This window comes from Heterocephalus glaber, unplaced genomic scaffold, assembly GCF_053883595.1.
Source record: "Heterocephalus glaber isolate CG9 unplaced genomic scaffold, H.glaber_assembly_v1.0 deba00001831, whole genome shotgun sequence".
Taxonomy (NCBI): domain Eukaryota; kingdom Metazoa; phylum Chordata; class Mammalia; order Rodentia; family Bathyergidae; genus Heterocephalus; species Heterocephalus glaber.
The window spans coordinates 788,916-861,004 of record NW_028258491.1 but is presented as its reverse complement, the minus strand read 5'-3'; the positions used below and the strand labels follow the sequence as shown (position 1 = coordinate 861,004).

Sequence of the window (72,089 nt, the reverse complement as noted above, 5' to 3'; positions counted from 1 at the left end):
TCCCCCACAATGATTATCTTGGTGTTTAACAGTCCTCCAATGTCAAGTAATAATTTTTATGAAGTCAATGTGCAAAAGATCAGGGCAGGGCTGAGGATTTAGAACAGTAGCATTGCTCCAGGCTCATAAGAGCAAGGTCCTAAGTTTGAACCCTGGTACCACACACACACACAAAGCTCAATGCATATATATTTATGATTTTTTATCACTTCTTGGAGAGCTCTTACACTTAACACTATTTGATGGCCTTCTTTGTCTCTTCTGACCAGTTTTTGGTTGAAGTCTACCTTGCTAGATATGAATATAGATATTTCTGCATGCTTTAGTGCTCTAGTAGCTTGGAGTATTATTTTATCCTAACAATCTGAGTCTCTGTATATCTTTGAAGATGAGGTGTGTTTATTCCAGACCACATAAAAATGAGTCCTTTTTTGATCCAGTCTTCCAATCCATGTCTTTTAATTGCAGAGCTGAGAAAACATATATTGCTATCACTAAAAGCAGTGCATTATTTCTTGTCATTTTGGGTTTTCTGGCATTTGATTTCTTTCTATTGTTTATTCACTTGTCTTCTTTTCCAGTGATCTTTACTCTTTCCCTCTTGCAGTGTGTGACTATGGCAGCACGGAGGATGAAGTATTGGTCAGATTTGCAGTTCACCTTATACTCCAAGATGCCCAGAAGGACTGCTTTACCAAGAAACAGTAGCGTGATTGGGCCAGGGATTTAGCTCAGTGGTTCTGCCACCTGCTTCGCAAGCATAAGGTCCCGAGTTCGATCCCCAGTACCAAAAAAAAAAAAAAAAAAAAAAGAAAAAAAGAAACATTAGCGTGAGACAATCTCAGAAAAACAGTGCCAAGCTGAGAAACTTCAGCCCTTTTATTTGCAACCCAAGGATGTGAGAACAAAGAGGAAGAAGAAAAGCACTCATATAGGAGTTTTGGACAGGAGTAGGGAAGAAAAAGGATATTTTGCTACATGACACATGTGGACCAAGGTTAAACAAACTTTTCAGGGCACATGAAGTGCAATAATGGACAAAAATCTCTAAGAATATATTATTGTTGATTATGCTTAGCTGTTGTCCTGAAGATTTGCTGAAATCTTTAATCATTCATTCCAGTATCCTTGTGCTATTGCTCTAAGGGTCCTTTGGTCTTTACATTCAATCCAATCACTCTGCCAGCCAGCGTCTCCCCATGTATCTGCCTTTTTTGTCTTGTACCTCAGATTGAGCAGAGCAGAAAGGGTAGAGGGCAGAGCAGTGTTGGGGTTGGTGTAGAAAGGTCACTAGGGATTCTGCACAGGGGGTGCATTAGAACACATTTTAGAATGCTCTTAGAACTTCAAGAAAGAGCAGAAAAAAAGATTGTTCCAATAACTATAAGAACCCATATGTGAAGGTTGAAGCCAGAGAAACAGTTTCAAGTGTTAAAAAGTAGGTAAAATCATTGAGATGAACTAAAGTAAGGTTATAAACCTCTGTTTAAAGCTTAGGAAGTCAAGCTTGTGAAGATTATTAGTGTCTATTTATAGATTTGCAGGAAAGGCATGGTACTGGTACTCCTCCCAAGATTCAGAATGATTAAAAAGAATAGGAGGAATGCACATTGAGCACAACCAAACATTACAATTAAGTTGACTATATGTCCATAAGACCTGTTGGAATTCACCAAGCCAGATGACAGCTACCTCAAGGGCATCAAATCTTTCTAGAATTCCTTTTTCAGTACAAGTTTGAGTCAGTAATTCTGAGGTAATATTTTGTAAATAGCCATTCATTGACTGAGCCGTTTGGATAGAGTGAATTTAGGCAACTGATGCTATAGCCACAGCAGTGGTCAATGTAGAAGCATCAATAATAGTTGTGATCAAAATGAGTAGAAAGTGCTTTTTTCTGATATGTTCAAGCATCCAAGTGATGTGTTTAAGAGTGATACTTCCTATCCACTCCTGGATGAAAGTGGTAGAGTGCCAAGTTTGGGCTCATTTTCTAAGTATCATACTATGAAGAATGGTTAATTGAAAGATATTAAAATTGTTAATATACTATTGGGGCTGGAAAGGTATACAATAACCACTACTGGAAGTACTGGTGATTATGCATAATGGAAAATTTTCTGCCAGGAAATACCATGTGTGGGGTAACAGACAATGACCATTAGAATAAACAGACTGACTATAGTCCCTCCCACAGTCCCTTAAGTGGCCAGGAGATGGAAGCTAAGATCTGCCTATATATGAGTTGTCATTAGAGGAAAAAAAGGTGATTTTGGATCTCCCTATGTAACTATGTCAAAGGTAGGTGAGGTAAGAACAAGACCTCAATAAGTCACACTACTTGTATGTGGTATATATGTCAGCAAAATCAGAAATATAAAGAGTCTTTTTATCTTTGTAATTTTGGACTCATAATTGATTTATGTGACCTTGCAAGAAACACATTTTTGGAAGTGAAAGGAATGGTCATGCTTTGCAGTGTCTGCTCAGCTTCACAGGTAAGTTGTTCTGCACAGCTCTGAAACCTTCTGAATCACAATTTTTAAAATGTGAAAATAAAAAGTGCTTTGTGTCATTTTTGCTACAGGAGAAATCTTCCCACTATAGTCCACATTTTTTTTGTTTTAATAATTGGATTTTGAGGAGCTCATTGCCTTGCTCTATAGTAGCTTGTCTCATGGGATTGTGAGGATATACCTGGACTCACATAGCATTCCAGAGTTGAAGGAAAGTTCATAGAGAAGTGGAAGTATAAAACAGGGCCATATTCTGTTTTAATTTGTGTGGGTAATCCTATTACAGAGAAACATGAATTTAAAGATGTTTTTCATGTTTTATAGTTTCACCATACTGGAAGGAGGCATATATTTCATCAGAGCAGCTATCTATAGAAAGATAAATATATTTAAATTTATCAGAAGGGATATGATGGATTAGGTTTATTTGTTAAATTTTAATGTCTTTCAATTTGTGTTGCCTCCTGTTTGAGAAATAGATCTTAACTCTTTCTGCAGTTAGGACTCCTATGAATCATTTTTAGCTGGATTACCTGTGATGAGGAAGGAGTGAACATGGGCTTTAGGCCCTTTATAAAAGAACTGATGAGAAGCAAGAGCATTATCCAGAGCATTGCTTGCCACTAGAGTACCAGGAAGGCTAGAGTGAGAGTATATATATAAAACATAAAAGAGGTTAGGGTATTACTTGAAAAGTCCTTGTAAATGTCTAAACATATGAAAGAAGGTCTCATCATTCGACTATGCACTTGTACAGTCTCCACAGCATATGCTGAATCAGTGAAAATATTGAGGAGTTAATTAGGGAACTTAACTTTTCACAATCATGATTGTCTTATAAGTTGAATCCCTATAGAATATTAACATATGGCAATTATAAAATTTTATCCTGAAAACTTGATTATGAGGGAAACAAAACATACCAGTATTACAATCCTGATGATATCATTAAATCAAATAACATGAAGAAAATTTTACCTAAATTTGTTATTTTTTAATAGAGTATGATCTAAGCTTTAGCTATTACAAACTATGCCACTATAAACATAGGTGCACATATATCGCTGTGGTATGAGTCTTTTAATTCTTTGGGGAAGATACCCAGTAGGGGAATGGCTGGGTCAAATGGGGCCTGTAGTCCTAGCCCATCAACTGGTAAGTGGATAAAGATGTAGTTTTTTAATAAAATGGTGTACTACTTAGGCATAAAGAATGAAAAACTAGAGACATTTATAGCTAAATGGATGCATATTGAAGACATACTCTTAAGTGAAATAAATAGGACACACATGTGTAAATACTGAATAGTTTTTCTAGTGTGAGAAACTGAGAGTGTAAATAAGGATGGAAATGATTAAAATGAATAATTGATAATTTGAACTAGGAAAAAGTCCAAAAGTGTAGGGGATGAGGAAAGGGAAGAAGGGAAAGGAAAAATTATGAAAAAGAAAAAAAACTGGAAACAAAGTCTATGTAAATAGGGAAGGTGGAGGGGGTGAAGGCCACACAGCTAATGGGGGAAAAATAAGAACTAAGACACAGCATGTTCAGTTACAAGCACCCAATGATAAATGTAAATGTGTTGTATACCTAAAATGTATCAATAAAGATATAAATTTAAAAATAGAGTATGATCTAAGATGAACATATCTGTCTATAAACATTTCATGTGACATTGTTTGGACTATACAGTATTTGATCATGTATGTAACATATGTATGACACACACATAACAATAACATAAGCATAAACCTGAAAAAGTGTATGCATTTTTTAACTGGCTGTCTCATGTTGGATGGACATTATTTTATCACAAATAATTGGAAAAAACTAAGGAAAAGCCAGACATTTGAGCCTAAACATTTACCACCAGAAATAATTTTAGCCTGGAAGTTACCAGTATGATGAGAAGGTTTTTTTAGTTTTGTATCATTGAAGACATATATATTTGGGAAACTAAAATATAGTTAATATACTCTGAAGTTATCAATAATGATTGCCACATGCCAGATCAGAACTACCCAAGGAAGCAGTTTTGATCTGCTTCTTGTCATTGACCAGTCTAGGTGCCTCTGATAATCATGCAGAAAAGCTCATGTTTAGTATTAATCTCAGAAATGAGAGTTATAACCTTTGTCTAAAAGCACCAGACAAAGAAGGAAGTGACTGATGAGAGTCAGGATTTTAGCTTCCTTATCATTCCTGAATAACAAGGAGCTTTTAGAAGAAACAGCTTGGGCTGAACAAGACCAACAAGAGCAAAAGCTCAAAATAATTAAGTATACATAGTTTTTTCTATAAATTGCATCCTCTAGAAATTTTTTCTCAATCTATCAAACCATCTATGTTTGTTGGAATTTCCATGGTTTTTTCCTGAAAGAAAAAATAATATTTATTATATTAAATCATCTCATATCAAAAAAATCTCTATTTATAGCTCTCTCCATGTTTCCATCCCTATCCTATTTACTATAATCTTACCATAACAAACTTTGCAAAGACCTTATAAATTTTAAAGTACTCTTCTCTCTCCACACTTTTGGTCTCAGATTGTTATATTTTAAATTTGACTGACTGTGAAAAATTTTCCAAACACCTAAATAACTTTGTTATATTGATTAAAACAGCAAAAGAGCTCATTGACTCTGAAATTGTTGTATAAAAATATACAATGCACAAGAAATGTTTTAATCATATCAATTAAACAAAAATGTCAACTCAAATTGGAATTCAAAAGTGAATTTATCAATTAGCTAAGTTTTGTAACGAAGACCTCTAGCAAATTTAGCAAATGGTATTGATATCCAGCAGACAATCTGGTGCAATATCTCAGGAAGAGTTTTTTCCCTACCTTTGTTTACCAATTTAATTTTTATTTTGAGTTGATTTGCACTATTGAGCTTCTCTTAATTCCCTTTAACTTTGAATTATTTATCTTTGTATTTTGTCTCCATTTAAGATAACCTAGTCACATATTTGACTCTCAAAGATGTTCAAACCTCCAAGAGGCCGTACTTACAGCTCAATTTTCTACTTTGGCTCCTGTACAACATTGTCCAGTCACTGCAGGTGTCTGTATTATCTCCCCCTGCATCAGTTTCGTGGTCTTTAGAAGAACACTCTTGAGTGCTCTACAGTTTTGGTGTGAAGTCAGAATCTCTAGGCAGAGTGGGCCACCCAAAAATGGGGGAAGAATCATGAGAAATAAATTTCCCAGGTCCCAGTCCATGAGGAACAAAATTGTAAGAAATAAATTGACTTATTCAGACCTAAATTGGACTCCAGAGTCAACAAAAATGAGGCTTTAATTTATACTCTTACAAGAGTGGAACTCATACATAGCAATGGGCATGGTAGAGCTGAGAAGCTGTGTGTTGTTCTTTTTAACTCATAAGAGTCCTCACTCTTTTATATAAATTTGGTTTCATTTTCATGTTTATGTCTTGAATACCTAGGAGAAAACTTTTAAATTATTGCATACATACAATAGAGATTTTATTTATAAAACCAATATTTGATATCATTTTGATTGGTTAACTTGAGTGGAAACATGTCATTGACCTTAAAGATATTTTACCTTTATTAATTGATCTAAATTAGCCCAATATTAAAATATGTGAACCACAAGCATTTGAATAAGTTCTTGGCTGAAAGCTTATATAAACAGCTTCATGTGGAAAACTCAAAACAGTCAAAAAAATCAAAAGTCTTGAGCTTAATCAAAGCAGCTATAGGCATTGAACCAGTTATTAGCACAGATTGAACAGACAGATGGACAAATACACACCATACAAACACACACAACACAAATGCTTTTAAATCTGTGTGCACTCTCAGATGTACTGGCTGTGGCGTCCTTAAGCCTTTGTAAAAATAATGATAAAGGTTTCTTCTTCCTGATAAATTCATCCTAATTAACTGGCTTGATTTGCATTGTCTTTAGCCTTTTTTAAGAAAAAAGGTCGAATTGTTATGTGGGATTATAATTTAGAGTACCCCACTTTAGCCAAAACTTTTGGTCCCCTAGGAGTTTGGAGGTAGAAGGTGGCCTACGGAGGTAGCTGAGGGAAGAAGAGGAAGCTTTTTAAAGGAAGCTTTCTTTGTTTAAATACAGCAAATAGTGATTCTGCAGAGGTGCCATGCAGCATGATGCAGAACTTTTACAGGAACTAAAGTCTAGCTTAATTTGTGTCCCACATGTTTGCAGTCATCCACCTCCAGACTTCCTGCCAAAGGAAACCAAGGGCATTGATGATGGATAACAATTAAAAGTTCAATAAGTTGAGTTTTGGAAACTTTACATTTAGACATTTTTGAGAGGAATTGTAAATATTGCTTAAATGGTTTTTCCTTTATAGATAAAGTTTGATCCATTTTATAGGCAAAGCAGAAGAAACAAAAGGAAACGACCAAAAAGAAAAACAAACTGCCCCCATTCAGCAATTGGACAGTCAAAAGTCTTCTGTGCTGAAAAGTTTAGGCTTAGACCACACTGTAGACATTCCAGGCTGTTCCTTGGTCATCTATATCCCCTCTTCAACATTAAGATAAGAGTTAGATATCTTTTTACCTTTTCAAGCTGTGAGACATCAGTCTTCTGTGTTGATTTGAAGCAGCATAATGGCTTGCTATTTCATACTCACTTTTTCTCCCTAGAGTTTCCCTACATGAGGCACAATTTGTTGCAGTGTGTGACCATGGTAGCATAAATGATGAAATATTACTCAGAGGTGAAGTTCAATTTATAGTCCAAGAGGCCCAGAGGGACTGGTTTACTGATATCTTCAGCATGTGAAAGTCTCAGGAAAACAGTGCCAAGCTGAGAAAATCCTGGTCTTGTATTTGCAACTCAAGGATGGGAGAATGAAGGTGTAGAAGAAAAACATTTATGTAGAAGTTTTGGTCAGGGAGAAACAAGAGTCTGGGTGGTTTTTAAATGAGGCATGTTGACCTAGTTTAATCGAGGAGAAAACAACAACTATTGTACAATTCCATTCAGATGAATAATCTAGTACAGTCTAATTGAAAGAGAAAATACTGTAGAGTAGTGATGGATAGAAGCTTGACAAAGGCAGAAAGGGAAAGTTGTTAATAGATAAAGACTTTCAGCTTTGCAACATAAAGAGAATTCTGGAGAAGAGTTTCCAATGTGAATATACATAGCACTGGGGCGTTCTACATTTAAACATGATTAGAATGGGAGATTTCATTTTAGGGACATTTAACTTTAATTTGAAAACTTCTAAAAATTAAAGAAAGCTGAAAAGACTATCCACATAATGGGAGAAAATATTGACAAAATACATGTCTGACAAGAAACTGAATATTAGAATGTATGGAACCTCTTATAATTCAATGATGAAAATCAAAACATCCAATTAAGCGTAAATGAAGATCTAAGTACATAGTTTCCAAGGAAGATCTATAAATGTCTAAAAGCGCATCAAAAGATCCTTCACATGATTTCTCAAACAGAAAGTGCAAGTTAAAGTGAGAATGAGGTAACACTCCACACAGTGAGAAATGCATAGAATCTATGGAGATAATAACACATGGTAGGGAAGACATGCAAAAATTGCAACAATTCCTCACCTCCTCATAGCAATGAAAATTTGCAGCCACTGTGGAAGTGTGAATGTTCGTCACATAATTAAGTGCAGCATTTTCTTGTGACCTAAGAATTCTACTGCAAGTGAACAGTTCCACTCCCAAGAGAAATAAAAACACATGACCACACAAAAAACTTATAAAGTAGTGTTTATAGCAGTTTTATTCATAGTAGACAAAAGTTGGAGATGTAACAAACATCCATCACTACATGATAGATAAACAACTTATGCTCTATACCAGGCATGATCAAAACATACAATGTGTGTTTACAATTTTTAAGATTTACTGTAATAAAAGACACATTACCACTTATCACACTCAGCACCCTCCTCCTCACTTCTACCACCCTACTACCATTATTCTTCCACTTTCTGAAGCAGTTCTAGAAGCCTCCTTTCCAGAGTGTCTGTATGAAGTCTGACCAAAATATGGTGGCTGCTGCTGCCAAGTGTCATCCAGCAAAAATGTAAACTTATAAGAACATGAGAGTGTGAAATATGCATATCCTCTAGTCTACTTTCTCATAAAATCCTCATTCCCAGTGAAACCTGAGCCTTTTATTTGCTGTCCACATTCTCACAAGTACTCTGTTCCTCTTAATTCTGACCAGAATCACCACTAAGCTATGCTTCAGCATTCTAGGTGTTCCATAGCCTGCATCTTCCATAGCCTGGATCTCCTCCATCAAATAAATTCTAAACTTTATGGTCAGACATAGTCACAGAAATGATGCCAATCACATTCACTATTTCCTGTAAGGTCCCATCTCTGGGACTGAATATATGACACCTATGATTTAAAGAATAGATGTTTAATTTGGCTCTTTGTTTTAGAGGATTCATTTCTTGCTCAGCTGGTTCCAGGGAAGGAACATCATAGCAAAAGACTGTGACAAAGCCAGAAAACATAACAGGGAAATAGCATCAGAGAAGGTACCAGGGGCCATATATGGACTATAAGGATGCACCTCCATGACACAGCCAGATACATGGAAATGAGATTCATCCCACAAGTGGCTCTCAACCAAGTAAAGTTGAAACTTAAGCTTTATGATAGTCAGTTTCTCACTTTTGAAATATTATCCAAGTATGTGAGCATCGGTGCCATTTTCTATCACCATTATAATTTAACTCTTTGGTCCTAATTGGGAATTTACAATTTAAGATGTCAAATTTAGTTGCATGATTCTTTATATTCTTATTTTCATCTTTAATGTAAACATAGTGATACCACCTGACATGTAACAGAAGGCTCTATATGAGCATGCAATACAGCAGTGAGACACAGCACACAAAGCAGATAATTTGAATGTCTAGGGTGAAGGTAATAACTAAGCAACTGATTGAACTCATCAAGAGGATTCATCAATCAATGTAGCAAATGGAAATACTCCCTAAATGAGCCAAAAGAAGGACTTGAATTGTTGACAAAGTAGCCAGCATGTTGGTTTCTTTCAGCAGAGATTCTAGCACAACAGAGATATTTATCCAACATCAGCAGTAGCTGTTCACTGCCACCCCCTTTGCCCTGTTCTCCCAAAGATAGTGGAAAAAAGTCATATTACCTAAAACAAATTTATCCAGAGAATTTGAGCTTTCTATCAACAATAGTCTGTGCAATAGATTGTTAGGTTGTACCATCCAATATTTCAGATAGATTTCTTATTATAATTTTATTTACATTTATCCAAAGCCAGTTTAGGAGAATTTTGCAAAAACATGAGTTTATGTCAGAGGCCAAATTCTTCACACTCTAGTGCAATTTAACAGTTATAGACTAATGTTCTCTTTCAATTAGCTATAGAGTGAAAATGGTACTAATTGAATCTCTTTCCACTTGTAACATGAACTTGCCCACATGTATGATGGATCATTAAATCCTTCATATTTCAAATGTATCCTGGAGATCCATAGTAGAGAGCCTACTCTGGGACATTAGAGCATTTGTTTTCACCATTAGGGAAGCACTAGTTATATACATGTCTGAGGCTCTTTTATTATAGAGTAAGATGAAGTTGAATGTTACTGAAGACCACAAGATCAGGATTATGAATTTGTCTAAATGTTCCATTATCTTTCATTTTGTCTTCTTATTCAATTTTTGGCATAAGTTAATATTTAAATCCTCAGTGTAGGTTTTTCTTAGTGCTAAGTTAAAAATAGCAAACTGAAGGTGTGGAAATAATGTCTAACCCTAGAGGATCAAATACTACACTTGATACATCAATGAAATCTGTTAAAAGATAAATCAGAGAACTTTTAATATGAAAACACTTTTGACTAATGAGATGCTGTGTTCAAGAGATTCACATCCTTGAGGCAGTTTCCCCAATGTTTGGGTAATAAGAGATGATAGAACCTTTAAAAAGTACAACCTAGAAAGAGAAAAGTGCATTATGCAGTAAAATTCTCAGAAAAGACAAATATACTTCTCTGAGCAATGAGCTATTTAGCAAAAGAGGAGGTTCCCTCAAAAGACCAAGCTGCTGAGACCAGGACTTACCTTCTCCACTCTACTCTCTTCCTTTGTCTTTAGCTACATTACCCCCCCTCCTTTTCCCATTCCCACTCTGTGTGATACTGTCTTCCACTGAGTGCTCATCAATGCCTGTACCATGCCTTTGGGGCTTCAAAACCCTTTGCTACGTAAATGCTTTTAAAAATAAAGTATTTTCATACATTAATGAAAAATCAGAACAAGACACATTACATGTAGTGTTCACCTAATCTTCCCAAAGAAACTATTCATTACAAAGTCTGAAGTATGCATTGTATTTCCATGTACAAACATAAAATCTACACTGAGGACAAGGAAGCTCTGTGACAACAGAGGAGAGGATCCTTGGTCCATGAGCTTGGGAATGCTGTGCAGGAGTCATCTACTTCTGAGGAGAAACCTCCTGGACAGGGCAGTCCATGAGTTTGGATGAACAACAATAAAAGTACTGCTTTGCATTTATATAGGATTAGTAAGGGGAAGAATTTCATCATACACCCCTGATATTCCCAATTTATTCCACAATGATTCAAAACAACTTCTGATTTCTTAAAGGATACTTGAATGTAGGGAACTGAAGCCCTATGATTGATTTTTCTAGCTCTTGCTATAAGTCATTCATGATTTTGTAATATCATATATTCGTTCTTTGGAAAATGTCAACCCACAGAATGACATCCCTTTTCCAGTCGCAGCACACTGACTTCAAGGCCAACGTTTTAGGGATTTATTATAATGTAAGTAAATTAATTTTATAATAAGTTGTGAACTGGAAACTTCATTGAATCTCCAGTGGCATACAAATCATATCTGAATGCTTCCTCTTTCTTAAGTGTCACATGCATAAAGTACTTGTTACGATTCTATTTGAAATTTAATTTGTCTCAATGGTGTGGCCAAGAATGCTTACCAATTAGAGGGTGGAGAAAACACAGGATCACCAGGTCTCCAGAACTCATCAGAAGTGTAACCCTCACCAGCGCATGGTGAAGACTTGGCAGGCTCAAAAGCAGGGCTGCCCACATGGCACACAATGGGAGTCTCACTGAGAAGTGAGTTTGCTATTGTTCACTAAAGAAAGAACCAGGAGCAAGGATCCCATTAAGTCTCTTAACATTGAACACAACCAACATTCATGTTAGTGAGGTTAGACTCATTACTCCACTGCTAAGGTAATTTTGTGCACGTTAATTTCTGTATTTCTCAATATTAGTAATGTATAAGACACATACAAGTATCTATGAAATATTTCAAAATCTTAAGCTAATGTAACTATTTCAGCCACATATAAAATATGCATACTATAAAATAGATTGTTCCGGATTCTACAGTTTACCTAGAGCAATTAGTTTTTCAAAAGGACTTGGAAGAGCTCTGTTTCATTTAAGGCCCAATTTAAAATATAGAAATTATAGCGATTGGAAATTACCATGGAACAGAGCATGGCGGCATGCAAATTTAATAATGACTTGAGGTGAATTTAAAAGGGTAATGAACAAATGAACAAATCTGTATACAGTTGAAATTTATGAGAGCATTTCTTGGAAATCAAACCATAGTGCTTAAACATAGTCTATAAATTAGCAAAACAAAAAAGTTTGAGAGGTCTAGTGTGGCCACTATTTTGCTCACTTTTTGATGATAACTGGAATTTGTACAGTATTAAAGTGATAATGCCTGATTTTAGATAAATTATGATAATTGACCCATTTAATAACTTATGGGGAATGAACTGTATCAGTCTGTTGTTCATATTTTAAAGTTGTAGCCCAATAATTTCAACACATCACTAAGAAAATTAAAATAGGGACTAATCTGGATTTCCTCTTCTACACAGGATCAGGATGCACAGTGCAGACTGGAAATGTAAGGTGAATTCAGCTCTGAGAAGCTTGAGAATTTGTTTTCACTGAGAGGAAGGACATGTAATAAGAAGAGATGGAGAATGACACTAAAAGTTTTGATGCCCCTTATCTGTCATTTTGACAAAGGAAATAAAATCACCTCAGGGTGGTTTGCATCTGTGATCCACACCATGTCAGCACATGTCAGCAGATGTCAATTAATTTGGTTTCAATAGTGACATTCTGTGCTCAAATGATTGTCTTTTTTATAACAAATGTGCCTAAAAGAAGAAACCACATGTAAGTCAAAGGTACTAGACAAAACAATTCTGATAAATATTTTTGTAAAGTACTCAAAAGCCATGTAAATGTATCACTGTAAGGAAATCAATATTGTTATACACATAAAAGGCAGGAAAATGGTAAGTGTTTTTGTAATGGCAAAGTAATTATCTAGAAGTATTACAAATTCCAATGAAAATATTTTCAATAGTACAATACTTCAATACTCTTTTTACTGATGAAAATAATCTGAAGAATGCATCTGTCAGTATGACTAATTTAAATAACTAAAAGAAAATTAGCAAGGAGATTTTTGAGTAATTTGAGTGCTTCAAAATAAGCAGAGGAGACCTAGGAGTTGAGCTGGGCAGGCTACTGGTAACCCCACCCATGGGCCATGGAGAAGGAGGCTAGGAGCTGAGCCATATTGCTGCCCCCTTGCCTTTGGCCACTGGGCCAAGCAGGTACTTGGACTCACCCTGCAGAGGTATGGGGTGGGGGGCATCATAGAGGACATTGTTCTGAGCTCCAGAAGACAGAGCAGAAGTGAATAACAGACAGAGGGCCACTCTGAGGCTCCTTGATGAAAACTGAAGCCCACTGGAAATGTGAAGAAAATCTCTGCCATAAAGGCACACCAGACCACCATACTTGGTAAATTGGAGGGGTCGCCACCTACCATCAGAACCTGGACTATCTTCAGGGGAAGGAAGCTGGAACCTGCAGTAGAACCTTGCAGAATTCAACCCAGTAGGAGGTCAAGGAGCTCAACTTGGGCCTTGCAACCAGAAATCAGCCCTAATCTCAGGGGTCTGCTGTTGGCTTGCTGAGAATAATTGACTTAGATCTGATATTAATTGACTGAGATCTGCTGCCAAGGTTGTCTATTTTGACAGCAGACACATACCCTGAAGGAGGTATTTCATTTTTATTTTTTGTTTTCAAAGTTATTTTCCCTTATTTTTAATTTTTTCATTTTCTTTCTTCTCTTATCAAATTTCTTTCTTTCTCTTTCTTTTTTTCTTTTTATTTTTTCTTTTCTTTCTCTCACTCTCTCACTTTCTCTCACCTTTGTCTTCATCTCTCTCTCTCTTTGTTCCTGTTCCTATCCTATTCAGGTTTCTTTTTTCTTTCTTTTTCTATTCTCTTTTTCTTTCTCTCAGTTGTCATTTTTAAAGGAAAGTGAATACAGTTTCCAGCTTCCCTATTTCTGTTAGGTTGTTCTGTTCTTGTCTTTGTTCTTTTGTTCTGTCTTTTCTCCTTGCCTTCAACAGTTTCATATAGTTTGTATGATATTCCTGTTTACTCTGGTCTCACCTCAAACTTGTCCCTAGCCTTCTACCTATCTATCCTTCCCTCCCCAAATCCTTCTAATTTCCTATCCAGAAGGATAAAGTTGCTAACTGAAGAGCTTATTCACTATAAACATATATTGGGCTGAGCCTTGATTTTTATTTAATTCACGCAGTTAAAGGTGATAGATTAACAACTACCACAAATTATCACTTTCTAAGCTGTGTTGATGCTATTATTTTTGCTGATTTTATCACCTAGGCTAAGGTTTTGTGATTGATCTAATCAGGTGTCCTTCCTAGTATACTGAAAACAAGAGTTCCTAAGTGTCATTAGAGACTCAAAACCTAAAGACCACCTATATCTGGAAGACACATCTGAGAAGCAATCATTCCATAAGGGTACTAAATAAAAGCATCAAGGATACTTACAATAAGCAATATTGAAGTATCAACCCAGGAATTAAACAAAAACAGCACCCACAACAAAAATAGAAATGAGTAAACACTTAAGAAAGGCAGAAACCCAGACTTCCAGTTCACCAAAGGCAAATTCTGGGGGGAAAGAAGTGGAAAAGTCTTATAATCAACCACCTTGACACCTTGAACTGATAGACAGGAAGTAACAAAAAGGCTGAATGAGGCTGTAGAAAAATTCCAAACAGAAAGAATTTCCCAGATAACTACAGAGATTGTGAGCAGAATGAAAGACATGTTTACAGACTCTAGAACAGGAACAGATTAAAAAAATAGATAAGCTCAGGACCTTGATGAAAGCCAAGAATGCCCAGCATAGGAAAGAAATGGAAACCATGAATGCCCAACATAGGAAAGAAAAAGAATCCATGAAAGAGATTTGAACAGAGAGCCAGGAGATTAAAAATTCTACTGAAAGTATTCACAGCAGAATGAGCCAATCTGAAGACAGAATATTGGATATAGAAGACAGGATGGCAGTCAGTGATCATGAAAAGAGAGCTCTCTTAAAATTAGTGAGGGACTATGAGAAATCAATCCAACAGGTCCTAAATGATGCAAAGAAGAATAATATAAGACTGAAAGGAGTCCAAGAAAAAGCAGGAGAAAGTACAAATGACACACAAAAAATGTTCACCAAATTAATAACAGAAAACTTCCCACACAGAGTGAAAAAATTTGACATACAGATAAGTGACGCATATAGGACTCCAACTAGCAATGATCAAAAAAAAATCTACACCTAGACATATAATAATGAAGATCTCAGAAACCCAGGAGAACAACAAAATACTACAAGCAGTTAAAGAAAGATACAAATCACATACAAAGGAAAGTCCATCAGAATCACAGAAGATTTTTTAACACAAATCCTCAAGTCAAGGAGAACCTAGAGTGAGATACTTCAAGGTCTAAAAGAAAACAACCTCCAACCTAGATGGATGTATCCTGGAAAATATCTTTCAAAATTGATGGGTAAATAAGATACTTCCACAACAAAGAACACCTGAGAAACTTTATGAATACCAAACCAGCACTCTAAGCAATTCTAAACAATATCCTAGAAAAAGACAATGAAGGTCACAACTCCATGAGGCCCAACAGAGCAAAGCCAACAGGCAACACAAGAATTTAAAAGGGAGGTGAAAAAATAAAAAGTAAAAGTCCTAACAACAGGAAAATAATATGACAATGATATGTCAATACATATCAGTTATAACCATCAATGTCAATGGTCTCAATTCAACAATCAAAACAAATTGACTGGTACAATGGATTAAGGAGCAAAATCCAACAATATGCTATGTACAAGAAATGCACCTAGTTAAAAAATAAATGCATAGACTGAAAGTAAAAGGTCAGAAAACAGTTCTCCTTGTGACAGAAACCCAGAAAAAAGCAGGGGTAGCTATCTTCTTTGTAAACAAAGTATATTTCAAACCAAAAGTAATTAAGAGAGACAAAGAAGGTCATTACATCCTTGTAAAGGGAACAATCCAAGAGGAAGTGATGCCAATCATAAATATTCATGCACCAAATACTAATTCCCCCAACTATACAAAATAAATATTAATGAGGATGAAAAACCAAATAATCAATAATATAAATGTACTGGGGGACCTCAATACCCCACTGTCACAAATAGACAGATGATCTAGACAAAAAATCAGTAATTAAATAATAGAACTGAACCAAGCTTTTGAAGAAATTGACTTATCAGATGTCTACAGAGTGTTCCAACATACAAAATCAGAATATACAGTCCTTTCAGCTGCACACAGGTCATTTTCCAAAATAGACTACATTCTAGCTAATAGAACATGTTTAAGTAAATGTAAAGCATTGAAGTTATCCCCTGTATATTATCAGACCATAGTGCAATTAAACTGGAGGTCAATAGCATAAGAAACTGCAAGAACTCCACAAACACATGAAATTAAATAGCACTCTCTTAAATAACGAACGGATCACAGAGGAAATAAAAGAAGAAATTAGATAGTTTCTACAATTAAATGATAATGCCAATATAACACAGAGAAAAGTATAGGACACAAGGAAAGCAGTTCTATGAGGGAAATTCATAGCAGTGAATGTCCATACTAGGAAAATAGAGAAAGCTCAAATAACCTATTGCTGATTCTTAAGCTCCTAGAAAAAGAAGAACAAGACAAAGACAAAGCTCATACAAAGGAGGAAATTATAAAGATTAGAGCAAAAATCAATGCAATGGAGTCTAAAAGAATGGTTCAAAAAATTAACAAATCAAAGAGTTGTTTTTTCAAAAGAAAAAATAAAATTGATAAAGTCTTAGCCACCCTTATAAAAAAGGGAAATAAAAGGCTCAAATCCTTGCAATTAGGAATGAAAAAGGTGAAGTCACAACAGCCAGCAGAAATCCAGAGGATCATCAATACCTATTTTGAGAACATGTACTCTAACAAAAAGTGAAATATAGAGTAAATGGACAGATTTCTAGATACATATGAATTACAAGAGTTGAAAGAATAAGACATAAAAATTCTAAACTCCCCAATTACAATCAGTGAATTTGAAAACATAATTAAAAATTTACCAACTAAGAAAAGCCCTAGTCCTAATGGCTTCACTGCTGAATTCTACAAAACATTTAGAGAAGAACTATTGGCACTACTCTTTAAGGTCTTCAGTGAAATTGAAAGGGAAGCAGCACTACCAAATTCATTCCTGGAAGTAAGTGTTATATTGATTCCAAAAGCAGAGAAAGACCCAACCAACAAAGAGAATTACTGGCCAATCTCCCTAATGAACATAGATGCAAAAATACTCAAGAAGATACTGGCAAACAGAATACACAGGGTCATCAAGAAGATGATACACCCTGACCAAGGCAGATTTATCCCAGGGATACAAGGATGGTTCAATATACATAAATAAATAAATTTAATGCACTATATTAACAGAGCCAAGGACAAAAACTCATATGATCCTCTCAACATATGCAGAAAAACCATTCAACAAAATTCAACACCCATTCATGAAAAAAAAAACCCTGCAGAAAAGTGTAACTGATGGTCATTTTCTCAACTTGATAAAGGCTATCTATGAAAAACCAGCAGCCAACATCAAAATAAATGGTTAAAACCTGAAAACCTTCATGCTAAAATCAGGAACAAGACAAGGATGTTCATTATCACTACTCCTGTTCAGTATAATTTTGGAAACACTAGCCACAGCTATTAGACAAGAGAAAGAAATAAAAAGAATAATGATAGGAAAGGAAGAAGTTAAACTGTCAATATTTGCTGATGATATGATACTCTACATAGAAGACCCCAAAAAGTCTATCAAAAGACTTCTAGGCTTAATTGACAGATTCAATAGAGTAGCTAGATACAAGGTAAACACTCAAACATCAATAGCCTTCTTGTACACAAATAATAGAATCACTGATAGAGAAATCAGGGAAATAATACTTTTCAAAATAGCATCCCCAAAAATGAAATATCTAGGAATCAATCTAATAAAAAAAGCCAAAGGCCTCTACATTGAAAACTACAGCACTCTGAAAAAACAGATCAAAGAGGATATAAGAAAATGGAAAGACATCCCATGTTCCTGGGTAGGAAGAACCAATATGGTGAAAATGGCCATATTTTCAAAGCTGCTACATAGATTCAATGCAATCCTGATTGAAATCCCAGCACTACATTTCACAGAACTAGAGAAAACAATCCAAAAATTCAGTTGGAACCAGAAAAGAGCTATAATCACAAAAACAATTCTAGGCTACAGGGACATGGCAGAGGGTATCACAATCCTGGCTTGAAACTATACTACAAAGCCACTGTGATAAATAAAAACAACATGGAACTGCCAAAGAAATAGACACAAGGATTAGTGAAATAGATTAGAAGATACAGACACAACTCCAGACATACTCAGCTACCTCATCTTTGACAAAGGAGCCAGCCATGCTCACTGGAGGAAAGATAACCTCTTTGATAAATGATGTTGGAAAAACTGGATTTGAACATGCCAAAGATTAAAACTAGAGCCTTATCTTTCACCATGCACTAAACTTAAATCAAAGTGGATTTAAGACCTAAATATTAAAACAGAAACACTAGACTTGCTGGAAAATAAGTTAGTTAGAACTCTCAAAAACATTGGCATAGGAAAAGACTTTATGAGTAAAACCTCAGTAGCATGTGTACTAGGACAAAGAATCACCACCTGGGATCTCATCCTATTAAAAATTGTCTGCACTGCAAGAGAAACCACCAACAGAGATAAGAGATAACCTACAATGTGGGAAAAAATATTTATCACCTGTTCCTCAGTGAAAGGACTACTATCTAGAATATATAAAAAACAAGAAAAATCAGACCCCCCAAATATAAAGACCCAATTCAAAAGTTGGCATCTGAAATAAACAGACATTTCTCATACAAAGAAGTAAAATCAGCAAATAAACATATGAAAAAATGTTCAACATCACTGGTCATTTCAGAGATGCAGATGAAAACAACACTGAGATTCCACCTCCCCCAAAAAAGAATGGCTGCCATCATGAAATCAACCAACAACAAATGTTGGCAGAGTTGTGTGGCAAAAGGAACACTTCTCCATTGTTGGTGAGAGTGTAGACTGGTATAACCACTGTGGAAAGCAATATGGAGACACCTCAAAAACAGGTCTCATTTGACCCAGATATTCCTCTGCTGGGTATCTTCCCCAAGAATTAAAAGAATCACACCACAGTGATATATGCACAACCATGTTTATAATGATACAGTTTGTAATAGCTAAAACTTGGAAATAACCCAATTGTCCATCAACTGGAAGCTGGATAAAGAAGATGTTGCCTTTTATAAAATGGAGTGGGCCAGGGATTTAGCTCAGTGGTTTTGCCGCCTGCTGCACAAGCTGAAGGACCCAAGTTCGATCCCCGCTACCAAAAATAAATAAATAAAATAAAACAAAATAAAATGGAGTACTACTCAGCCATAAAGAATGAGAAACTAGAGACATTTATAGCTAAATGGATGCACATTGAGGCCATAATCTTAAGTGCAATAAATAGGACACACATGTGTAAAGACTAAATAGTTTCTCTGGTATGAAAAACTAAAAGTTTAAATAAGAATCAAAATGTTTAATTGATAATGTGAACTAGAAAGAAAAGATCTAAAATCAGCCTGCCACAGACAGGCAGGTCTGTGCACACCCTACCAAGGTCCTGAGTCACATTGAAGACACCAAATCACCCCACTGCAGACAGGCAGGTCTGCCCACACCCTGCCGAGTTCCCCAGTCCCGCGGAACACGCCAAATCAGCCCGCTGCAGACAGGCAGGTCTGTGCACACCTCACCGAGGTTCTGAGTCATGCAGAAGACACCGAATCACCCCACTGCAGACAGGCAGCCACCTGATTCCACATTACCAAGGCGCAGAGGACATCAGACCACCAGACCAAGGTACTGAGTTCCACTGTTCCCTGCCCAAGGGTAGGGGCTTCTGAGCCTTTGTCCCACAGCTCCTGGCCCAGAGGAAGGGGCTTCTGGGCCACCATCACTCCCACCGCTCCCGGCCCAGAGGGAGGGGCTTCTGAGTGACCATCTCACTGCTCCTGGTCCAGAGGAAGGGGTTTCCTGGCCACCAACCCTTCGGCTGCTCCCAGACCACAGGAAAGGACTTTTGGGTCACTATCCCTACCACTGCTCCCGGCCCCTGTCCCACCTCACCCAGCTCAGAGGAGGTAATCCGTGCAGGCACTAATAGCCCCCTGCCCCAGTCAAAATGAGAAAACACATAAATAAGTCTCAAAACCAGACTTCCAGATTACCTACAGCAACCCCAAAGGGAAATGAGATGGAACACTCTGATACTCAACCACCTGGACCCACTGAACTGGTAACAAAAGGGGATCTGGAAAAAATGAAATCAAAAATAATTTCTCAGATAACAGGAGAAATTGTGCCCTTAGTGCAAGACATGATTAATAAATCTAGAGAGGAGCTGAGGAACATGATGGAATCCCAACATAAGAAACAAATGGAATCCATAAAACAGATGCAAATAAATTTCCAGGACATGAAAAACTCCACTGAAAGTCTACACAGCAGAATGAGCCAGTGTGAGGACAGAATTTCAGATATAGAAGATAAGATTGCAATTAGTAACCAAGAAAAGAAAAACAACAAAGTTCTCCAAGCAGTCAGAGAAAAGAAACAAATCACATACAAAGGAAAGACCATCAGAATCACAGCAGACTTCTCAACACAAACCATCAAGGCAAGAAGAGCTTGGAGGGACATATTCCAAGCCCTAAAAGAAAACAGCCTCCAACCCAGATTGATGTACCCTGCAAAACTATCTTTCAAAATGGATGGAGAAATAAGATACTTTCATGACAAAGAGCTCCTTGGGAACTTCGTGAATACCAAACCAGCACTCCAAAGAATTTTACACAATAGCCTAGGAACAGACATTGAGGATCACAACCCCAGGAAGAAAAGCAGAATGAACCCATCTAGCATGACAAGAAATTAAATGTAAAGGGGGAGAACCCAACAAAAAGAAAAAGTCATGGCAATGACAAGTCAATACGTTTCAGTTATAACCATCAATGTTAATGGTCTCAATTCACCAATCAAAAGAAATAGACTGCCAGAATGGGTCAAGAAGCAAAATCCAACAATATGCTGCATACAAGAAACACACTTCATTCAAAAGGAAACTCATAGACTGAAAGTTAAAGGGTGGAAAACAATACTGCATGCTACAGAAACCCAAAAAAAAGCAGGAGTAGCTATCCTCTTGGCAGATCAAGTAGATTTCAAACCAACACTAATTAAGAGAGATGAAGAAGAACACTACATCCTTGTAAAGGGAACAATCCAAGAGGAAGAGTTGACAATCATAAATATCTATGCACCAAACACTAGTGCACCCAACTATATAAAACAAATACTAACGGACATGAAAAGCCATATATGCACTAATACAATTGTAGTGGGGTACCTCAACACCCCACTGTCACAAATAGATAGATCAACTAGACTAAAAATAAGTAATGAAATACTAGAACTCAATTGAACTCTTGAACAAATGAACTTAACAGATGTTTACAGAGTCTTCCACCCCACAAAATCAGAATACACATTCTTCTCAGCTGCACATGGGTCATTCTCCAAAATAGACCACATACTCACACATAGAACATGTTTAAGTAGGTGCAAAGGAATTGAAGTTATCCCCTGTATATTATCAGACCATAGTGCGATGAAATTGGAGATCCATAGCAAAAGAAACTCAAAAAATTTCATAAGCACGTGGAAATTGAACAACACACTTCTGAATAACCAGTGGGTCACAGAGGAAATTAAAGAAGAAATCAGACAGTTCCTTCAATTAAATGACAATGACAAGACAACATATCAGAATCTATGGGACACAATGAAAGCAGTCTTACAAGGGAAATTCATAGCAGTGAATACGCATATTAGCAAAACAGAACGAACCCAATTAACCTGATGCTGAACCTCAAGCTTCTAGAAAAAGAAGAGCAGAACAACCCCAAAGCTCATACAAGGGAAGAAATTACAAAGATCAGAGGAGAAATCAATACAATGGAGACTAAGAGACTGATACAAAAAATCAATGAAGCCAAGAGTTGGTTCTTTGAAAGAATCAGCAAAGTTGATAAACCTTTAGTCAAACTTCTCAGAAAAAGGAAAGAAAAGGCCCAAATCCATGCAATGAGGAATGAAAAGGGTGAAACTACAACAGGTCCAGCAGAAATCCATATGATCATCAATACCTACTTCCAGAACCTATACACCAATAAGATGGACAACACAGAAGAAATGGACAGATTCCTAAATACATATGAATTACCAAAGTTGAATGAAGACCTAAAAATTGTGAACAACCCAATATCAACCAATGAAATTGAAAACATAATTAAAAATTTATCTACTAAGAAAAGCCCGGGCCCTGATGGCTTCACTGCAGAATTCTACAAGACATTTAGAGAGGAACTGCTGCTGCTACTGTTTAAACTCTTCAATGAAATTGAAAGGGAAGCAATACTCCCAAATTCATTCCTGGAAGCAAGCATCACCTTGATCCCCAAAGCAGAGAAAGACCTAACCAAAAAAGAGAACTATAGGCCAATCTCACTAATGAACATAGATGCAAAAATCCTTAATAAGATACTGGCAAACAGAATGCAGAAGATCATCAAGAAGATCATACACCCTGATCAAGTGGGATTCATCCCAGGGATGCAGGGGTGGTTCAATATATGAAAATCAATTAATGTAATACACTATATCAACAGAGCCAAGGACAAACACCATATGATTATCTCCATAGATGTAGAAACAGCCTTTGACAAAATCCAACATGCATTTATGATAAAAACCCTACAAAAAATTGGAATAGATGGTCTCCTCCTCAAATTGATAGAAGCCATCTATGAAAAACCAACAGCCAATATCATACTAAATGGTCAAAAACTGAAATCCTTCACACTAAAATCAAGAACAAGACAAGGATGTCCACTATCACCACTCTTGTTCAATATAGTTCTGGAAACATTAGCCATGGCAATTAGACAAGAGAAAGAAATAAAAGGAATAAAGATAGGAAATGAAGAAGTCAAATTGTCATTATTTGCAGATGACATGACACTCTATATAGAAGACCCCAAGAATTCCACCAAAAGTCTTCTAGACTTAATAACCAAATTCAGTCAAGTAGCTGGTTACAAGGTCAACACACAAAAATCAATAGCTTCCCTCGATATCAATGACAGACTCACTGAGAGAGAAATAGGGCAAATAATTCCTTTCACAATAGCATCCAAAAAACTGAAATATCTAGGAATCAACCTAATGAAAGAAATCAAAGACCTCTTCTCTGAAATCTATGGCACTCTGAAAAGAGCGATTGAAGATGATATCAGAAAATGGACAGACATCCCCTGCTCCTGGGTAGGAAGGATTAATATAGTGAAAATGGCCATACTTCCAAAACTGCTATATAGATTTAATGCAATTCCAATTGAGATCCCAGCAACATATTTCATAGACCTTGAGAAAAAAATCCAAAAATTCATTTGGAGCAAGAAGAGACCCAGAATAGCAAAAGCAATTCTAGGTAACAGAGATATGGCAGGGGCTATCACAGTCCCCAACCTGCAACTCTACTACAAAGCTACTGTGATAAAAACAGCATGGTACTGGTAAAGAAACAGGCTTGAGGACCAGTGGAACAGATTAGAAAATGCAGAAACAAGTCCAGACACACTCAGCCATCTCATCTTCAATAAAGGAGCCAAACACCCTCACTGGAGGAAAGATAGCCTCTTTAATAAATGGTGCTGGAAAAATTGGGCTTCAACTTGCCAAAGATTAAAACTAGACCTATATCTCTCAGCATGCACTAAACTAAAATCAAAATGGATTGAAGATCTAAATATTAAAAGAGAAACTCGAACCAGTTGGAACAGAGGTTAGGTAGAACCCTTGAAGACATCGGTGTAGGAAAAGATTTTATGAACAAAACCTCAGTTGCCCGTGAACTAGCACAAACAATCAACAAATAGGATCTCTTCTTATTAAAAAGCTTCTGCACAGCAAGAGAAACCACCAGCAGTGTGAAGAGACAACCCACAATGTGGGAAAAAATCTTCACCTGCTCTTCCTCAGACAAAGGTCTACTATCTCAAATCTATAAAGAACTTAAAAAGATCAGACCTCCCAAATTTAAAGACCCAATCCAAAAATGGGCATCTGAAATGAACAGACATTTCTCAGACAAAGAAGTAGAAATAGCAAATAAATATATGAAAAAATGTTCAACGTCACTGGTCATTTGAGATATGCGAATGAAAACAACACTGAGATTCCACTTCACTCCAGAAAGAATGGCTGCTATCATGAAATCAACCAATAACAAATGCTGGCGGGGCTGTGGGGAAAGAGGAACCCTGCTCCACTGCTGGTGGGAGTGTAGACTGGTGCAACCACTGTGGAAATCAGTATGGAGATACCTCAAAGAACTAGGACTGGAAATCCCATTTGACCCCGCCAATCCACTGCTGGGAATCTTCCCCAAAGAATTAAAAGAATCATACCACAGTGATATATGTGCACCCATGTTCATAGCAAAGCAGTTTGTAATAGCTAAAACTTGGAAACAGCCCAAATGCCCATCAACTGATGACTGGATAAAGAAAATGTGGTTTTTTAATAAAATGGAGTACTACTCCACCATAAAAAATGAGAAGTTAGAGACATTTATAGCTAAGTGGATGCACATTGAGGCAATACTCTTAAGTGAAATAAATAGGACACCGATGTGTAAATACCAAATAGTTTCTCTGGTGTGAGAAACTGAAAGTGTAAATAAGGACTAAATGTATAATAGGTCATGTGAAATAGGAAGAAAAGGGGCAAAGGGGAAGGAAGTGGGAGGGCTAGGGGAAAGGATAGAAGGGATTGGGATTAATATGAGAAAATGGAAAAATAGGAGCAAAATTTTTGTAAATAGGGAGGGCTGGAGGAGTTGAAGGGAGGGCTGGGCAAAGGTGAAAAACAAGAACCAAGAGAGACTATGTAAAGGTGCAAATTTCCAATGATGAATGTCATTATATTGTATACCTAAAATGTACCAATTATTAGAATGAATAATCGATAATGTAAAATAGGAAGAAAAGGTCCAAAGGGGTAGGGGTAATGGGAGGCACAGGGGAAAGGAAAGAAGTGAAAGGAAAAAATGATGAGAAATGGAAAAAATGGAAATAAAGTCTTTGTAAATAGGGAAGGGTGGAGGGCGTGAAGGGAGGGCTAGGAATGGGGAAAAAATAAGACCCAAGATGCATTATATAAAGGTACAATTCCCAATGAGAAATGTAATTGTGTTGTATACCTACAATGTACCAATAAAAGAATTTAATACAAAAAAAAAAGAAAAGATCTAAAGGTGTAGTTGAAGTGCAAGGGGTAGGGAAAGGAAAAAATGGAAACAAAGTCTTTGTAAATAGTGAAGGGTGGAGATGGTTAAAGGAGGAAAGGGGAATGGGGATAAAATAAGAACCAAGATACATCATGTACAGGTACAAGTTCCCAATGATGAGTGTAACTGTATTGTATGCCTACAGTGTACCAATAAACTAAATGGGGGAAAAAAGCAAAGGAAAATGAATTAAAGTTAAAATAATTTTTGAAAAAAGAGATTTTAGAAAAGTTCTGAAATCAAGCAGAGGGAGTTCTGGAGAGAAAGTTTTCACCTCATTAAATATTAGAATCCATGTCTTTCAGAAGTTTGCATCGTGGATGAGTATTTTAAATTTGTTTTCAATAAAATATGAAGACAAGGGTGTATCAGAATAAAATAAGAAATGTACTGTTGGTAGGGAAGTGGATCTTTTAAATCCAGAATGACATCACTCCTTGCGTAGATGATGGTACAAAGAGGAAAGGACAGGGCTCACACACTGGTCATGAAGATCATCTGAAGTGAGAAAAAGGTGTGACATGACCAGCCTGGTGTCCAATGAAGGTCAACTTCATTGTCAAAGGAAGCTCAGGTTCACATGTTAGATCTGTTTGGGAAAACTGAGGAGAGGTTAGCCACAGAAGGACCACATCACAGTCATTCTCCACTCTAGGACCTAGACAATGAGGAAGAGATGAGGGATTCCAAACCCAAAGGGTGACAGAGATGCTCTCATAGAGTAGACATGGGACACATACACAAAACTGAACCAAATGGGAAAAATTTTGAGATGTCCAGGTAAAATTTAAAAAGTCATTTTGAAAATACTGAAAAAATGAATGATTGCTGGAACTTTATTTCATTTTAAATACTGTATTGTGTAATTCTCTCATCTTATAAATATAGAAACTAAAGGATGTCAGCAGTTTGTGGAAAGAAAATCAAAACAGAAGTATGTACTTTCAATAGATTGCAAGATACTTCATTTTATCCATTTATTGTCTCCTGAGTTCCTGATTAGAAGCCACTTTGCAGGTCTAATGGGTGGTCTGCATTCTCCTTGTAACATCCACTGCTCAGTTTAACCTCTGACTCTAGCAAGACCATGGCAGGTGGGCAGACATGGACAACCTCACCATCTTCACAGAATTCCTCCTCATGGATGTCACAGGCTCTCAGGAGGTCAAGGTTCTGCAAGGTGTGTTGTTCTTAGGGATTTATCTGGGAGCACTAACAGGGAATCTGGTGACTATCACTCTTATTGTGACAGAAACACATCTGTGTTCTCCTGTGTACTTTGGTTGTTTTGTTGTTGTTGTTGTTTTGTACCTGGGATCTAACTCTGGACCTTGCATTTTCAGAGCAGACACTGAAACCACTGAGCTAAATCCCCAGCCCCCATATACTTTTTTATAAGCAGTGTGTCCCTCCTCAACTTTGGCTGCATCTCAGTTACTGTTCTCAAAGTCATAGTCAAGTCTATATCCCTGGCAGAGTGTGCTGCCCAGAGTTTACTCTATGTCCTTTTTGGATCAGTGGAGATTGCCCTCCTGGTGGTCATGTCCTATGACTGCTACATGGCCATTTACCACCCTCTGCATTATGGGCTCATCATTACCCCTAGACTGTGTTCCCAGGCCACAGCTGGCTCCTGGGCCTCTGGTCTGTTCTATTCTGCTATCCACACAGGGGCTTTGCTCAAGATTTCTGACACCATGACCAATGTGATTCAGCAATATTTCTGTGATGTACCTCAAATTCTGAAGATATCATCATCAGATGTCCAGTATTCTGAATTTATATTGGTTGTTGTATGTACTTTTTTTGTCTTAGCATGTGCAGGCTTTATACTTATATCATGTATCAATATTTTTCACTGTGCTCAAGATGCATTCTGTGGAAGCCCATAACAAAGCCATATCCAGCTGTAACCCATAGCTGTCCATTCTCTTTTTGTATCTCATTGCTGGGTCAGTGGCTGTCTTAGATCCCACTGCAAAGAAGCCATCCCCTAAGAATCTACTGACTACCATGTTCTACTGCATGGTGCCCCCATTCATGAACTCCATTATCTACTGTCTATGCAACAGGGAGATCAACACTGCCCTGGGAAGAATGTTCAACAAATTCTCTGGTTTTCAGTGAAAAGTTTCTTGACCAAAACAAAAATCACATCTCTCATTGGAAAGTAGTTTTATTCATTAATGATGCATATTCTTAAATTGTGATCTACACATGCAGATTGTGTATTTTTAGCTGACTCTATATTTTTGTTGTCTCTACATGTCTCTGTATATATTTGTTATGGTGAAGTAAAATGTATGTCTCATTTTTCTTGCTCAATACTTTTTAATATTTTATATCCCTTTCCTTAAACTCTACAAATCTTGTCTATATTGACAAAATTTTTTGAAAATATTTGATATCTGTTAAGATAAGAACAAAGACAGGCACCATAAGGACCAAGGAGTGAGTTATGTGCTTCCCCTTAAAAGACACCAGTGCTGTTGAGAGAACCTCAGATTCTGGATCTGACCAACCTGGAGAAGTGTACTGAGCGGTCCTGTGAGAACACCCTGCAGTCTGTACTATTCTCCTTGCACTCACTCTTCCACTCAGCCTGGGATAACTAACACAGTGATTAGACAGGGGGACAACTCAGGCCTGAGAACACAATGGGGTGATCAATACTGAGATCCTTTCCATCTCCTTCTGGTGCTCAGCTAAAACCCTTTTGCTTCACTCAATTAAAATTAGGACAAAAAACAACTGATTTTCAAAAAATTATAATTTAGAAGTTTATGTTTTCTTTCTGTGCTCTGGATGAAAAGATGCAGGCCATGGTTCATGCATTCAACTTTTCATAATCAGACATTGAATCTCCAGTGATGTGTGAAACATCTTTGAATGCTTCCTTATTATTAAATGTCACAGCTCTAAACTACCTTTTAAGAACTCTATATTGGGCCCATCCCAACCCTAGCAGCTTGGACCCACAGGCCCAGCCAGAGGCCCACCTGGAAAAGAGCGGCACAAGTGTACAAGCCAGAGGCCCTCCAAGATACCATCCAGAAGTATGTTCAGATTCCAGTGAGAAGCCAACAGGGACCAGAGCAATGTGGTTGCATTCAGTTCCCAGCCAGGGCCCTGACCTGACCCAAGCAGCTTGGACTGACAGGCCTACCCAAAGGGCCACTTGGAAAAGAACTACACAGGCACACAAGCAACAGCCAGAGGCCTGCCCTGATACCTTTGGAAAGTGTGTGCAGACCCCAGCCAGAAGCCCACTCAGACTCTAATGACTTGGGTGCTCAGCCCCAAGCCAAAGGTCTTCCCAAGCAACAGTTACACAGGAGGGAAGACCCCTACCAGAGGAATGCCTAGATACAATCCCAAGTTTTCACATGCCCCAGGCAGAACCCCAATGGACAACAGGGGAGCATAGGGATCCAGAAGGTCACAATTCAGAACCCAGGAATTGGCACGGGGGTGAGCAGCAGAGAAAAGGCCTCTCCATGACTTGCTGAGAATTGAACACCACTGGGCAAGCAAAAAGTTACCTCAAAAAATGCACATCAGGTTGCATCTGTTGAAATGAGAAGACAGGTAGAGAAGTCTCAAAACCAGACTTCAAGATTATCTAGGGCAACCCCAAAGGACAATGAGATAGAACGATATTCAACCACCTGAACTTCCTGAACTGGCAATGAAAGCGGATCTGGAAAAAAGAGAAATTGGAAATAATTTCTCAAATAACAACAGAGATTGTGCCCCTAGTGCAAGACATATTCCCCCTTCCCCTGAACTCCCTTCAACCTCTCCATCCCCCCCTATTTACAAAGACTTTGTTTCCATTTTTTCATTTTCTCATATTAATTCCATTCCCTTCTTTCCTTTCCCCTGTCCCACTTCCCCTTCCTGATTGCCCCTTTTCTTTCTATTTCACATTATCTATTATACCTTTTAGTCCTTATTTACATTTTCAGTTTCTCACACTAGAGAATCTATTCAACATTTACACATGTGTGTCCTGTTTATTTCACTTGAGTATCACCTCAATGTGCATCCATTTAGCTATAAATGTCTCTAATTTCTCATTTTTGATGGCTGAATAGTACTCTGTTTTATAAAATAAACCACACATTTTCTTTATTCAGTCTCCAGTTGATGGGGATTTGGGCTGTTTCCAAGTTTTAGCTATTACAAATTGTGCTGTTATGAACATGTGTACACATATATCACTGTGGTTTGATTCTTTTAATTCTTTGGGGAAGATACCCAGCAGGGGAATAGCTGAGTCAAATGGGACTTCCAGTCCTAGTTCTTTAAGGTATCTCCATACTGATTTCCACAGTGCTTGCACCAGTCTACACTCCCACCAGGAGTGGAGCAGTGTTCCTCTTTCTCCACAGCCCCGCCAGCATTTGTTACTAGTTAATTTCATGTTAGCAGCCATTCTTTCTCGAATTAGGTGGAATCTCAGTGCTGCTTTCATTTGCTTCTCTCAAATAACCAGCAATGTTGAAAATTTTTTCATATGTTTATTTGCTATTTCTACTTCTTTGTCTGAGAAATGTCTGTTCATTTCAGATGCCCATTTTTGGATTGGGTCTTTAAATTTGGGAGGTCTGAGTGTTTTAAATTCTTTATAGATTTGAGATAGTAAACCTTTGTCTACCTAACCTCTGTTCCAGCTGGTTCAGCGTTTGTTTTAATATTTAGATCTTTAATCTATTTTGATTTTAGTTTAGTGCATGGTGAGAGATATAGGTCTAGATCTAATCTTTGGCAGTTGAAACCCAATTTTTCCAGCACCATTTATTAAAGATGCTATATATCCTCTGGTGAGGGTGTTTGGCTCCTTTATCAAAGACGAGATAGCTGATGGTGTCTGTAGTTGTTTTGACATCTTCTAATCTGTTCCTCTGGTCCTCAGGTCTGTTTCTTTGACAGTACCATAAACATTATTTTTTGAAAAAGTGGAAATAATTATATTTATTTCTCTTTTCTTTAGTTTTTGACCACATGTGTTTCCATTTTCCTATAACTTCAGAATTTCTGATCTTATATTTCAGTATCTGAGAAGGAAATCATTACAAAGAACAAAATGTACCTATCTAAAAGCTCATTTTAAAACTTAAACAATTTAGTTATCTAAATATATTAAAAGAATTATCTGGAAGTTGATATGTGTTTTATTTATTTTTTATTTTATTTTATTTTATGTTTTTGGTATCGGGGATCAAACTCAGGACCTCAAGGCTTTGAGGCAGGTGGAGGAACCACTGAGCCAAATCCCCAGCCTTTGACTTGTGTTAAAAAAAAATTCTAAGCTTCTCCTCTTGGAAAAGAAAGGAAGTAACTTGATATGGAGCTTTCAGTTATTTTTCCGTTTTGCATTTCCAGAGTGGACAGGGTAGAGGATAACACTGTGTCTTAACCCTAAATGTCCTGTCTTTGTCAGTGACACCCAGCTTGGAACTACAAGTTGGAGTTGGCTTTCAGACAGTGCCATGACCTTGTGTCCTGGGACTCCTCTTCCCAGGCCCTCACTCTCTTTGAATTTTATTCCCTCCCCCTGACCCATGAAGAGAATAAAGTAGATCATGATCAGAAGATATGGCTATGTTATGGTGTGGAAATGATGGGTCTGTCTTCCTCAATGGACAGGAAAGAATGGGTGATGTCAAGGCAACTGTATTCTCATCACAGAGAACCTTCCTAGGATAGATCTGTATGCTCCAATTAAAGATATTTATTGTGTCAGGTTGGATACATTAATTTACGTTCTTCTATCTCTGTTTTTCAATATACTAAATTAGGCTACTCTCATGCAATTCTTGGTTTATATGGCAGTACTGAGGGAGAATGAGGTAACTAGAGAAGAGGCTAAGGAAGGTGCTTTGTATCACAAGGTATTATTATAATTAATTTGTCACTGGACCAGGAATTTAGCTCAGTGATTCTGGTGCATTCTTTGCAAGTGCAAGGTCCCAAGTTTGATCCCCAGTACCAAAAACAAAATTAATTCATCACTGTCCTGAAGGGAAAATGAAGCCTGCCCCCCCATTTTGACTCCAGGGTGGTCTTGTACCATAACATTACCCTCAAAGCAGGATTCTTTCTTGCAGAGAAGAGGCTACACAAGTGACAGATGCCTTCTAACAACAAATGATCTTTAATAAAACATGCCTTATAGATTGGTGTCCTGGCTGGGCATCATATAGCCCTGTGATAACAGAGTAGTCATTCCTCTAGTGCATCATGGATAGCTGGGGTATCACATAGTGCCCTTGACACTGATTTACACTAATTTTAGAAGCCAAAAAAAAAGGTAAAACACCCAAATATGAGGAAAATTTTAGTGGAAGGAAATTATTTAACCAGATTTGTAGGGCTTAACTCCCTCCTTTCTCAACCCAGACAATCAAGCGTTCTCACACCTCCAGGTGTACCTTTGTATGCTGAGGTTTTGATACAGCTTTGACACTAAAATTTTATAAATTAAATGAATTATTTTACTGTAGCATGTTCTCTTCCATATCAGCCATTCTCACCTTCCTCTCCTTCTTTACCAATATCTGCCCTCCTCACATTTTGCCCGTCCTCCCTTACCTGTAACTTCTGCATCACTCACCTCTCCCATCACATGCACCTGAGGAGGTGTCTGGCCACAATGCATGTGCCTCTGTGGAGCGATCCTCACACCTCATGGAAGTGTCTGCTCCAGTTGCTGATTGGAGCACATGGAAAATGTACTTTAGGAATACTTATTTATAGAGTAGTGTCCTAAATGGCTGCAAATGTGTTAAATTATGATTCATCTGTAATTGGAAATCATAAGCTGTAAGGTCTGTGTCTAATGATCTGTAATGAGTAGAAATCATGTAAATGGACCCATTGGGTGGTTTTAGTGAATGAAAAGTCTTCAATCATTATCTTCACTGATCTCCTGCTTCCCAAACAAGATCATGTTTTTCTTTAAATTGTTCTCCCTGGAGAAATAAAGTATGAGAAATTTCAGTTTCCCTCATGCAATGCCTTAATATATTCATGTGAAGAATTTTAAAGCATGTATGGCTTGTATTTTTCTCCATCGCTGTTTCTTTCTTTCTCTTTTCCCTTTTCCTTTCCCCTGGGTCCTTCCCTTCATTTTTTTCTTACTCCACTTTCTTTTCTGTTTCTCATGTTTTCTCATTTTCCCAATGCATTTGACAAATGAATAATTCTGAAAAGCACTGAATGATTGTAAGTTTTAAAGGGCATATTTTAAATACAATTTTCTCTAACCAAAATAAGCCACTGACTTGGAAGAGAATGACTCTAGCTGCCACGTCACTATTTATTATTACTCCAGAGGGAGCCCAGGCTAGATAAGAAGTTCTGTGATGAAATATCAAGAAACAGTTCCAGCCTTTCCCTTGGGAAAAAAGCACATCTCTGACCAGAGGGAATGGCCTCCACCGTGGCAGAAGGCAAAGCAAGTGAACCTGGATTAACTGACACCCCAGAGGTCACTACTGGGGATCATGGAAATCCACTATTAATCAGCTTTACTTGGCTGTGGCCTCACCTGCTTCCCCAGGTATTTACAATGCTGCCATCCCACTGCTACCTTACTAAGGCATGCACTCGGCTGCTCTGAGGTAGGATCTTAGATTTTTATGGAATTAGAGAGGATTACCCAAATGTCTAGGCATTTTCTTTGGACATCACTCTGTAACTTTGAGAAGGCTACCTGGAGTCACTTTACCTGATAAGAGCTATGTCGGTGATCTCTTTTGGATTGAGAATGATGAATACAGGTATTCACTCTTTTGCAAGTAGATCATTGAACAGGGGATGCATTCACTGGAAACACAGGGATAAGAGGAGTCTGCCAATGTTTTCCAAGGGCCTGAGTGAGCTTACAGAAGGGGAAAAGTGCATGAGGGAGCTAAAGGTAAGAAGAGGGTGCTTAGCATTTGTTATGAGGACTCCTCAGATGCTGATGGGCAGGGGGCAGGGAGTATAATATTAATGCAGTAGCATGGATTGCTGCCCTTTGAATATTGCTAAGGCAGGAATGCACTGTGTAAGTAGTCAGGTGTGGGTCAGTTTCCTGCATGGTTGGGAAGAAATTAAAGTGCTGAGTGTGGTCTTTTCTGTTTCTATTATTTTCTATACACCTGCCTCTTTTTCTTTCTTCTTATGATGCACATATGTGCTTGTGATGATTTCTTCATAACCATATTCCATTAATAAATCCACTGGATGCCAACCTAGCATGCTGCATGAGAGGCTATCAGGCAGAACAACTAAAGCAAGACATGGTGCTGTCTCCTGTTGGACACTTAGCACCTAGAGTGTAATATCGAACACATTGTGTGTGGGGCTCTGCTTCTCACTTTGCCCCATCACTGCTGCTCCTGAATAAACTCTCTGCCTCTCATGAGCCCTATTTCCTTCTCTATGCCATCAGTGGGATGGAATAAATGGGCCATGTGTATGCCAGATGCTTTGGCTTCCGTTGATGCTACCCATGTCCACCCTGCTGTTGGGAGACATCTCCGAGGAGAGAGTAGCACCCCCCTTCTGGGAGGGGTAGCTGGCAGCTTCACCCAGTGCTCTAGGAGCCCAGGTGTACTTTTTTTCTGGTTCATGTTAGTATCTTTTACAATATTTGTTTTATATATGCTGGCATCATGCACAATCTTCGTATGGAACTAATTCCTCGTTTAGTGGGTGTTCAATAACTGCCATCCACATGTCATTACAGCACTATTTTTTTTAATAAGAAGAAGCTCTCTTATCTTCTTTATTTTCTACTGTGGAAATTTCAAAATTGACTGTGAGAATGAGCAGGGAAAGTAGGGGCCTGATTCCCTATAACAGGGATTCCCTATTATACCTGTGTAACTGGTATGCAATCAGTTAGCATTTAATGAGGGCAGCATATGAAAGGACATCTCCAGAAATACATGATCATGAGAACTACAGACAAGGTGAAGGACTGGGGGGAAATTCAAGTCATTGGATACTAAACTGGCATAGAAAGGGGGCAGTGATGTCTGATTATTCAGTATCTGAAGCAATGGTTCTTAATTTAGAAACATAGACAAAGATAACAGGGAGAGTGGTTGTACACAAAAGAAGAGCTCAGTGATCAGTTTGTTGTGGCTACAGAAATTTACTAGTAGTGATTAATAGCAATGATGTGGATTTCAGCACAATAAAACTGCTAGATGTATTTTTCTGAAATGACAGTTTTATTGTGTGACTTCCTGCTGGAATAACTCACTCTTACAGCCTGTTGCTTGATATTTTGAGCCATATACTCCAAGCCCTCAGTTTGCAGCCCCTTGTACTCCATGACCCTGGGCTCTCTAAGGTGGTCATAGTTGGGGTTGGACTGGACCTCCCTCCCTCCCCTCCCTCCACATATGTGTCAATGTGTGCTTGCAAGCCTTTCCTGAGGTTAGCTGCACCATCTGCCACCCGGATATCCTTATGTTTTTAGCACTCCAGTAGGTCTTTCCATTGTCAAGTCTGAAATTTTTAATTCAGATAAATTTCCACCTCTAGTGACACTGTTTTCCCTAAGTGGACCCCAACTTCTCTTGGCTCATAAGTTATGCTACTTTCTCCAAAGCAGTCATCACACACATGGTCTTTAAACATTTCATGATTCAAGGGTATTTCAGCCTGTGGCCCAGGGTAAGCTTATCAAGTGGAGCATTTTGAAAGATATCCTTAGAGCTGACACATAGCAGCTTATTTGCTATGTTTTAAGGAGAAAGCACAACTTTTAAAGTGAATGCCACAAAGCCAGCTATGTTTGTTGTTTCTGGTTCAGGAACAATATAACTTACTGTGTCTCCTGTTACACCTGCTGGTATCTTTCACATCTTTAATTGTACTTACTTACAAATATTTTCATATATATATATATATATATGCATACATATATATCTCAATATGCTGTCTTTGGAACACTTTTCCTCATTTACAAAAAAATAATTCTCTACCTTTAGAGCTATATGATAGTTTCAATTAGTGGTATAATTCCATGCTTTTATTGAAAGAAAAATGAAATCCAGAGAAAGCAAAGATTTTTGGCCAAAATGAGTTGTCTGCTGGCATGAATATTTTAATTTCCAACCAGTTTTCCCAGAAGAGCTCTTGTGGAAGCTTAGTCATAATGACTTTAAATGAAGTCTCTTTGCCTATGGGCCAGAGCTATGGTTATTAAAAAGCTGTTTCACTTATTAAGGAGGCAAAAATTGTTGACCTTTTTCAACCTAGTTTAGAATCAATATTTGATTCTCAATTTATTTTATTTCTCCTCCTTCACTGATAACCTGTGGTAGATATAAGTTTCAGCACAGAAATTTTGTATTTTCTCCTTTGTAATTTTACTCCTTTATCTGGACAATTACCCATAATAAATCTCCACCTTGGATGAACACTAAGAAGAAAAAGTGTTCTTTATTGATTCTATTATTTTTTTCACTTGATCTTAGCCAAAAGGCCAAGAAGCAATGATTCTATTATTTTTTTCAACCTCTGGGATATTTTCTTTCTCCCTGATGCTTGAGAAACTACGTGTTTGACTGCTGTGGAACCAGTAGATGTATTTATAATATTGGTGGACAGTCCATTTTCCAAACGCATGCCTTTTCTAACATTCTGTCACTGAAATGAAGCAAAGTGCACCATGATCTAATAATGAAAGCTGACAGTTCATGTCTCAATATCCCTGTGTATATCAAAGAGGTGTGCATTTGCTTTGCTCTGGAAAAAAGAGCAGAGGAATTATTTCTATTTAATTCAAGGAAATTTTAATATTATTTCACCTTATTTCCTCTAACTTACAGAATTTCTTTACTATCTGTAGTTATTTTTATTTATAAGCATGAGGGAGCAATGACAAAATAGTAAAATAAATGAAAAATATAAGAAAGAAACCCTCATTAGCAATGGATTCCTAAAATAACATCACATCCTGCAGTTTCAGGATGCACCCTACCAGGAAATCTGTCCATGTCCTAATGAACAATGTTTTGAGAGATGCTCAGCCCAAGGATGAAAGCTGGACTGAATCACGGAGCCACACACTGCAGCAGACTTCATGGTGCAAGTAGAAAACACAACCATGATGTGAAGCCCAAGTCCTGTAGCTAAGATTGAGATTTATGACCCCATGCTGACCTGGGAAAACATACAGACCCAAGCATTTAAAACACTCCATCCTAGAACATAATGATTCTCAACACACCTACCCACAGGCAGCTTAGACCCCAGCCTCCAATGAGGTTAGCAGCACTGCCATGCTATATCTTTGAGGCCTCAAATTCTCAAGGCCCTTGCAGTAATAATGTCACCAAAACCATACAGTTTACCTAACCTTGGCTCCATGGTCACATCATATCAGTTTCCTAAGGCACAGGTGGATGTAATCATCCTAATGGCAAGGAGCAATTCAAGTTCAAGGAACTTAGATTATGACACAAATAGGGAATATGGCACAGGGCCAGCCTCAAGAAACTTCCAGCCTAAAATGATAAGCTATAGGGTGCACACAGAAGGTGGCTCCGAATAAAGATAATGCCTTTTTTTTTTTGGTACCAGGGATCGACCTTGGGTCTTTGCACTTGAGCAGCAGGCAGTGAAACCACTGAGCTAAATCCCTGGCCCGATAATGCCAATTTGTAAAATACTGAGGGATCCTTGCATTCACATCTCATACCCTCCCTGTAGAGTACAGGCTATGATGACCTGGTGCAGAGGGAAATGTATCTGCCGGTGTCACATGAATCATTAACATTGCATCAGGACTCAGGAGTCTGAAGGTGATGCTCTCCTTTATCCACATGGCATCTGACATGGTTCCTGGTGGTGCTGGTCACTATGGCATCATTCCTAACCCCAACTCTCTGCCTGTAGCCCAGGGTGACCATGTGACACAGAGATGGAGGCCACTTCCCAGAACTCCACTGACTTCATCCTCCTGGGCTTTACTGTCCACCGGACCCTACCGGGGCTGATCTTCACTGTGGTTTTCTCCATCTTTGTGGTGGCTGTCGTGGCAAATGTGGTCATGGTGCTGCTCATCCACTTGGACCCCCAACTGCACACACCCATGTACTTCCTGCTCAGCCAGCTCTCCCTCATGGACACGGTCTACATCTGTGTCACAGTTCCCAAGCTGCTCCAGGACCTGCTGTCTGAACAGAGGACCATCTCCTTTCTGGGCTGTGCAGTCCAGATCTTCCTCTACGTGACCCTGATCGGGGCAGAGTTCTTCCTGCTGGGCCTCATGGCCTATGACCGCTACGTGGCTGTGTGCAGCCCCTTGCGCTACCCGGTGATCATGAGCCACAGGGTCTGCCTGTACATGGCGCTGGGCTCCTGGCTGGGCGGCTCCCTGGACGGCTTCATGCTGACGCCCGTCACCATGAGTTTCCCCTACTGTGCATCCCGGCAGATCAACCACTTCTTCTGTGAGATCCCAGCCGTGCTACGGCTGTCCTGCATGGACACATCGCTGTATGAGACCCTGATGTATGCGTGCTGCATGCTGATGCTGCTGGTGCCCATCTCCATCATTGCTGTGTCCTACACACGCATCCTGCTCACCGTGCATGGCATGACCTCAGCGGAAGGTCGGCGCCGAGCCTGGGCCACCTGCTCCTCGCACGTCCTGGTGGTGAGCATTTTCTATGGGGCAGCCTTCTACACCAACGTGCTCCCCCACTCCTACCACACGCCTGAGCATGACAAGGCGGTGTCCGCCTTCTACACCATCCTCACGCCCATGCTTAACCCGCTCATCTACAGCCTGAGGAACAGGGATGTGGCCGCAGCTCTGAGGCGGGTCCTGGGGAAATCCACCTCTCCCCAAAGAGTCAGGGTCAGGCCAGACCCAGGGGAAGCCAGGGGGCCCACAGGAGCCGGATGACTTGGCCAACAACCCAGTCCTCCCAGAATATGCTTCTTGGAGATGAAAACACTCAGTGTCACACTGTCAATGAGCATTCTCAGCCGGCACATCCTCCTGCTGAAGCACCGTGTAAGGGTTGTCCCTGAAGGTGGACCACGGCGCAGCCTCACCCAATTTGCTTATCTGGATTCACTGACCTTTTCCACGTAGTGCTGTCAGCTAGCAGCACTGTCAGCCACCCCAGGCAGGCCGTGCAGGGTATGTTATGTGAGACGTGTGGTCATGTGTCCCTTGTGTCTGGGTTGCTGGCCCAGTTTGGGGATTGGGCTGGGAACTGAACCCAGGACCTACCTCAGGCATGCTAAGCCCTGGTCCACCACTGAATTACACTTGAGGCCCCTCCTGACCGGCTTTTCAAATGAAAAGTTCAATCCCGGCAAACCCATGCTCTTGATGATTCAATTTCAAGAATTCACTAAAAATATTCTTGATTGCTCATAATGTGGTAGTTTTATTTAGGAAGCTTTTGTGAGGATGATAGGATTGTATTTTGGGTTCTATATTCTGAGTCACTTTGTAAAATATCTATTTCATCTTTTACCTGTGAAATTACATGTGGATTATCACCATACTTTTATTCATCAGGGTCTAATATAAGCCTGGAAATTAATAAATATTTATTCATTTATTGATTGGTTCAAATTTTATTCTATCATTAAGATTACAACATTACTACAAACCTACAAAACTTCCATTCATGCTTTAATAAAGTGATAATAGATAAATATAGAATGAAAAAGTAGAGACACTTCATTAGCTAACTTAGATCTCTTGGGTTAAATAACTTGCTCAGTATAATTCTCAGCCTCTCCATTGGTACATTGGGGACAAATATTTCTCCTTTTTAAGGACTTTTGGCTAGATGTGATGTCTTGATAGGTGGACAAAGTGGGTAGAATTTTATCTAAAAAAGACTACAGTAAGCCTTCTATCATTTACTTATTTACCTTTTACTTCATCATATATATAAGGTCCTAAAAGAAAAAATTTAGCAAAGCCTGTATTGATTCACCTGGTGTCTATTTTGTCTATCAGTAGGAGGCTTAGAGAAGGTTGGATGAGTTTTTAGAAGTCACATAACAGGCAACCAAGCAAATGTCATTCAACCTTACGCTATTTTGGCACTGATGTAGAGACAGAGGGGAAAAAATTTTCCTCCCCCAATGCAAATGCAGGTAAAGAATATCACCTGGTTTTACCTCAGAAGGTTTCTAATAATTTTACCTTTGCCTTGAAATGAAACAAGGAAACAAATAGAAAAGAGATTACAGAATGTCTAGGAGGGATGAACGTCTTCATGAACAGAAACAGACTTGGTTCATTCGTGAAATACCTTCAGCCTTGTCTCAGCGGTTCCATTCCCTTTGCATTCTCTGCACCTCTGCACTAATGCTTTCTCCCTTCCCTTCTGCCTGCCTTCACCAGCAACCCTCTTTCAATCTCTCCCTCTACCAAACCACTGCATCTCACACTTCACATCCCCTCATGAACTTGTGTCTTCTTCCCCTTTTCCATACTGTCTTGCTTGGAGCTGAGCTGCTATATATTAATACCTAGTAGGGCTTTTGTTCTTATATTTCCAAGATTAACTGTTTGCACATTTAACAAAGCATGCCAACTCCTAGGTTGATAAATACATCAAAGGTACTTGAAAAATGCAAGTTAGAAAAGAGTATTTAGTCAGATCCCTAGATACTGCAGGTGCTAGTGGCTGGGCATGGCAGAAGGGATCTTCTGCAATGTTGTTCAATGTCTTTTCAACAAACAGTGGTGGCTACCTGGATGTGCTCATTTTATAATGATTTACCAATCCTCCCACTTCTGATGTGTGAGATGTTATACTAAATGCTCTATGGGTTACTGAATGATTGACTGACTGATGGAGAGAGACAGCCTTGCTCTGTTGCCCAGGCTGGCCTTGAACTCCTGAGCTAAGCAATCCTCCTACCTCAGCCTGATGAGTTGCTCATGGTACACGTGAGTGCCGTCTTGGACAGCTTATACATTCTAATACAGTCTTTTTAAAATTTCAAATCTCATCCTACACATCGTGGCTGCCCACTCCCTTCTCATAGATTAGTCCTCTCTTAAAAGGGCATGACCAGGGCTTTTCCTCAGTCATTTCACAAAATTTAGATACAAGGTAATTTGTGGTCACCATACCTTCCTCCTTGTTAAAAACAATATATTAATGTGGGAAAGAAAATTAAGAATTATACCACCTTAAGATTAATTTTAATGCTACCAGTTCCATACTTTCACTCTGTCATCAGCTATTCCAGATGATAAAGCAAAGTTAAAGACAACAATGTCCTTTTAAAAAAAATTTCAATACAATATTAGATTTTGATCCTGATCCTCACAAACTCCTCTGAAGTGTTTAGATGAAGACTTAGCCCCACAGGTGATGGAGAAGCCACATTCAGAGCAAGTTATTGCAACACTTGAGATGATGCAGACTGGATCTCCACCCTGTGGTCTGGTATTTTGCTGCCAAACATTGATATTAATCAGTAGGCAATTTCCAAAGGAGTCAATGTGTCTCCAAATGCAGCTTCTACTTTGTGATACTCCTAATCCTGACCTAGGGACAAAGGCCCCTCTGGGAGCAACACACAGATAAAATCCACATTTATTCTCTGTTGAGCACCAGCTGAGCTGGTCTTGCAAGGACCTGATGACTCATCTTGATGGGTCATGAAACCCCCTGGGCTCTTCATGCAGGTAAGGGATATGGATATGAAATTACTTGAACATTTACTTCTACACATTTAAGTAGACATTTATGGTTCTATAATGTCAAAGTCTAATAGTGAAAAACATAAAGTCTCCCTACTAAATACTTTCTTAAACCCTGGGAAGATTTCAGCTTAAAATACTTAGACAATGGTTTAGAAGTCAGTGCAGACTATGTTGCCCACAAAGTGAAGAATAGCCCTCAAGTTCTGCTGAGAGATGAACACAAACTGCCTGAAATATTAGATTCTGATTGTAGAAAGATGTTAAATACAGGAGTCAGGGTAATTGGAACAGTAGAGGATTTCAAAGCATTGGGATGTTACTTAAAACCAAGGGCTGCTTCATACACAAATGTTAAGGTCAAGAAGATTCATTTTTACTGTTTTTCATTTGAGTTTGTGTTGAGGTAGAACTTCTTACATACAAATAATCACCATGGTCATTTCCAAACACCCCATCATGTACTTCATTCCAAAGGAGAGTCTCAAGGGGCACTGATGGGTGCAGTATTGACCAGCTATTTGAGGAACTAGCTAAGACCATGAAAGTGACAACTAGATGCTGACAGTGTCCACTCTGATTATCCTCTGTTGCTTTTCTGTTGTTGCTTTTTTGTTCATTTATAAGCTGATTTTATTTTTTAACCTACTCATCACATAAGCAAAAAAGGGATCTTCATTTTCCATGGAGATGCATGACAAGCACCTGGACAGTTTCTGGATGTCAAATATGTTGTCAGTAACTATTAGGAAATGAGTGGAAAAAAGCCATTTCACTTTAGAAGGTTTATCTTTCTAAGGTACACATTTTAAATTTTAAGACCTTTTTTATGTTTTTCTGAGGATTTCAGGTTTGAAGAATATCAGTAGCAACAAAAGGTCCGAGAAAGTAGGTGAACACACAGAAAATTGGATGTTAAGAAAGAAGCTGGAAGGAGAATAACTGTAGTGAAAATCTTTCCAACTTCATACAGTCCTCAGTGATTTCTATCAAGTATTTTCTTAGTTGTGGCTCAGGTAAGGAACTGTCACTGGCTTCTTCCAGATTCTTCACAGATGCTTTCTCCTCTGGAGGTGACAAGAAGTCAGTCACACAGGGAAGTCTTGCCCAAGGGTGGAAACCTTTTTGTGCTGACTAAAGACAGAGACGAAGAACACGGTTTAGAATGGCCTATGTCAGTGATATTATGAAAAGTGCTCCCTCCCTGAATTTCCAAAGGGCTTAACTGCAATGAGCTGTGATGCAAATTTGGCAGACTACACATTTGGAAAGACAAAAATCAGAAAACTTGTTTCAGTGTAGCTAAAACCATGTCCTTTGAGCCTCTACTTCTGACCACTGGATGAATCAAGGCTCAACAGAGAAAGCAGCTCTTCTATCTCAGAAAACTGTGGGAAATGTCTTCAAAGGGATAAAAGGTAATGTCATGTGATCTCCAGCATGGTTGATCACAAATAATAGTTCTTTCTAATTTGGAATATTGTAAAAAGCTTAACTTTTGAGTATTTTTAATAAAAATATTATAATGCACACTGTGAATGCATTAAGTGGCTTCAATATGAAGAAAGAAATTAGTTAATAAAATATATATTCTTATATATTTGAAATATATATACATACACACACAATAAGGAGATTGCAAATATGCCACATTTCTCATTTAAAAATACAATGAAACTGTCAGCCATGAATACACATCTAGATGTCCCTTATATCCATGACCACTTGGAATTCTATTATATGCCAAATCAGTTTAGTATGACTTCGGTTAGCAAATACTTCCATTACCTCTACTGTCTTATTACTGGAAATAGCAGCAAGATGAATTGTTATACAATAGGTTGACCACACATCTGACCATCTCCATACTACAGTTTCTAAGGAGTAGAAATTTACTATTTTCACACCCTGAACAGTGACTAGGCAGTCTCTCAAAATCAAAGTCATTCTCATCACAGCAGCAATGTGTGTGAGTCCTCCCTGCAGCCCAATGTTCACACCACCCAGCCTCAGCTAGAGGTCCAAGGTGAGTGAGTTTGCCTGAAGTCCCATGTCTACAGGGCAACCTCTCCTCCCTGCTCTTTGGCCTTTGCAGCAGAAGGGAAGAGACCAGTGCTCAGTCTCCAGCTCCTCTTTTCTTATCAACTTTGCTCACCACCTAGTTTTCCATAACCGAGTGGGTTGATTTTAAGCCACAGGAAAAAAACTGTCTCAAATTTATCTGTATTAATCTCACTGATTTGGTAGTAAATTTTATTGCTGTTTGCTATGGTAGATCTTTTTTGTATGGCAATTTTATTTTGGATTAAAAATACACATAAAGTCTGGCATTTGTATTTCTCTTCAGCACATTGTATGTAAAAACATAGAATTATTTTAGGTGATACTACTAGCAAGTATCATGTTAAGAAAAATAAAATATCCACAATTTCCTTTGTAATGACTGTGCATGTTTTAAGAGCCTTCATGTATTTATTGGTCAAATATTTAGCATGTGCCAGTCACTCCTTTAGATGGCGGGGTACCCAGTTCATCAAATAGGCCGCAGTCTTGACTATGTGAGAATTAAGAGACAAATGCTAAGCTAAGTAAGCACACAGGGTGTCGGGTGGGGTTAGGAGATGGGCAGAAGTGTGAGGCCATCGAGTAGGGTGAGAGTAGGCCCCTCTGAGCAGGTGACTTCGCACAAGGTTCTGAGGAGCATGAGGCCATGACCTTGCCCAGACTTGGGGACCCTGGGTAGGCAAGCTGTGGGGACCAAGGCCCTGGGCTGGGGCCCCCTGAGTGGGCACAGAGGCAGGAGATTGCTGCTGCAGGAGGCACTGAACAAACAGACTGGAGGAGGCAAAAGGCCCAGAGCCTGACGGGTCCTGAGATGGAAAGCATCAAGGTACAGTGCAGGCTCCAGCATCAATGTGACTTCCATGCTGAGAGGAGACTAAAGCAACAGAGGGGGAGCGAGAGAGTCCAGGGACAGCTCCTGGAAGACCAGGAGGATGCGATGATGGACCAGACCAGGCTGCTGGGTGCGAGTGTGTTGAGAAGTGTGATGGTTCATTCAAAGACTTTTATTCCTTTTGGATAAAATGTTTCAATTCTCTTAATTAACGATGAGATGTGTTCATTCTCTCACTCTTAGTATGGATTACTTAAGTATTAATTACTTAATTACTTATGGATTACTCTAAAATAGAATGTCTTTTATATTGACAGACATGAACAAAAATGTATCTTAGATAATATTTATTTCCACTTGTCTGAGGGAGGTGGAAGAGAACTTGAATGAGTTTGTGTGTGGCAGGGTCTCACTGCAAGGCCCTCAGCACTGAGCACAGGGTTCTGGGGCAGCCAGAGGAGGAGGCAGCCTGAAGTCTTACACAGTAATCAGAACCAGCAACCAGTAGAGTTTGGAGTGAGACCATTTAATGCTGATGCCAGAATCTCACTTCTGTATCCAATATTGATTGTGTTTTACCGAATCCATTAGTAACTTTTTCACTGTCATTACAATTCTTGAATTCTGTGAAGCTCAGTATGAATTTGGCATTGTAAAAAACAAGCATCCAGATTCAAACCTCAGATAAATGGTGATTTTTGTTAGTGTGTCTCACAAACTTATATTAAAATAAATTTTAAATGTTTATCTGAAAGACAAGATTACTCAGTGTCCTGTATTTTCATTTACTACCTCAAGTAATCCTAGTTCCTGGGGTGAAGGCTCCGATCCTATGACCTGAGAAACAGTGAAGTCGCTGCATGGGCCCGGGATAACCCTTGGATTGGACTCTGATTCTGACATACACAAATATTTGATGCCAGATCACAAAGGCCTGGCATATAAGAGGAGGAGAACATTTATCACAGGTATGTTTATCTTCCTTTTTGGCTTTTTAATAAATCTTTAATCCATATGGTAAGAGCGAGAGATAAAAATCCCTTTCTACCTGAAGCCAGTTGCTATCTTGCTCCTATACCTGCTCCATAGATCTCTAGTCCTGAGCTAAGTCCTGGCCTTGGTGCAGGTGAACATCAGCAGACATCTGCATGGTTAATGGTTAACTCCTTGCTCCTGTTGTCTCTTGGTGACATGGATCCAAGATGCTAACATTTTTTACCTCCTTCACCTGTTCCCCAAACCCATAGTAGTAGTGGGGAGCAATAAAGGAATCAGCCTTGTATAGTCTGAACTGCTTTTTAATAGTCTAATTCAAGCAGCTTTCTGTAGAACACCTAGAGAGTAAAGAAACCATGAGATAAACTGTCAAGTGGGAGGGTAACAAAGCTTCGCAGGCAGAACAGAGGAGGAATCACTTTAGATACAGCAACAAGAAACAAAAATGGAAAGACAGTGAAGGTATAGTGCATGTGCACTTGTGAATATCCTAAATCTTCACTCCCTAAGTTATTCATTTTACTCATGTTCAGCCATTTAATTAGTGAAGCAATCACATTTTCTCTATCCAGAATTCATTTAGACCTACCATGGATGTGAAAAATGGTGAATGAACATAGGTGGTCAAAACTCTTTTGCAGGAATGGCATGCACTGCTTGTATCATGCAGTCACTGTAAACTATACAAACTATGCCACCTAGAAGAGAGAACACAGACATAATAAGGGCTGATTTCCATCAAGGGACATAGCTGCCATTAACGCTGTATGGCACATTTCCTTTTGTTTTTCTCTAGTGTTCTACCCTGGAAAATTTCATCCCAACCATCACCCTGTGCAGTGTCCTCCATTACAAAATCGTCCCCTTGTTGAATGTACCTGGTCTTGCTTTCCTTCCTGGTCTTTGTGTGCCCCTGCTCCCTGCAGCTGCATAGGCAGCAATATCAGTGAGAAACACAACTTCCTCCTCTGACTTTCCACTGCTGGGGCTTCTGGTGAACAGGGAGGCTATAGGGATTGTATTCACAGTCATCTTTGCTATCTTTGAGGTGGCTGTAATAGCAAACTTGGTCATGGTACTCCTGATTCAGGTGGACCCTCAACTCCACACCACCATGTACTTCTGGCTCAGCCAGCTCTCCATCATGGACATGCTTTTCATTTGCACCATGGTCCCAAAGCTCCTGGTAGGCATGGTTTCCATGGAGAAGACCATCTCCATTGTGGCCTGTGTCATCTAGATCTTCCTCTACTTGACTATGATTGGTTCAGAGTTCTTCCTGTTGGAGCTCATGGCCTATGACCACTACATCACTGTCTCTAGGGCCCTCTTAGGTACCCAGTTCTGATGAACTGCAAGGTGTGCCTTCTGCTGGCTGCTGGGGACTGGTTTGAGGATTCTCTGGATGATTTTCTGTTCACACCCATCACCACAAACATCCCCTACTCTGGCTCCTGCAGCATCAACCACTTCTTCTGTGAGATCCTTGTGGTGTTCAAGCTGGCCTGCTCAGACAGATCATTTTATGAGACCATGATGTACATCTGCTGTGTGCTCATGCTGCTCATTCTCATCTCCATCATTTCCACCTCCTACTCTCTCATCTTGTCAACTGTCTACCACATGTGCTCCATAAAGTGATGCAAGAAGGCCTTCACCACTTGTCCATTCCACCTGAATACTGTCAGCATTTTCTATAGGGCTGCATGCTACATGTATGTGCTGCCCCAGTCATTCCACATGCCTGAGCAGGACAAGGTGGTGTCCACCTTCTATACCATTGTCACTCCCTTGCTTAACCCACTCATCTATAGCCTCAAAAACAAGGATGTCATGGGGGCATCTAGGAGGATATTCACATGTTGCTCTTCAGCTCAGAAAGTAGGAACCAGGCAACAGCCAGAGATGCAATGACATGAGAAGATCTACCTGAGACCATTTGGTCAGCTATCAGAGTGGAATTTCTATTGAACATGAAGGGGATTCATTTTATTTGTATTCTTGCTCTTAAAGGTGGGAGAATGTTTCACTCATTGCATAGAGACTGTGGGGAAATTACCAAAAACAATTTATTACTAAATGAAAGTATTCATCAGCTCTTGGTTCTTGTTTCTAAGGGAAACACAAAAATATCTGTTCACAGCAACCCTTCCACCATGACTCAGGTCTCCCTCAAAATTTACTCTTGCTTTAACAAAACAAAAAACTAAATATTTGGGTGCCAAATATTCTCTGGTTATTTCATACAAACATAGGAAGAGAGAAAAAAGAGAAATCACACAATTTAGTCATGGTTTTCATTAGGAACTAATGCCAATGAACTGTACACACTCTGATCATTTTGGAATCTTCTGAGCTGGATACAACAGCTGCTGAATACTCAGCCACAAGAAACAGTGCATGAATTGAATGGAACCAACTATGAATGAGCATCAAGCACGGCACAGATGCTCAAGGGGAAGAGACTTGAACATTAACATCAGAGAACACTGCCGTGCCCTTCTATGCGGGTCTGAGAGAAAAATGCTATGTACCCAAGCCAGAAATGTCAAGTTCCTCAGGTCTGTGTGACTCTGCAAGAGCATATGGATGCACATTGGTTTCAGTTCCGAGTGTGGTGAGAAGAACATCTGTAGAGCTTTTCATAGAAGTGGACACGATAAGATGAACATTTTTTAAAGGCTCCCTGTGTCTTGGGGCAGAGAAAAGAACAGGGAACAAATATGGATGCAGGAAGATAATACTGGGAGCTTCCAAGAAGAGAAATAACAGTATCTGTGGTGGGGTGGAGACCAAAGAAGATTAGCTCATGCATTTTTTATGTTTGGAATAAATGTGGAAAGAAGGGAAACCATGGATTTTTGGTTTAAGAGAATGGAAAATGGAGTTTTATTTCTTGAAGTTTTGAAAACTTCTACAGTGCTAGGTAAGATAAATTGCTTTTTAAGTATTCAGTTGTTGTCAAGGTAATTTTTACAGTCCTATTCAATGTATAGTCATATATCAAGTCAAGTAGAGTCCAGATTAGAGTTCTAAACTCAAGGAATGCATTTGGTAGCTTTCAGGGTCTAAAGATTCTCTAAAGACACAAAGTTATTTGATTGAGGTAAACTTCCAAAGTTAGCTGAGATCACTTCCTTATAGGAAGATGTTTCAGACTCAGACTTGAAGCAATTGGGGTCAAATGAGAAATAAATAGAGTAAGAGATAAGGTTTGATGAGGTAAGAAATATGCTCAGAGGCACAAATGAAGAAGGTAGGTATGAATGGGGGGTACAATCAACTGCAACAAGTGCAGTTTGTTTTGGATTAATATGAGAAAAGAGATGTAATGTTTGTATTTACAAATGGAAAATCACTTGGGATACTAATAGAGCAATTTCAGTGGAGATAGTCTTGGAGTGCTTTGAAGGTACAAAAAAAGGATTAGAAGCTGACAAGATGAGTAGAGAAGAAAGCTTTAGGTGGTTTAATTTTTAAAGGTAGTGGAGAAATTGAGCATAAGCAAGGCTCTGACCTTCTGCTCAATTGGGAGTAGGTTAATGAATCCCATGTAAGCATGTCCTCAGGTTGCCCATGAGATGGACTCTACAGAATGGCTAGCAAAGAGCAAGCACTCATCATTTTAACTGTAATTACATACAGTAACACCCAACACAAGATAGTGGGAACAGCAACTTTTATCATTACTACTACAGAATTACCATTACTTCTGTGAGGAAAACATCTCATAGTCATGATTTTTGAATGCCTATAATTGCAGCATGCAATAGACATTCAACAGCTCTATGTTTCTATGAATTGGTCTTTGGGGGCAATTAAAAACTATACAACCAACATTCCTGCCTGAGTGTGGCTTCTTATTTAACACAGATTGATTTGGCAACATAAAGTGACAATCTTTCACTTCCAAATGCTAAGTTTAAGACCTATCCCTAAAATATTCCCTTTGTAGTCTGGGCTTTGGAATGGCTTTCAGGTTGTTGGGTTTCCATTTAGTATGGAAAAAGTTCACTGCCCTAAGCATTTTTCTTGTGTTCAGTAAATCTCCTGTATGTTTTAGTAGATTTTATGAAAATACAACATCTCCTATCTTTGTACATGATACCTCAATATTCAGTGTTTAGAATGCATAGTCTAAAATTAATATTTAATTTGTATTTGATTATTTTTACCCCATCCTCCACATTCAGAGGCAATTTAATGGCATTAAAGCCCTTTGCTTAGAAGGAAACCCATGTGAGTTTGAATCTTGGCCTTTTCCTTTTCAGGCTGTGCTTCTGTGAGCATGATACTCAACCTCTCAGTGCCACCATTTATGTCTTGCTAAGAGTTAATCCGATGTCAAGAATGGAAGTGGCTTCTTAGCACAGGTGCTCTGAGTCTATAGCTGTTGTTCCTTGAGGCAAGGGCCTCTGCCTTTGCCATGTGGCCCCCTGGTGTTCTTATGTATGTTCTCTACACAGACCGAGGATTCTCTGGATTCTTAGCTTATATCTCAGGCACTGCAGCCATGAACCTTTGTAATTGTGTCTGAGACTTTTGAATTTACTCTTTTTGCCTTGACTTCATGATCTGTCTCCACAACGAACACAATCACAAGGTGGGTATTTGCAGAGTCCACCTCGATGTCCCCAAAAGGTGATGCTACAGGACACACTGACATCATCCTTCTGCCTGTGGCTCCTGTGACTGTCTTTGAACAGTGCTCCTGGTTTGTTCTTTAAAACAGTGTGCATCATTTGCAGAGTTAAAGAACACACACACACACACACTCATGACAGTGGAATATTTGAACAGGTGCCTTTGAACAGCTGAAGGTGACCTCCCTGTCCCTGTTCTTTTGCCATGATGCTTTTTCCATTCTCACAGGTGTCTGTTGACATCAACAGCTCTAATAGGGAGCTGCCTTCTGTGTGTGAGAGCACAGCTGATCTGAGTCTCAAACCCGCTCTGCTGCTCTCAGCCGTGGGTATCACTCAAGCCTGGGCTTCAGTCTCTTAACTTTCATGAGCAGTGAATATGTTGATATGCATGGAACTCTGTCCTGGATCTTGATTAGGTAGTGTTGTTCACCATGATTGACACTATCATCAGAAGCACCACCACATCCAGTGCATTCTGGGTATGCTCCATATTGAAGACCTAGGCTTGGGTGTCCAATCACCTGAGTGCAACTGTACCTGCTCTATCTACTCTGCAACTGCTCCACAAATACTTGGAAAAATCATAGCTCATATGACAACTTTCTGTATGATTATTTCATTCACTTAATTGTTTAAAAATGTCAATGTAATCAGAGTGTAGAGCTTTAAATATGTACTATGTATTAAATATATATATAGATTAAAAATTACTTAATATTTAAATATATGTCTTTGTCAATTTCCCTCCATTTTTTTAAACTTGAAGAAAAAAGTTATGCAAAGAGTTACAAAAACGGGAATCATTTGCCTGAGAATCTTTGTTTGCAGCTCTTTCATATTATTCATATATGTATATATTAATATTATTACTAATATAGAAGGGTGAGGCTCTTTATGTATCATATCTTTATTATTTTAAATTCCATTACTCTGCTCCATTTTCTACCCACTCATTCTGATCCTGTTGTAGTGAGGGTCTTGTTAAGATAACACATTTACTACAGGACACATAATTTAGAAGATTATCTTATGCTAATTACCCGAAAAGTCAAATGCAAAGGAGTGCAAAAGATTAACGACACACTAGGGGCTGAAAGCATCCAGCTAAGGGCCTGAATCCCAGCAATATCCCACACAAGTCCAGCTAAAGGCTTAGAATCCAAGGGAATATCTTCCATGAGTCCAGCCAGTGGCCTAGAGCCCACAGCAATGTCTCATGCTTGTCCATATTGAGGATCTGCACTGGGAAGGCCCAAAGGCCACTGGTGGAATCCAGAATACCTACACCAGTGAGATGAAGGATTTGTACCACCAAGCAGAGGGATCCACATTGGAGCCAGAAAGTGTTGCTCATGGTGAAGATCAGAGCTCCTATGATGAAAACAACAGTCATTCCCAGCAACAGTGAGGCCCTGAGCTTCTCTTCCAACAAGAACAGCCTGGTTTGTAGCAGGAAAACCATCCACAGCCAGCTTCTCCTAGAAAATCAACAAGGCAAGATCTTCCCCTCCTGATCTTTTTTTGGCTATTGGCAGCAATCCTCAGATGGATCATCCACACCCACACGACACTGATTCAGCTCAGCTGGGCATTACAAGTTGACCATTAGTCAATCCACTACAGATCCTTTTCTCAGTCTCCCAAAATCTACCTTCTCATTCTCTGATATCTCTCTTTTATTTTATTTGGAGGTTTTTATTTATCTATTTTTCATATAAGAGAAATTTTGATATGTAGCTTTCTGAGTTGGTTTATTTTGTCTAAGATCATGGTCTCAAATTTGATCCATTTTCCTGCAAATGACATGATGTCATTTTTCTTTATGATTAGATAATATTCATACATACCAATCATATTTTCTTTATTCATATGTTGGTGGGCATCTAGTCCATTTCCACACCTTAGCTATTGAGAATTGTGCCACTATAAACAAAGATATGCACATATATATGCATTCTTAAATTCTTTCAGGAGAATACTAGGAGAGTTATAGCTGGATCATCAGGTAGTTTTGGGTTTAATTTTTAAGGAATATTCACATTGACTTCCACAGTGATCACACTGCTTTACCTTCCCCACAACAATGTAGGAGGATTCCCTTTTCCCCACATGCAAGCCGGAGCTCATCATTTTCTATATTCTTGATGGTAGCCATTTGGACTGGGGTAAGGTGAGCCCTTCCCTAGTACCTAAAGATGTGTTTCTATATTTATGGACCATTTTGGTTCCTCAGATGAGAAGTATTTAGTCAGTCCATTTGCCCATATATTGATGGGGTCATTTTTAAAGAACTTTTTAGTATTTTACATATTCTAGATATTTGTCTTCTTATAGAAGAATAGCCAGCAAATATTTTCTCCCATTCTGTAGTTTATTCTTCCACACTGTTGGCTGTTCCTTTTGCAGTCCAGTAGCTTTTGAATTTATGTAATCCTATTTGTTGATTCTCAATATTTTCTGTGCTACTGAGGTTCTCATTTGGAAGTCTTTGCCTGTGCCTATCGCTTCAAGTGTTTTCCCTGTTATCTTCCAGCATTTCAAAGTTTTTGGTTTTATATCTGGTCTTTAATCCACTTTGATTTGATTTTGGTACAGGATGAGAGACAAAGACCTAGCTTCCATTTTCTGCATCTGGCACTCAAGTTTTCCCAACATCATTTTTTTAAAGAGGCTGTTTTGTTCTAGTGTGGTTTTGGCTCTTTTGTCAAAATTCAGATGGTAAAGATCCACGAGGTTGTTTGTCTTGTGCTCTAGTCCATTTGGTCAACATTTTTGTTTTTGTCCTGGTTTCATTTTGGGGATTTTTGCTATTTCTTTGCAGTAGAACTTGAAATCCAGTATTGTGATGTCTCCAGCATTGCTCTTTTTGCTCAGGATTTCTTTGGCTATTCTGGGTATTTTCTATTTCATAAGAATTTGGGAATTTTTTCTAGCTCTGTGAAGAAATTTCTTGGTATTTTAATAGAGACTGCATTGAATCCATAGATCTCTTTTAGTAACTGAGCCATTTTAACAGTATTAGTTCTAATCCATGAACAAGGAATTTCTTCTTTCTGAAATCCCCTTCAACTTTTTTCAGAGTTCTATAATTTTCATTACAGAAGACTTTCCCCTTCCTTGATTAAGTTGGTTCCAATGCATATAATTACTTTTGAAGTTATTGTGAATGGAATTGTTTTCTTGATTTCTTTCTCAGGGTTTCATTATTGGTATATAGAATTGGTGTATGATTTTTTTGTTTATTGATGTATCCTGAGCATGTGTTGAATTTGTTTATCAGATCTAAAAGTTTTTTGGGGGGGGTTCTACGGTAAATTTGACTTTTTTAGTTTTGTATTATGATTTTTTTTGTTTCATTCTCTTGCCTGATTGTTCTGCCTAAAATTTCAACTCCCATATTGAACAGAAGTGGTAGAATGGACACCTTTGTCTAATTACTGATCTTAGAGGAAAGGCTTTCAATTCTTCCCCAGTCTGTATGATGTCAGTGGTGTGTTTGCCATCTATGCCTTTTATTGGTATGAAGAAGGACCATTTTATACATATTTTCATCAGGGTTTTTATCATGAAAGGATGCTGGATTTTTGTGGAAGTCATTTTCTGCATGAACTGAGATGATGATGTGGTTTTCATGCTTGATTCCATTCATGTGATATATCACATTTACCGATTTACCTATGTTGAAATATTCTTGCATTCCTGGAATGAAACTGACTTGGCCACAGTGTATGACTTTTTTTTAAATCCTTTTATTGGTACATTGTAGGTATACAACACAATTACATTTCTCATAGGGAGTTGTACCTTTACATAATGCATCTTGGTTCTTATTTTTTCGCCATTCCTAGCCCTCCCTTCATCCCCTCCACCCTTCCCTATTTACAAAGACTTTATTAACATTTTTCCATTTCTCATCATTTTTCCTTTCCCTTCTTTCCTTTCACTGCCCCTCCCACTACCCCTACCCCTTTGGACCTTTTCTTCCTATTTTGCATTATTGATTATTCATTCTAATCATTGGTACATTTTAGGTATAAAATATAATGACATTCATCATAGGAAATTTGCACCTTTACATAGTCTCTCTTGGTTCTTATTTTTCACCCTTGCCCAGCCCTCCCTTCAACCCCTCCAGTCCTCCCTATTTACAAAGATTTTGTTCCTATTTTTCCATTTTCTCATATTAATCCCATTCCCTTCTATCCTTTCCCCTAGTCCTCCCACTTCCTTCCCCTTTGCCCCTTTTCTTCCTATTTCACATTACCTATTATACATTTTAGTCCTTATTTACACTTTCAGTTTCTCACAGCAGAGAAACTATTCAGTATTTATGCATATGTGTCCTATTTATTTCACTTAAGAATATCACCTCAATGTGCATCCACTTAGCTATAAATGTCTCTAATTTCTCATTTTTTATGGCTGAGTTGGAGCAGAGTTTAGGTAGAACCCTTGAAGACATCAGTGTAGGAAAAGATTTTATGAACAAAACCTCAGTTGCCCATAAATTAGCACAAATAATCAACAAGTGAGATCTCTTCTTATTAAAAAGCTTCTGCACAGCAAGAGAAACTACCAGCAGTGTGAAGAGACAATGCACAATGTGGGAAAAAAATCTTCACCTGCTCTTCCTCAGACAAAGGTCTACTATCTCAAATCTATAAAGAATTTTAAAAGATCAGACCTCCCAAATTTAAAGACCCAATCCAAAAATGGGCATCTGAAATGAACAGACATTTCTCAGACAAAGAAGTAGAAATAGCAAATAAATACATGAAAAAATGTTCAATATCACTGGTCATTCAGGAGATGCAAATGAAAATAATGCTGAGATTCCACTTCACTCCAGAAAGAATGGCTGCTATCATGATATCAACCAATAAGAAATGCTGGTGGGGCTGTGGGGAAAGAGGAACCCTGCTCCACTGCTGGAGGGAGTGTAGACTGGTGCAACTACTGTGGAAATCAGTATGGAGATACCTCAAAGAACTAGGACTGGAAGTCTCATTTGACCCAGCTATACCCCTGCAGGGTTTTTTCCCAAAGAATTAAAAGAATCATACCACAGTGATATATGTGCACCTATGTTCATAGCAGCACAATTTGTAATGGCTAAAACTTGGAAACAGCCCAAATACCCATCAACTAGAGACTGGATAAAGAAAATGTGTTTTTAATGGAATGCTACTCGGCCATAAAAAATGAGAAATTAGAGATTATAGCTAAATGGATGCACATTGAGGTGATACTCTTAAGTGAAATAAATAAGACACAGATATGTAAATACCAAATAGTTTCTCTAGTGTGAGAAACTGAAAGTGTAAATAAAGACTAAAAGGTATAATAGATAATGTGAAATAGGAAGAAAAGGGGCAAAGGGGAAGTGTGAAGGGTAGGGGAAAGGAAGGAAGGGAAAGAAATTAATATGAGAAAATGAAAAAATGGAAACAATGTCTTTGCAAATAGGGAAGGCTGGAGGGTTTGAAGGAAGGGCAGGAGAAGGAGGAAAATAACCAAGAGAGATTATGTAAAGGTGCAAATTTTCAATGATGAATGTCATTATATTGTATACCTAAAATGTACCAATTATTAAAATGAATAATTGATAATGCAAAATAGAAAGAAAAGGTCCAAAGGGGTAGGGGAAGTGGGAGGGGTAGGGGAAAGGAAAGAAGGGAAGGGAAAAATAGAGAAATGAACAAAATGGAAACAAAGACTTTGCAAATAGGGAAGGGTGAAGGGGTGATGGGAGTGCTGGGAATGACAAAAAATTAAAAACCAAGATACATCATGTGAAGGTACAAGTTCCCAATGAGAAATGTAAATGTATTGTATACCTTAAATGTACCAATAAAAGAATTTTTTAAAAAAGAAAATCTGCTGTGATTCTAATAGATCTATTTTTATGTGTGATTTATTGTATTTCTATAAGGCCTTTTAAGATTTTTTTCCCTATGATGAGCTTTTGGTGCTTTGAGTACAATATGGTACCTCGTTGATTTGTTATGTTTATTTTTTCCTCTATATTTAAGGAGATTCTGCCATCATTTCTTTGAATAGTATTTTTGTTCCATTTCTGTTTCCCTCTGATTTTGTACTTATTCCAATTAATCTTAATCTTCTCTTAATCATTTAACAGCTATTAGGTCCATTTTTCATGCTCTCTTGTTACTTTAAAGATTTATTAGTAGTTGGTCTTTGAAGGAATCATTGTCTTCTAGTACTGAATAGGTTTCTTCACACTGGTTACTTCTGTTGCCTATATTTTCAATATAACAATCTCCTGAATTTTTGATTGCAATCTTTTCATGGGGTCTAATTCTTTGCCAAACTGGTCCTTCATGTTTTGTATTATTTTATTTTGCTCTTCCAGCTATTTATTGGTGTCTTCTGAAAGCTTCTGGACATTTTCTATTGTTCCATTATTTGTTCAGTTATTTTTCTATGATCTTAGTGAGTACTGCCTGCATCTGATTATTTCCCTTCTCTGGTAGCTTTTTGTGTAATTTACGTGTGTTGTTTCTTCTGCTCTTTCCCTCTGTCCACTGTTCATTGGCTGACAGAGACTTGAGTACTTTGGGAGGCATTTTGTTTACTTGCTTTCTCATGCTTCTTTGATTTCTGTTTGTTTGTTTTGTTTTGCCCTGAGGCTTGTGGATGGCAGTGTAAAGACTTGTTGATAGGATAGAGATCACTTTAGTAGATTTTCTGTGAGGTATTTGGGGCAGGGCTAATTATTGTCCTTTACCTCAGTCTCAGGATCTGACTACCTTTGTTAATTTAGGATGGAAGAATTCAGAGTAATTAGGCCAAGAACCACACTTTCTGTGAAAGTACTCTAGTACTGTTAATGTCATAAATGCAATATCTTGGCTTAAAGAGAGATAGCAACAATCGTGTTACCTTGTTAATATTAAACATATCAGGTACAGTAATATTATCCAAGACAAATTGAATATTAACAAAAGGTAAGAACAAATTATATACTACTGATTATATACTACCATTAATTCTAGAGAAGAAATTTATAACTATGGTGTAAAATTTAAGACAACCTAGGTGTTGAGTTAAACCTAATATACATAAATATGACAGCTACATCTCTATTAATAGTAGAAAAGGATTCAAAGTAATTTTACAGGTTTATACAACTAAGAAAAGATTACAGAATTTTTATACTTATACTAGTGAAAATATGGGGTTTGAGAATGGGGGAATGAAAGGAGAAAAATTTGAAACCTTAAAATATATGCTATGAAAAGGGAAAGGAGTTGTACAAAGGATACTAATGGGAGTAGAAGGATGTTTATAGAAAGAGAAGAGAAAAAACTTTTGAGAAATTGAAGTTTAAATAAAAAGAGGAAGAAAAAATAAGGTATTACATAGGGAATAAAATTAGAGCAAAAAATTGAGTGAAAAATGAAAAGAGAGAAAAGGAATAAAAAAGAAAAAATTAAGAAAATGCTAAGAAGCAAGGAAGAAAGACATAGAAAAATTTCCCAAGCTCTAATAAACTCATGAAGATGAAAGCAGGAAAAGAAAGAAGAAAATAAATGAAAAAGAAAACAAAATAAAGGAGGAAACCAAAGAAAATTTAAAATAATGCATACAGTCACAAAAAACAAAACAGCAGCAAAAATAGAAAACCAATGTACAAAAAGCAAACAAAACAACAACAAATCTCAAAACATAAAACAAAATCAAAGCAAAAAAAAGAATGAAGAAATTTCTCTTTGATTTTGATTGTATAATTTTCTTCTGCGATCTACAATTTTGTGAAAATGTCAAGTTGAAGAAATGTCTTTGCTCCCACCACTTGCTAAAGAAATCAATGAAACACCAGATCCATTCTAGATCCAGTCATGGGCAGCCCATCATATTAGGGTAAGGACACACACGACTTTCAAATCCAGGAAAGTTTCAGCTGTCCCTGGCCTCTGTTCATAGTTGTGGCACCTGTGACTTTTATTTTAAATACCACAAGGTATCTCTGTTCAGCCTGACCACAGGTACCTGACTTTGCTGTCTACCATGGCTCTCACCCAGTCACTATGGGAAAGTATCACAGGGAGCTCTGAATTGAAGGCATGCCATGGTTTCTCTTAGTCCTGTTTTTAAACAATCAGCCCCTCCTCAGAATGGTGTGTGAGTGACCAACCATTATCTTCAGGAGATATGATGGGCACTTGAGCAGGAGACATTCACCAGCTCTTCCCCCTTGAAAATCTCATATGAGAACAGAATCCTTGCAGAGACTGTGTGAGTGCAGGAGTTGACAGCGCCCATTGCCCAGAATCCCAGGATCATCAGCACATACACACTTTTGTTCATGCAGGTGTGGTAGTGCAGAGGGAAGCAAATAGCCATGTAACAGTCATAGGACATAGACATCAGGATCAGAGATTCTGAGCCTTCTAAAGCTGTGAAGAAGAAACACTGAACCCCACACCTAATGAAATAGATGAACTTGTTTCCAAAGAGGAAACCAGAAGCCATCTTGGGTATAGTGGTGCAGATTTAAATGAAGTCCATAAGGGAGAGCTGGCTGAGCAGGAAGTACATGGGTGTGTGGAGCTGGCCATCCAGGAGAATGAGCAGGACCATGCACAGATTGCCAGCCCAGGCCATCAGGAAGATGGTGACAGTGAGAGTGAAGAGGAAAAAGCCAAGGCTTGATGGGGGGAACAGGCCTAGGAGGATGAAGTTGGTAGAGGTCTCATTGTAATTTTCCATGGTGCACTCATATGATTTGTCTGAAGACAGACACAACAGTGATAGGTAAAGATCCCAATTAGCCAATTTTGAAAAAATCCTTAAAAGCATCTGAATCATTCATTAAATTGTAGAATTTAAAATCCACAGTCAACTTACCTATTTTTTAAAAAATTAATATTATTTTCCTCCTGAGAAATTAATATTTTATGAAGCATGTACTACTGAAAACATTTTAAGAAATATAAAAACTTGCAGAACAATAACATTTCTATTAAAACTTCTAGAAAATGTGAATGGTTTATTTTCCCTAGTGAACTTAGAAAACCATCAAATTTGGATGTTAAATTTTTCAAAACACTTGTATAGAAAATGAAAGTAAATGTACATTATAGATCCATATCATGAATAAAATTTTAATTCTCTCATGGAATGTCTTTTGCATTCATGTTTACTTCTTCAGATTTGATTGTAACATTTCAGCAAACTCTCACTCTTTTAATAAAAAGGATATTTCCTTTTTAGAGATCCTTGTCCAATAATCCCCATGTGAAACTTACATCAATGTAATTATTATGTTATTTTGCTTAGCAATCTGGAATGTAATTTTTCTGTCACATACCTCTTTGACATAGTCCTAGTAGCTCCTTCTCTTGAGTTTGAATGTTAATCTACATATGTTCTCTTTCCCCAACTCCCTCAGAACATGAATAGTGCTCTATATGATAGAGAGCAGGCATCAAGGTGATAACATGCACTTTAAAAGATGCCAGGGTCATTCATCACTTGGCAAATGTAAAGGCAAATCATAATGAGATATATTTGCATAATCAGTAGGAAAAAATTCTTTAGCAAACAAATAAAACAAAATATTTTGTGAATAGGATATGGAATAGTTGTAAATCGTTTTCCCTTTTTTGTAGTCATTTCAAATGATGCTGCCAATTGTGGAAAATAATGCCATGATGCCTAAAAAATGAAACAAAACTTGAATATGAAGTAGTAATTCCACCTTTGCCGTGTATGCCTGGGAGGTAATGCAGACACTCAAATAGCTATTTCTATGCCCATTTTCATATCTGCATAATTCACAATAGACACAGGCAGAAACACCTTAATTCTTAATCTATAAAGGAATCCACAAAAAAATGTGGTATGCATACCCAGGGAATATTATTTCGTCTCTTAAGGGGAATGCATGTTGGTACATGTTTCAACATGGAGGAGCACTGATGATGTCACACTAAGTGAAATGAGCCCACCACAGGAGGACAAACACTGCATGGATGCATTTTAGGAAGTGGAGGTGGTGGAATGGTGGGTGCTATGGGCTGAGTGAGTGGAGAGAAGTGGAGACAGACTTAATGCATACAGAGTTTTGGATCAGTGTGGTGGGATGATCTGGAGATGGAGAGGTGATAACTGCCACTGGAGGATGACTCCCCACTGTGCTTTAGCAATGGTAAAGTCCCAAACTTTATCTCACACATCTCTATTGTAACAGAAATGCCACAAAACTCATACTTATTAAAGTTATAGCAAATATGTTTTATGGCAGTTAAAGCAGTATCCTGAGCCATGTTGGAGCAACTTGTATTTCATCATTGTTTGATCTATGCTAATTTGCAAAGAAAAATTTAATAGAAGAAATTGTTTTCAGAAGATCTTTAGAATCAATATGACAGCAACAGATTAACTTCTAGAACTAGTTTTATTATTAAGAAGCAATAAATATGCAGGAATGTGAGATCAAATCTGTTATGGATAGTGTATCTCATGAGTGTCTTCTCAGCATCTATTTGCGTATCTGAGTTCCCCTACACTAACATTAAAATATAGCCACATATCCTGTTTTTGCCTAACATTCCAGCACCATCCCTGACAGAGAAGCAACCTCAGTCATCAAGTTAGGGTTAGGGTTAGGATTGGGGTTAGGGTTAGAGTTAGGGTTAGATAAAATGCATGTAAACATATTTATAATATGGGGCATATTCACCAGCACATAGAGATGCTTAATAAAATATTTTTGTAATCATTGTATAATATCAGAAAATTAAACTACCTCTTTCTTTAATGTGCTTTTGTCACATTTACTGAACTCAGTGATTATCAATTAGCAGAATCCTAGTTTGCCCTTTTCACAATTCATTGAATTTGCTATGCCTAATAGTGCCACAATTTTTCACCTTCTCATCCACAGACCTTTTGCTTTAGCAGAACCAGGGTGTTACATTACTATATTGGATTCATTTACCCATATAAAACGTTTATATCTGTGTTCCCTTGGCTAAGGTATTTCATCTTTAAAGTGCTATTTTCACAGAAAAGTAATTTTTAGATATAGGAAACTTTCAGTGGTCATATAGGACTTTTCACTGAATATGCAGGAGGCCAAAAGCACAGAGTGGTATCCATTGGATTCATCAAAGCAAACATTCAGAATCAACCTACGGTAGAGAGCTACTGCCATACACATATAGATTTCATTGAAGACAATTCCCTCCTACAAAGATGAGTCTAATTTGGGGGAGATTTATTTTCTAATATTTTAGGAAGTCATGTGAATTTTTAACTGCAAATATCTTTGTAAAATTGTATCAAACAAATGTTAGAGAATTAAAGACTCTCAATTGTCCATATCAAGTTTTGAACATATAAGATGGAGCTTATGTACATACAGAAACATAAGGTCAAAAACTCTTCTTTAAAACCAATTCAGTCAAATGATCATGCTCATAGTGATGGATTTTTTTAAAAAATGAATCCTGTGGCTATTTTTTGTTTTTTGGTACTGGAGATTGAAATTGGGCCCTTGTGCTTGTGAGGCAGGCAGCAGAATCACTGGGCAAAATCCCCAGCCCTCCTGTGGCTATATATTCACTGTACTATGTCAATACCTTGAGTAAATAGAGACAGTTTCTTTGTGTAAGGAAAGAGGTAAAAGGAGAGCAAACAGAGATTGTTGAATGAAACTCTAGTGCCTCTAAACAACAGCCAGAAAAATTAAAATGAGTCTTTCTTTCTGATCTATATAGAACTAAAAAAAATATTCCTTGTCCTCGGTAGGGAAAATTTTCTTCTGATTGGTTCAAAAGAGACTTATTTCCATTACTTGTAAATATATACTAATAAAAATACATTAATAAAATTAAAAAAGAAAACAGGAAAAAAGAGAAAGGCAACAGTACAACCCCCCCACACACACACCCCATGTCTTTTCTTGTCCATTTCAGGGCACTTATCTTGAAGAGATTTGAGGATTTTTACCTCTTCATATCTCAAAATCTTCTTTCTGATGAAGGTAGGTAACTTAATAACAATCTTCTCTATACATACTTGAAAACACAGGTCATTTTTCATGACTACTGCAATTTCAATACTTTTACTATTTGGGTGCCAGAATTTTCAAAAATATTTTATTCACATAACAGCTATCCTACTTAATGGCTTAAAACTTCACTCTCCAAATTAAGTTTAAAAAATTACCCATATTCATCTGTCCACTTTTTCATAATTTTCAGAGTTAACTTAGCACTTTAATTGAGAAATGTTTCAAATATCAAATAAATACAGCAATTTGTTCATAATGACCTAAAAGCCTTGTAAAAATGGTTTTGGGTAACATAGCAAACATTATGAACCTGTAGTAGCTTTATACATGAACAGTAATGAAGTATTATATGCGTATTGATTTCCTAATAAATCAGGTGACTGCTATGGAGTTCTACAAAGTAAAATTTATTAAATACTATTTGTAGCAATTCTCAAAACTACAGATTATTTATTTATTTATTTATTTGCTACATTTTCAGAAGCATGGCTCCAAAGAAAAATACTATTTCATTGTTGCTCAGATTTGTGTGTATCAATATTATGCATTTATTTTTGTGTTCTACACATTTTTCTCTCCCTTACATCCCTTTATGTATTCCTCTATTTCTAACTCTAAACTAGAAACATTCATTCTGAAAATTATAACCTTTAGAATGTGGAGTTCATTCTTTTCAGATGAAAGAATGCAAGTTCATATTGCATATCCCTTGGTCAGATCCCCAAATTCACACATTATGCTTTATCTTTCAAGCTTCTAGGGAAATAATAGCAACATATAATCTAGACTAAAAAGTTAAATTAAAAATTTTTAAAAAGTTGTTCAGGCTCCTGGTGCAGAGGAGGGTTCCAGGCCACCTTAACACCATTCCCAGCACAGAGGAAGTGAGCTGCATGGGAGCCAGCAGCACACGCCACCCAACTGAAATGGGAAGACACATAAACAAGTCTCAAAACCAGACTTCCAGATCACCTAAACCAATCCCAAAGGGCATCAAGATGGAACAATTTGATACTCAACCACCTGGAGTCCCTGAATTGACAACAAAAGAGGATCTGGAAAAAGTGAAATGAGAAATAATTTCTCAGATAACAGCAGAGATTGTGCTCATACTGCAAGGCATGATAAATAAATCTAGAGAAGAGCTGAGGAACATGATGGAATCCTAACATAGCAAACACATGGAATCCATAAAACAGATGCAAACAGCTTTCCAGGCGATTAAAAACTCTATTGAAAGTCTACACAGCAGGCTGGCCCAATGTGAGGACAGAATTTCAGATATAGAAGATAAGATTGCAATTAGTGAACAGCAAAAGAAAAATTCCATTGAAATAGTAAGGGACCATGAGAAATCATTCCAGCAGCTGCTAGATGATGCAAAGAAGAATAACATAAGACTGATCAGAAAAAATGAAGAAACAGGAGAGTGTAAAAATGACAGAAAAAAAAAACTTCACAGAACTGATGGCAGAAAACTTCCCAAGCAGGGGAAAAGAACTTGACATACAGATAAGTGACATGTAATAGACTCAAACTGCTCTTGATCAAAAAAAAAAAAAAAACTACACATACACACATAATGTTAAGATTCCAGAAACCCAACAGAAGAACAAAGTTCTACAAGCTGTTAGAGAAAAGAATCAAGTCACATACAAAGGAAAGCCCATCAGAATCAAAGCAGACTTGTCAATGCAGACCCTCAAGGCACAAAGAGCTTGGAGTGATGTATTCCAAACCAAAAAGGAAAACAGTCTCCAACCCAGATTGAAGTATCCTGCAAAACTATCTTTCAAAATTGGTGGTGAAATAAGATACTTTCATGAGAAAGAGCACCTTAGGAACTTCAAGAATACCAAACCAGTACTCCAAACAATTTTTGAAAATATCCTAGGAAAAGACAAAGAAGATCACCACCCCAGGAAGCCAGGCAGAATAAATCTACTGGGCATGACAAGAAATTAAAAGCAAAGGGGGAGAATCCAACAAAAAAAAAGTCATGACAGTGATAACTCAATACATATCAGTTATAATCATCAATGATAATGGTCTCAATTCACCAGTCAAAAGAAATAGACTGGCATAATAGGTCAAGAAGCAAGATCCAACAATATGCTGCATACAAGAAACACATTTAATTCAAAAAGAAACTCATAGATTGAAACTTATAGGGTGGAAAACAATACTCCATGGAACACGAACTGGAAAAAAAAAAGCAAGAGTAGCTATCCTCTTTGCAGATCAAGTGGAATTTAAGCCAACACTAATTAAGAGAGACAAAGAAGGACATTACATCCCTGTATAGGGAACAATCCAAGAGGAAGAGATGATAATCATAAATATCTGTGCACCAAACACTAGTGCACCAAACTATATAAAACAAATAATAACAGGCATGAAAAGCCATATAGGCACTATTACAATAATAGTGGAGGACCTCAATACCCCACTGTCTCAAATAGATAGATCAACTAGACAAAAAATAAGTAATGAAATATTACAACTCAATCAAACTCTGGAACAAATATACTTAACAGATCTTTACAGAGTGTTCCACCCCACCAAATAAGAATATACATTGTTTTCAGTTGCACATGCATTGTTCTCCAAAATAGACCACATATTCACTCATAGAATATGCTTAAGTAAGTAGAAAGAAATTGAAATTGTCCCCTGTATACTGTGAGACCATAGTGAGATGAAATTAGAGATCAGTAGCAAAAGAAACTGCAAAAATTTCATAAACACATAGAAATTGAACAACACACATCTGAATAACCAATGGGTCACAAAGGAAACTAAAGAAAAAATGAGACAGTTCCACAGTTAAATGATAATCCCAAACAACATATCAGAATCTTTTGGACACAGTGAAAGAAGTCTTAAGAGGTAAATTCATAGCAGTGAATTCTCATATTAAGAAAACAAATCAAGCCCAATTAAACAACCTGATGCTGAAACTCAAGCTTCTAGAAAAAGGAGAGCAGGGCAAACCCAAAGCTCATACAAGGAAGGAAATTATAAAGATCAGAGGAGAAATCAATGCAATGGAGATAAAGGGAAAGATACAAAAAATCAATGAACCCAAGAGTTCGTTCTTTGAAAGAATTAACAAAATTGACAAACCCTTAGCCACCCTTATCAGAAAAAGGAACAAAAAGGCCCAAATCCATGCAATTAGGAATGAAAAGGTTAAAATTACATTGAACACTCAGAAATCCAGAGGATCATCAATACCTGCTTCGAGAATCTATATGCCAATAAGATGGGAAAACAGATAAAATGGACAGAATCCTAGATACATATGAATTACCAAGTTTGAACAAAGAAGACCTAAAAATTCCAAACAACCCAATATCAATCAATGAAATTGAAAATGTAATTAAAACATACCAACTAAGGAAAGCCCAGTTGCTGATGGCATCACTACTGAATTCTAAAAGACATTTAGGAGGAACTACTGCCACTACTGTTTAAACTCTTCAATGAAATAGAAAGGGAAGCAATACTCCTAAATACATTCCTGGAAGCAAGCATCACCTTGATCCCCAAAGCAGAGGAAGACCCAACTGAAAAAGAAAACTATAGACCAATCTCACTCATGAACATAGATGCAAAAATCCTTAATAAGTTAATGGAAAATAGAATGCAGAAGATCATCTACAGGATCATACACCCTGACCAAGTGGAATTCATACCAGGGATGCAGGGATGGTTCGACATATGCAAATCTACAAATGCAATACATTATATCAATAGATCCAAGGACAAAAATCCCATGATCGTCTCAATTGATGTAGAAAAAGAATTAGTCAAAATCCAACACTCATTTATGATAAAATCCCTATCAAAAATTGGAATAGACAGTTTCTACCTCAATATTATAAAAGCCATCTATAAAAAACCAACAGTCAGTATCATACTAAATGATCAAAAACTGAAATCCTTCACACTAAAATCAGGAACAAGACAAGGGTGTCCACTATCACCATTCAATTCAATATAGCTTTGGAAACATTAGCCATCACAATTTTACAAGAGAAAGAAATAAAAGGAATAAAGATAGGAAATGAAAAAGTCTGTCATTATTTACAGATGACATGATGCTGTATATAGAAGACCCCAAGAACTCTACCAAAAGTCTTCTAGACTTAATAACCAAATTCAGTAATGTAGCTGGATATAAGATTAACAAACAAAAATCAAAACTTTCTGCTACATGAACAACAAACTCAATAAGAGGGAAATAGGGCAAACAATTCCTTTCACAATAGCATCCAAAAAACTGAAATACCTAGGAATCAACTTAAGAAAAGAAATCAAAGACCTCTTCTCTGAAAGCTATAGCACTCTGAAAAGAGAGATTGAAGATGATATCAGAAAATGGAAAGATATCCCCTGCTCTTTAGTAGGAAAGATCAACATAGTGAAAATGGCCATACTTCCAAAGCTGCTACATAGAATTAAGGCAATCCCAATTGAAATCCCAGCAGCATACTGCACCCACCTTGAGAAAGCAATCCAAAAATTCATTTGGAACATAAAGAGACCCAGAATAGCAAAAGCAATTCTAGGTAACAGAGATATGGCAGGGAGTATCACATCTCCCAACTTGAAACTACACTACAAAGCTACTGTGATAAAAACAGCATGGTGCTGTCAAAGAAACAGACTGGAGGACCGGTGAAACAGGTTGGAAGATGAAGAAACAACTCCAGACACACGCAGACAACTCGTGTTCAACAAAGGAGCCAAACACCCTCACTGGAGGAAAGATAACCTCTTTAATAAATGGTGCTGGAAAATTTGGGTTTCAACTTGCCAAAGATTAAAACTTAACCTATATCTCTCAACATGCACTCAACTAAAATCAAAATAGATTAAAGATCTAAATATTAAAATAGAAATGCTGAACCAGCTGGAACAGTGGTTAGGTAAAACTCTTGAAGACATTGGAGTAGGAAAAGATTTTATGAATAAAACCTCAGTTGCCCATGAACTAGCACAAACATTCAACAAGTGGGATCTCTTTTTATTAAAAAGTTTCTCAACAGCAAGAGAAACCACCAGCAGTGTGAAGAGACAACCCACAATGTGGGAAACAGTATTCACCTGCTGTTCCTCAGACAAACGTCTACTATCAAGAATCTATAAAGAACTTAAAAAAATAAGACCTCCCAAATTTAAAGACCCAATCCAAAAATGGGCATCTGAAATGAGCAGACATTTCTCAGACAAAGAATTAGAAATGGCAAATAAACATACGAAAAAATGTTCACCATCACTGTTCATTGGAGAGATGCAAATGAAAACAATGCTGAGATTCCACCCTACTCCAGAAAGAATGGCTGCTATCATGAAATCAACCAATAACAAATGCTGGTTGGGCTGTGGGGAAAGAAGAACCCTGTTACACTGGTGGTGGGAGTGTAGACTGGTGCAACCACTGTGGAAATCAGTATGGAGATACCTCAAAGAACTAGGACTGGAAGTCCTATTTGACCCAGCTATTCCCCTGCTGGGTACCTTCCCCAAAGAATTAAAAGAATCATACCACAGTGATATATGTGCTTCCATTTTCATAACAGCACAATTTGTAATAGTGAAAACTTTGAAGCAGCCAAATTATCCATGAATTGAAGACTGCATAAAGAAAATGTGGGTTTTTTAAAAAAATAAAATGGAGTACTACTCAGCCATGATAAATTATAAATTAGAGACATTTATAGCTAAATGGATGCACATTGAAGTGATACTCTTAAGTAAAATAAATATAACACACATGTATAAATACTGAATAGTTTCTCTAGAGTGAGAAACTGAAAGTGTAAATAAAGACGAAAAAGTATAATAGATAATGTGAAATAGGAAGAAAAGGAGCAAAGGTGAAGGGGAAGTGTGAGGGGTAGGGGAAAGGAAAGAAGGGAATGGAATTAATATGAGAAAATGAAAATATGGAAAAAAAGTCTTTGCAAATAGGGAGGGATGGAGAGGTTGAAGGGTGGGCAGAGAAAGGGGGAAAAATAAGAACCAAGAGATATTAAGTAAAGTTTCAAATTTCCAGTGATGAATGTCAGTATATTGTTTACCTAAAATGTATCAATAAAATAAAATTTTTTTTAAAATGTTCAAATATGTAACATGACGACGAATATTTTAAACTCTTTCATATGCAAAAGGTCATTTAGTTCATTGATTAATATATTTACAATTTAATACATGTAAGTAAAAAATACCAGCAAGGTTAAGTAATTTGCCCCACATCTCATAGATAGAAAAATGATAACAATGACTATTTTCTACCTGTGATATAGTTTTCAATTTTTAGCAAGTACAAAAATTCATACCAAACTTTGCATGTAGGAAATAATGTTACTTATACTTACTAAACCTGTGCATGTATCAACAGTGGTGCACTTCCTGTAATTACTCTAATCTGGAATAGCTGACTGCAGAGAAATGCTTCTACCCCAGGATCTCACATCCCAGGGCTGCTGTTCTTCAGTTAAGGCATTCTGTCTGGACAAGTGGGTATGGTAATGATTCACCATGATAAGAGGTGTAGTGTAGCCTACAGTCCAGGGCTCAGGAGCCCATAGCATCCACACATGACATACTTTAAATAAGGCACAGAAAAAGTTGCTGCAGCTAACAAGCAGAAGGCAGTGCTGGAGTAGAGTGGCACAGATGTGAGCTGATAGAATTTCTGGTGCTTGTCTGATCACTGACTAAAATCTGCCCCACTGACTAAAATCTGCTGTTGCAGCAGTGCTTGGATAAGATGCATTGCTGTGTCTCCCCACCTCGACTGCTCATGTGGTTAACACAGCCATGCACTTTGCCACTGGCACTGCCCTTCTGCAGGGCCCTGACATGAAACAGAGAGCTCTGCAGGAAGTGGGCTCTGCTGCCTCCTAATCTGTGTAGCAGCAGAGGACTCACAGAGTCACCTTTCAGATTAGAAGGAATCAGAACTACTTCTGTGATTTGAGGATTAAAAGGCCAGGCATGTTCTATGGAATGACCTCAAGATCTTGATGTGGTTAAAGCACTAAACTAAATCAGTCTGAACTGTCCTTCCCAAAAGAAGTCTTCTGCCCTGCCTATGGACCAAAGCACTGCCTTCCTTTGTGCATTTTTCTTCTAGGAGAAGAGCAGAATTTGGTCCTGACAGCTGCATGCCCTTTTGGTCTTCATGAGTTTACATATTTGTTATTAGTGTACAAAACAAAAAATGATAAGGACTGAAAAAAATCACCTCTTATATTTTATGTATAACATATTTCAACCATATTCAACTTTTCATATAAAGCTGTACTCCTTTTAGTACACTTAGTCAACTTGACTGTGTCTTCTAGGCAAATTAATTTTTCAAAAATATTAAAATGAGATATCATGATGCCTCCAGCTTTGTTCTTTTTGCTCATTTTGCTTTGGGTATTCAGACTATTTTGTGCTTCTGTATAAATTTTAGGATCTCTGTTTTCCTAAAATTGTGAAGAATAACATTTGAACTTTGATAGGGATCTATAGTTCACTTTGAATCTGTAGATCAGGTTGAATAAGATGGACAGTTTAACAATATTAACTCCTCCAATCCCAGAACATGGAGAATCATTCCTTTTTCTGTTTTGTCTTCAATTTCTTTCTGTGGTGTTTTGTAATTTTTATTGTAGACATCTTTCACTTTTTCAAGTAAATTTATTTCTTGGTAAATTTTTAATGTTTATTGTGAATGTGATTGTTTTGATGGGATTTTCCTTCAATTTGTTATTGGTATATAGAAAATTTACTGATTTTTATATTGTTTTGTACTTGGCTATTTTATTAATTTATCACTTAATAAACAATAAGTCAAGTAGCAATTATAATATCTGAAATTTTGTTTTTCTGTTCAAGTATATTTCATTGCTTGTGAGTAATGATGATGCTCCACAGAGATGAAAACTTTGATGTTATTTTCATCTTTTAACCTCCTTTCTCCCTGGAGCTCCTGCTGGTCAGTGCAGCATTTATCAGCATCAAAGTCTTTTCCTGCATCTCTTTCACATTCATTTGCTTCTGTAGGTAACCAATGCAGTAGAGTCAGGGTAACATGCTAGATGTCTCTATAACACCAAGTCCAATTTAGGAAAGAACTTTCTATTTTATTTAAGGGGAGTGGATGAGCCAATGACGAAAGTTTCAGTACAGGAGGAAATGAACAAAGATGTTTGCATTTATAAAATCAGGATTACCTTTTGAAAATCAGGCAAATAAATATTTAATGAGAGAAAAAATAAAGAAACTTCAATTCATTATTTGGGATACTGTTATTATCGATGGAAGAAAGAAATTCCTTTCATTTGTCCTTGTATGCAGTTTTTCTTTTTTTGGAAAACACAATGAAATGAATTTAACTCATGTTCATTTTTTAAGAGGAAATTATTTTGAAAATATTAACGTTTCATAAAGTTAAAAAAAATCATCTGTGATACAAACAAATCTAAATCACAAAATTCTAATTCAGCATTTCTTTCCAATTGTTTTTGGTTCTGGCATATGTAACAAAAACACAATACTGGTAAAATGGGTAATTTTAAAAAGGAATAAAATTAGGTCAATTATTTGGTAAAACTAAAAGTTTAAAAAATATTTTTATCCATAATTTTCTACCAATATATTCCTGTGTGGAGTATGCTTTAGCTTGGATAGGAGGAAGGATTTTGAATAATACCTTCAATTACATATCCATTAACTATAAACAAATTGTGAAATAAGACTTTTAGATGATACAATCCACCTTTTTCTCTGCTTTTCCATTTGCAGAATCCAACCAGTAGGAACCATTGAGAAGAGCAACAGCACAACAGACTTCATTCTCCTGTGACTCTTTAGGCACATGAGACTCCACTTCCTCTTCACATTGGTGCTGGTTGTAGCCATTGCTTCCCTCTTGGGCAATGCCCTCTTGGCTCTCCTGATTCACCAGGACTCCCAGCTGAACACATCCATGTACTTCCTACTGAGCCAGCTCTCCCTCATGGACTTCATGCTGGTCTCCACCACTGTTCCCAAGATGGCTGATGGCTTTCTTGCTGGGAAGACATCCATCTCCCCAGCTGGCTGTGGGCTGCAGATCTTTGTCTCCCTCACTCTGGTCATGGGGAGAGTTTCCTCTTGGCAGCCATGTCCTATGACTGCTATGTGGCTGTCTGCTCCCTTCGGAGATACCCTACCCTCAAGAGCTGGCAGTTGTGCTTACAAATGACCATGGGCTCTTGGTTCCTGGGGGCAGCTGATGGGCTCATGCAAGCTGCTGTACCCTGAGCTTCACCTATTGCAGTGCTTGAGACACTGATAATTTCTTCTGTGAGGCCCCTACACTGATGTGCTTGGCCTGCAGCAACACCTCAGTCTTTGAAAATGTCATGTACATCTGTTGCATCTTGATGCTACTGACTCTCTTGACCCTCATCCTGATGCCCTACAGCCTCATCCTCATTGTTGTCCTGCACATTCACTCAACAGAAGGCCTTTGCCACCTCCTCCTCCCATTTGGCCATGGTGGGACTCTTTTATGGCCCTGCCATCTTCATCTACATGAAACCCAAATCCTACAGGTTAGCTGACCATGATAAGATGGTGTCAGCCTTCTACGCCATCATCATCCTATGCTGAACCCCATGATCTACGCTCTGAGGAACAACAAAGTCAAGGGATCCCTGAAAAGGTGGTTGGGAAAATAAGTCACCCTAAAACACCAGCAAACTTGATTCCACTTCTCACTATGAAACTAAATTCTTTTTAACTTTTTAAAGATATTGTAACTTTCCTACTTTAGTATTATATTAAAAAGTTAAGTTTATATATGTTTCCTAAGAAGTATTTAAGAATTAAATGAGCAATTGCTTTTTAGATACAACACTTTTTGAGAATGTATTATTTATTATGATTCTAGTTAGGCTGTTTTATATATCATAAAAACATGAAATTTTAAATGTTATTAATGTCATCACCTTTCTAGGTTAAAAATAAAGGCATAATATGTATATGAAAAAGTGTTCAACATCACTTATCATTTGAGAGATGGAAATTAAAACAACTCTGAGATTTCACTTCATTCCAGAAGTAATGGCTATTATCAGGAAATCAAATAACAACAAATGCTGGAGGGGACATGAAGAAAAAGGAACCCCAAAAGGGAGGGAGAGAGGATGGAAGTGACAAGGAAAAAAAAGTAAAAATAGGAGAAAAAATGGAAACAAAGTTTTTCTATATAGGGAGGGGAGGGGGTCTTGAGA

The 72,089-nt window shown here is 37.8% G+C and overlaps 1 protein-coding gene and 2 pseudogenes across 1 annotated transcript; all 3 read left to right on the top strand.

The window, feature by feature from the left end:
- The first annotated feature begins 37,330 nt into the window (after positions 1 to 37,330).
- LOC101717459 (olfactory receptor 2T2-like) lies at positions 37,331 to 38,444 on the top strand. Its single transcript, XM_004875172.2, has one exon. The coding sequence runs from the start codon at positions 37,455 to 37,457 to the stop codon at positions 38,442 to 38,444; it is 990 nt and encodes a 329-aa protein (XP_004875229.1). The 5' UTR covers positions 37,331 to 37,454.
- On the top strand, positions 38,441 to 47,152 carry LOC106008683 (olfactory receptor 2T11-like; annotated as a pseudogene).
- An 11,213-nt stretch (positions 47,153 to 58,365) lies between these two features.
- Positions 58,366 to 72,089, top strand: part of LOC147820620 (olfactory receptor 2T8-like) — a 14,766-nt pseudogene continuing 1,042 nt past the window's right edge.

What these genes read in the sequence shown, in the direction of transcription:
- LOC101717459 (XM_004875172.2), top strand. Translation starts at nt 37,455, where the DNA reads ATGGAGGCCACTTCCCAGAACTCCACTGACTTCATCCTCCTGGGCTTT.